General features: G+C 51.3%; 3 protein-coding genes across 8 annotated transcripts in view; all 3 read left to right on the forward strand.

Annotated features, from left to right (window-relative positions):
* Positions 1 to 809, forward strand: part of IVD (isovaleryl-CoA dehydrogenase) — an 18,460-nt gene extending 17,651 nt beyond the window's left edge. Inside the window, exon 12 of the mRNA XM_079913501.1 lies at positions 445 to 809. Coding sequence (XP_079769627.1) covers positions 445 to 506 — 62 coding nt within the window. The 3' untranslated portion in view covers positions 507 to 809. The remainder of the gene's footprint in view (positions 1 to 444) is intronic.
* Positions 810 to 13,313: 12,504 nt separating this feature from the next.
* On the forward strand, positions 13,314 to 36,764 carry BAHD1 (bromo adjacent homology domain containing 1). 6 transcript variants are annotated; one of them, XM_079913917.1, is made up of 7 exons: positions 13,314 to 13,662; positions 27,953 to 29,392; positions 31,159 to 31,541; positions 32,525 to 32,684; positions 33,088 to 33,164; positions 33,911 to 34,011; positions 34,496 to 36,764. In XM_079913917.1, the coding sequence occupies exons 2-7, from the start codon at positions 27,967 to 27,969 to the stop codon at positions 34,683 to 34,685; spliced, it is 2,337 nt and encodes a 778-aa protein (XP_079770043.1). In that variant the 5' UTR covers positions 13,314 to 13,662; positions 27,953 to 27,966; the 3' UTR covers positions 34,686 to 36,764. The 6 variants fall into 6 exon arrangements, with proteins under 6 accessions (XP_079770043.1, XP_079770041.1, XP_079770042.1 ...); XM_079913915.1 differs by lacking the exon at positions 13,314 to 13,662 and adding an exon at positions 13,686 to 13,847; XM_079913916.1 differs by lacking the exon at positions 13,314 to 13,662 and adding an exon at positions 15,026 to 15,083.
* Positions 36,765 to 39,195: 2,431 nt separating this feature from the next.
* Positions 39,196 to 41,287, forward strand: CHST14 (carbohydrate sulfotransferase 14). The gene has a single exon (XM_079913529.1). The coding sequence runs from the start codon at positions 39,386 to 39,388 to the stop codon at positions 40,514 to 40,516; it is 1,131 nt and encodes a 376-aa protein (XP_079769655.1). The 5' UTR covers positions 39,196 to 39,385; the 3' UTR covers positions 40,517 to 41,287.
* Positions 41,288 to 69,843: the final 28,556 nt, after the last annotated feature.

A 69,843-nucleotide genomic window follows, 5' to 3' on the forward strand; every position in this document is an offset into this window, starting at 1 on the left:
GCCGCAGGAGCGGAGGCAAGGAGCGTGAGCTCGCAGCTGCCAGAGGGAGATGAGCCCAGCACTGGGGGCCACCTGCCTGGCCCACCTTGAGAGTCCCCCCCGGCGCATCCGCCTGGGCTCCAAGAGGCAGCCTCTGCAAAGCTGAGTATTTTCAGGGCAACGCAGGGCCCACCCCAAATGCTTGTTCTATTTATGGGAACGGAGTAGCAGAGTCTCAGTCCATACCTGAGTACCTTACCTGATGCTGCCAGGTTGGGCAAGGTTGGGTAGACAGTAGGTCCCTTTACTTGCTGAAATAAAATTATTTACTTAAATTTATTATGAGATGAATTAAGATCTAAAATCGGAGGAGGAGGAATCTGAAGTGAGAAGAGGCTGGGGAGGTGAGACCCGATGTCCTTCATAACTGGCCTGCAGCCTACCCAGCCCTTTCTTTCTTTCCAGACTCCTGCTGTTGGCCCAGAGTGCAAGGGTGGGGTTGCGGCCATTGCAAAGTTGTTCATTAAGACTGGAGGGATGGGAATTTTGTATGACTTCAGTTACCTGGGAGAGCAGGGACCTGCTCTCCAATGTTGAGGCTACTTCCAAAGTCCAGAGCTGGCAACAGTTCAAGCTAAAGAAGCACCACCTAAAAAAAGTCTATTTTACTCTTTTCCACGAAGTTTGAATCCTGTTTTATCTCTGATTATAATTAAAACTTGTTTCTGCAAGATTAGCAAAATGATGACAATTGATGAAGTTCTGTAATGGGCACATGGATGTGTATTGCGTTATTCTCCTTTGTGTTCGAAAATTCTTATAATAAAAAGTTAAAAATTAAAAAATTTCAAAATAAAATAAAAAAAGAATCACCACCCAGATATGCAGACCCGGCCCCTCTCACTACCTCTCTCCCTGCCCCCGCCTCCTGGGTGCCTCTGGACAGAGTACACCTTGCGGTAGGTCCTGCAAGGCTGAGAAGAGGGCAGATGGGAAGCAGGTTGGCCTTTGGGATCTTCATCTGTCCCGGGTACCCCTCCTTTCCTGGGAGGCTGCCTGGCTCCAGAGTGAAGGAAGGTGAAGTCCACACTGGAAAGCGAGTGGGGCCCTGCCTTGTCTTCTCCTGTGCAGGATGCCCGGGTGCTTGGAACCCTGCCCCACACACCCCTAAGCCCCATTCACCGACCCCCGAGGAGCCTTTCGAAGTTTCATGCTGCAGTTTTTCTGCTCTCCCCACCTGATCACCCAAACTTCCAAGTGGCCTAGAGACTCATGTCCTGGACTCCTCAGCCTGGGAGAGGCCCCGGAGGTGCCTCAGAGTATGTGGAGCCTTCTGTCAATAGGCAACAGGACAATCTGTAAGTAAGGCTGTGAGCCTTCCCCAAAGAAGGCTCCCCGGTGTTAGCTCTGAGGTATCTCCCTCACTAGTGTACCCTTCCCTACTTCCCTATCCCATATTCTGCATTCCTTAAACTTCCACATTCCCCTCTGCCTTGAGGATGGGAACCCCACGTGGCCACTCCTGTGGGCTCAGGCTTCTTTCTTCCCCACAAGGTTCTCTGAGCTGTCCCTTCCCTCCACTCCCTGCCGCCCCAGCCTGCCCCACTCTCCAGGAAAAAGCCACCCAACTCATTTCCCTGCAGCCTCATAGAAACTTCATCACTCTGCACCTAGAGAGTATGCAAGGGTTTCCTGGGGTCCACCACCCAGTCACACCGCCAGTCAATGGATGGACCAGCTTATCCAGCCTCCTGCCCCTCAGCTAGAGTACCCCAGACACAGCCCACTTGAGTGACCCACCTCTCCACCCCGCCCCCAATCCCCACCTTGGTGAAGAATGACCGGCATTGAGGGGCGCCAGGATTCAAAGGCGAGGAACAGTTATGGGGCCAAAGGAGCTTACAGTTTAGTTGGGGAAATAGATGTGAAACACTGATAGACATTTAATCACGCCAGTCAGTTCTAATGTTATCCATTCTTTAAGACCCAGCATGAGCACCGCTCATCCAAACATTCTCTGTCTGGTTTGCTGCTGAATCCCCAGCATTAAGCCTGGCTTAACGGAGGTACCCACCATTAAATACTTGCATAATGAATGCCTTCCCTGGGGGGCTACAAGAGGGGACCACCTGTCCTCCTGTCACCCTTCACCAAGCTTATTTAAATGAAATCAGATTTAACTAAAACATCCAGGGCGGACTTGCAGGGGGAGGGGTATAAGAGGACAGGGGAAATCCCAAGGCTTCTCCTTGAACTAAATTCTCCGATCTTTTTAGTAGCAGCTAAAAGAGCAGGGTTCTGGGGCCACAGATTCTAGCTTCTTGGAGAAGCCATCTGGACTGTCAAAGCCAGCACCGTAACTTTTATGTCTTCAGATTTCAAAGTCTGCCCTGTCGAACCCACAACTGTTGTAATCTAGTCACTGAATTAAAGTCAGAAAATTTTATAGTAAAAATAGCAGCAGGGCCTGGTAGGCAGTGTGGCAGCAGGAGGTAGTTTTCTAAGCGGATATGGAAGGTCCAGTGCTGTGCCCACCTGGCAAAGCAGGCAGACTGCAGAGCCGCTGCAGCACAGGCAAAGGCTTGCTTTCTTTGCCAGTCATTCATTTATTCATTCATCATTCAGTAATTGCTACTGAGAACTACCGTGTGCAGGTGCCCTGCCAAGCTGTGGGGAAACGGCAGGACCCAGTGCAGGCATGGGTCTTCACCCCAGCCTCGGGTGTCAGGCCTTACCCTTGCTGGCCTGGCTTGGCTTGGGAGGGAGGGAGTATTGCCGGTTCAGGAGTGCAATTGTGGGGGTGGGGGGGCGGTGGCGCTGGGTAGGGATCAGGGAGCCTCCCAGCTAGGGCAGCCTCACTTGTCTGTCCCATATTCGGATTTTTATCCTGACAGCCAGCAGGAGCCATAGAAGGGTTTAAGCAGGAGAAGGTTGCAATGTGATCGGTTTTGGGAAGATCTCTCTGGCTGCTGCGTGGAGAACAGGCTGCAGAGTGGGGATGGGGGGATGGGGTGGGACAGGGCAGATGCAGGTGCTGGGGCTGCTGTTCTGGGGTTGGGAGGAGGTGTGAGGAGTGGAGGTAAATGACAGTCAGGCTGTGGTGATGGATTAGATATGGGTGGTGGCTGAGGAGGGAGAGCGAGGTGCCAGGGATGACTCGCAGTTTCCTGGCTTTGGAAAGTGGGTGAGGGCTGGTGCCTTTACCCCCAAATCGAAACACTGGGAGAGCGCTGGGTTTGCCTGTAGTTGGAAGTTGGTTGAAGTGTATGTGATGTCCCTGAAAGACCACATTATTTCACTGTCAACATGAGTGCAGAGGGTAAGCAAAGGGTACTTTTGATGAGGGTTTGCAAAAGGAATATTCTTTTTATAAAGAAATATGAAAATACACTCAAAACATTTTGCTTCCCTATCTAATAGTGAGATGAATGTTGCTCACAGCAACTTCATGTGTAAAATCCAAACTACTTGCTAACAGACTTTTGGAAAACACAGAAATGGAGGTTTGGGGAAGCTCATTTAGGAACAAGAGATGAAGGAAGAACTAAAAGTGACAAGGCTGAGGGCTTCCCTGGTGGCAGTGGTTGAGAATCTGCCTGCCAACGCAGGGGACACGGGTTCGAGCCCTGGTCCGGGAAGATCCCACATGCTGCAGAGCAACTAAGCCCGTGCGCCACAACTACTAAGCCTGCGCTCTAGAGCCCGTGAGCCACAACTACTGAAGCCCGCGTGCCTAGAGCCCGTGCTCCGCAACAAGAGAAGCTACCACAATGAGAAGCCCATGCACCGCAAGGAAGAGTAGCCCCCACTCCCCGCAACTAGAGAAAGCCCACGCGCAGCAACAAAGACCAAACTCAACCAATAAATAAATAAATTTATGTTAAAAAAAAGTGACAAGGCTGGGATCTGAATCCTGGCTCCTCTACTTATTAGCTGTGTGACTCTGGGTAAGCGATCGAACCCCTCTCTGCCTCAGTTTCTTCATCAGTAAAATGGGAATAATAGCTACCTGTTTCATAAGACTGGCTGAAGATTAGAAGAGAGTGTATAAAGGACTCTTGTATAAGTGTATAAACCCAGTTCTGAGCTCATGGAATCTCTCCGGGAATGTTATCTATCACCACAGAACACACTCTGACAGAGAGAAACAAATGAAAAACAAAATTGCTGACTTCCCCATATGCATTTCAGTAAAGAAGAAGCATTGCCCATATAACCAATCATGATTTTTGCAAATCCCCTTGTAAGATTTTTAAAAATTAGGATAATATTCCCAAATCAGGGGAAATGATTTGTCAGACCTCATGCCTGACTCCTGGTGTCACCTGACCAGCTATTTATTCTCTGACTCAGTCTTGCCTGGGTCATATACTCTTGGCTGGGGGTTCTTGAGTGTCAGAGGGGCTCTCCTCTGATGGGTGGAGGGGTGGCTGTCCAGGTCAGACGCAATGTAATCAGCATCACCTTTCAGGTCCACTGGTGCCTGAACAGTGCCAGGTGTCAGTGGCGCTGTGGTTGGTTAGCATGGCACTTGTGGCCCAGACTTTAGTTTGGGGGCCTCTCCAGGGGGTGTCTCTGCTGGGAAAAGCTGATCTTGGGCTCCTGTGCATTCATTGAGGTTGAAGGAAGACGGCCAAAGAGCCACCAGTGACTCTCTGCCTCTGCTCTTGGTTTCAGAAGACTGGGGAGGTCAGTGGCTATGGTTAGAAGCCTGTAGGAGATGGAGGCTTGGGGAATGTGATTAGCGATGCCACCGAAAATCTTTCCAAATGCAGACGAAGATGGCTGGGGTCATGGAGACTGCCCTGGTGTTGGGAGGGTGAAGTGGGAAAGCCATGGGGAGAGAGGCTGGCTCCTCCCCCAGACGTAGCAAAGAGAGGCATCCAGCCTGACTGAGGCCAGAGGGGGACACACTGCAGCTGGGTGGACAGAATACAGCCACGGGCACCACGTAGTAGGGGCTTCCAGTGTGAGACAGGGGTGCAAACAGGGCTTGCAGGACTGGATTCCAATACCAATACAGAAACAGGGCAGACTGCAGGCATGGCAGAATGGGGGCATGATGAAGTAGACTCATAACTGCTAATGCTCTGAGGGCATTTGCTGTGGGTCAGACACTGTTCTAAGTACTTTGCATGTTTTAAGAAGCTATAGAGCCAGGACTCCAACTCGGGGAGTCTGGCTAAAGCTTGTATTCTTTAACCACTACACTACATGACATGTGAAAAGAGCAAAGGTTTTAGACCTACAAAGGGTGAGACCTCTGTTAACCCTTTACGCTAAGTGCCATATTTATGTTTTTACATTTTATTTATTTATTTATTGGCTGCGTTGGGTCTTCGTTGCTGCACGCGGGCTTTCTCTAGTTGCGGTGAGTGGGGGCTACTCCTCATTGTGGTGCGTGGGCTTCTCATTGCAGCGGCTTCTCTTGTTGCGGAGCACCGGCTCTAGGCGCACGGGCTTCAGTAGTTGTGGCACGCGGTCTCAAGAGCGCGTGGCACACGGGCTTAGTTGTTCCTGGCATGTGGGATCGTCCCGGACCAGGGCTTCAACCCGTGTCCCCTGCATTGCGCCACCAGGGAAGCCCTAAGTGCCATATTTTAAAAAGCAAAGGTAGGAACCACTCCAAGCCTGTGTGATCTTGAGCAGTTACTTAGACTCTTCAGGTCTCAGTGTCCTTATTCATTTGTAAACTTAAGAATAATATTAACCTAAAAGGGCTGTTGAAGATTAAAGAAAGAAATGCATGTTGAGTGCCTGCCCAGGCCTTCTGTAAGACCCCTGGCTTTGGAAGACATGGCCCATTCCAGATCTGGGTTTCCTCATGGTCCCAGGAGTCTGCGGGTCTGGGTTCAAGGAATCACAGTGGGTACACTCCTGGATTTCCAGTCCATAGCCCCCTGGGTTCCTCAAAGGAGGGATCCCCTTAACATACTCCTATTTTGATATCTGAGTGGACAAGTGTCTTGATAGCAGTGACCCCAAGGAAGCTGAGGTCCCAAGCGACCCACACCCAGATCATCACAGACGTTTCGCGTTTCTTGGAACCATCCTCCCCACTCCATTAATTTATTTATTCAGTTGCCATTTACCATTTACTATTCAGCTCATCAAACATTATTAGGCACCTACTATTTGCCAAGCATTACACCATGTCACCCAGAAGAGCCCACACACTCTGGACCACATTTCATTTCCCTTTTCATCTGCAGCCTGGGCCCGTGAATCTTGGAGCATGCTCAGTAAACAATAATAAAGGTATTATGAGAAATAGGCTATGAGAATGTAATGAGGATCTCCAAGTAAGGCCCAGGGAGGCAGACACTCCAAAGGCCTGGACCATGACACCCATCTGTGTCTCTGAGGCCAGAGTGCAAGGATCACAAACCTGAAGACCTTCAGGGGTCAGACACACATAAATGGTGGAAGAGGGCAAGGTGGAACCACGGCACACTGGAGCATGCCTGCCATGTAAAGATGGCATTTGCTACTTGGCACCAGCCTAACTGTTGCACGTGGAAACATGGGCCAAAGGTAGCCAGATCTTCTGATTTTTCAAGAGAAACTGTAAATCTGGATTTTTCTTTTAAATTTCCAAACATTTCAGCATTGACTCCTAACTTTAATCTTTTTTGAAAGCCCTGTGAGAAAAAAAGCTTGTCAAACAGAACTTGTCTGCCTGCTGAATTCTGCTCAGAGGTTGCCAAATTGGGACCCCTGAGTGGATCTGTTCAAGGGGAGAGGTAGAGGGCTATCCTGGAGCTAGGTTCTGAGGGACCTATAATGCCATCCTTCCTTGGATCCAAGGATATGCGAGACACACAGGAAACCATAAAGAGGAAGTTGAAGCCACAGTCCTGTCTTCCAGGGTTTATAGACTCATCACAGAGACCCAGGCAAAGCAGGAGATGGTCAGGAAGGCATAGCAGGAGGCTGTGTGGGACCCCTGGGAGTCCATAACATCAGGGAGTGAGGTGGACCTAAGCTTTGGGAGACCTTCACCTGAGCTTCAGAAGACCTTCCCAGGAAGTCAGGCTTGAGTCTCTGAGGATGAGGATTCCGGAGACAGAGAGCCCAGGGAGCTCCAGGAACAAACAGGAATGGGTATGACCTGTGCTGGAGACCCCAAAGAAAAGCCCTGGAAAGTTTGCTTCCAGGTGTCTGGGAAAAGGCTAGAAAGTGCAGGGCGATCGTATGAGGCTTCACTGATACGTTCCCACCCTGTCCTACTCGACCTGGCAATACCAACAGTGGTCGTGGTCCAAAGGGGCAGACAGTGGGGCATGGCTGTCCAGGCTCATAGAAATCAGGGCTGTGGGCTGGGTCCAGGGGATCCAACCCTGACCTGAGAGTCAGGCAAGCTGGGGTATAAGTCTCACCTGTGTGACTTGGGACAGGCATTAACCGTTCTAAGCCTCAGTTTCCTAACCTGTGAAATGGCAACAGTGATCATGCCTGCCTCCTGGGATTGGGATGAAGACGAAACCAGCTCTATATGGTTTTTAATCATCAATGTTCACTGCCTGAGAATTCCAGTCCCAAGTGGAGCAGAGAAAGAGCACCTGGAGGGCAAAGCTGGTCCCCCTGCTTGCCGACTTCTTTCTTGCCACTGCTCCAGGAAATGGCAGGACGGCTTAGAAGGGGCGAGGGAGGAGATGGAGGAATTGGACCCTCCCCATCCCTTCCCCGGGGAGAGAGAAGGTAGAACCCGTACTTGGCGGTGGGAGCCGCGCTGAGAGGGGACTCTTCCCCAAGGATAGACCCTTTTTGCCCAACCCACCTGGAAGGAAGGGCGGAGACCGGAGGTAAACCGTCCCTCCGAGAAGCCAGCGTTGGGTGGAAACCAAGGGGCAACAGGCCCCCTGCATGAGCTATACCCCTCTGCTCCCCCAACTCGCCTCCCCAGATCTCTGTCACGCCCAGATCTGACCAGGACCTTCCTTCCCCTTAAGAGCCTTCCGTGAGCGATACCTTGGGATGAAGCCCCATGGCAGGGCTTACAAACCCGGGTGGCTCCAGTCCCGCTCCAGCCTCAACTCCCGACTCACCGCCTACTTCACAGCTCTGCGCCTTTACTCAAGCGAAGACCCCTGCCCGGGGCGTCCTTAACTTTGCCCCTACCGATGGCAGGTCTGCGTGGAGAATGCCTGCGCCTTCATAAAGACTTTGCTCACTGCTTAGCCCTTTCTCGAACGTTCTCGCACCTCACCCCAGCTCCACACCAGAGGCAGACCTTGGCACCCCTCCTTTGGCTTCCTCAGCAGCCACTGCGTGTTCCTGTCAAGAAGTTATGTTTGTCAAGCTGTTTTCTGTCTACTTGTCCTTCTACCCCGAACACATCCCAGCCCCCGACTGGAAGCTTCTTGAGAGCAAAAAAAAAAACAAAACAAAAAACTCACAACAAAAAAACCCCAGTCTGGTTCCTCGTGGTAACCCAAGGGCTGGCCCTTTGGCCGGGGGCATTCTGACCCCTCCAGAATCCTTCCGAGGATGGACAGCTGGGCGGGGGCAAGGGCGAGTGGGCGGCTGGATGGAAGAACTAGAGAGGCGGATGGGGCCGCTTTTGCAGAACCGGAGCGGGTGGGGGTGGGTGAGGTGAGTCCTCGACCTTCTGCAGCCGGCTCCCGCCGAACCCAGCCCACCCGGCCCCGCTCCCGCTCCCGCTCCCGGGGCCGGTGCCCACTGGGCCAGGTGATCTCGAACCTTCTCCCTCTCACACCCCAACAACAAACAACCCTCGCGCTCTCCCTCCGGAGAAAGGAGGTGGAGCCTGACCTCAGCCGGAGGCTGCAGCAGCTGCGGGAGGTGCGGGGGGAGGGCTCGTAGCTCCGGTCCTTGGGGGAGCCTCTCCTCCAGGGAGTGGCACGGGTGGGGGCCTTGGCGGGTTCCCAAGCGCCCGGGAAGCCCTCCGGCGGCAGCCTCGACCCTCCACGGGCGAAGGGAGGAGGGGCAGAAGGGGTGGCTTCATTGGAAGCCTGCTTCCGACTCTCCTTCTCGGTCTGGAGTGCCCTCGTAACCACCTCCCCCCTTCACACCCACCCTCCTCGAACCCTGCGGCCGCAAGGGCCGGGTAGGACTGAGGTGCCGCGTTAGCAGGAGGGCGAGGATGCAGCTCCGCCGGGCTCCCGGGAGCCGAGGTGTGCCCATCCCCCACCCTCTTCGCTGGGAGGGGGGTTGGAGGGCCCACGAGGGTGAGACGAACTCCGGGGACTCAACGACAAGGACAGGAAAGAGCCTGAAATGGGGTTTAGTCTGCAGTTGTTGGGGCCTCGGTGGAGGCAACTTGGGTAAGGGGCAGAGAGGGCACCCCAAGGGGAAGGCCTGAGGCCCTAAGAAGGGTGGGAGTTGGGAGTTGTGAGAAGGAAGGAGAACGCAGAAACAGCTTTTTCGGGGGTCGGGGGGAGGCAGGCAGCCTGCAAAGACTTCCCCTGGCCAGCAATCTGGAGGCTAGCACTGGACAGATGGGGGTTTTGGACACCGCGCCATGGACATGTGTTCCCCAAGGTCTGAGTACACGTAGCCCCCCTTGTTCCCTCTTATGCAGAGACTGGGCCCACACAGGCTCCTGCCTCAACTTGACCTCCCCCTCATCCTGTGGCAGTGGGTGCCATTAGAGGAAAGAGAGGTCCTGTTCCGTGCTGGGCGCTCAACAGCTGGCTCCTTGGCGGCAGGAGGGGGCTTTGCCCCTCCAGCTCAGAGTCACAGGGAGAGCACTTCTGCTTCCCCCATCCCTAGGGAAAGGGGCCCCAGCAGGTAAAGACCAAACAGACGGCTGCACTTGGATTTGCCTGGGGGCAAATAATTTCTGGAGATCCCTTTAAGCAGGGGGTTTCGATCCCTTTAAGAGGGAGTGGGTCAGATAAAAGGACTATAAAAGTCCAGCTTTCTTTATTCCCCAACACCCCCCTTCCTGCGACGGGGGAGGGGGGCAAGTGCTGCAGCCGCATTTAATTGGTGTCCTGGTATCCCTGCCCCAAGGCACCGTAACCTCCAGTTTGTCCAGTGGGGATGAGGGACCAGGTAGCTCAGTCAGTGATCTTGACACCTAGAGTTCACGCACTCTTCGGGGGGGGGGGGCAAGAGAACAGCTGCCCCACTCCCAGGAAAGACAGGACCAGGGCGTGGAATGGAGGAAGGGGAAAGTGGTTACCGCCACCACCGCAAGGACTGCGCTTCCCCGCTGTGGTGCCCTGCCCTGTGCCAGGTGGCTGGACCCGAGGGCAGGCGGTCTGCAGGGACTGCGGCGGGCAGTGGGGGAGGTGCCTGGCGGCTGGACTGGAGATGACGGAGCAGCCAGTCTGTCCCGGCTGTCAGTCTGGTCGTACGTGGTGGGGGAGGGGTGTGCAGCGTGTTTTCTCTCAGCCGCATCTCTCTCTCTCTCTCTGCTCTCCCGTTCTGAGGCAGTTAACCCTTCCTGATGGGTCTGGTGGCGACTGGGTAGAGAGAGTCCCCTGCCTGGAGGCAGAGAAGGGGTGGCTCTGGAGACCTGATGAATCCATTCCTCTCTCCAGATGAAGCAGCAGATCCTTTTCAGTGGGGGACCTCTGGGCTACTGGGTGTGCCAGGGTGAGGAAAGGTGAGGGCCCCAGGCGTTGGCACAGCTGCCTTGGTGGAGTGGGGTGGGGGCAGCATTCATTCAGGAAAGGTTTAGAGGAAGAGGTGGAGCCCTTCCACACCTGGAATCGGCTCTGGACTGGAAAGGAAGGAAGCCCAGGTGAAGAGGTCCCTGGAAGTGGGGTGAAGAAGAGAGACCAAAAGGTCCCTTGGGGAACAGGCAGGGTGTGCAGCCTCTGGTCTCTTTGTTGGCTCATTGACCGGCACTAACAAAATGGATGGGGAACAGAGGTAGATCAGTGCGCTGGAATAGGAGGAACATCAAGTGCCTTCAGCCAGCCTCTTCTCCAAACCATAGTGAGAGCTTCTTGGGGCAAAGGAGACAGCCACCCACATGGGGGATGCTCTGAGAGTAGAATTCCTCCAGCTGCTGGGCAGGCTGGAATGAGCTCTCATGACCACTCTGCCTCCTCGCCAATCAATGTTCCCTTTTTTTCCTCCCACCAGGGCCCCAAATAAAGACAACTCTTTCCCCACTCCCCCAGCCTAGGGCCATTGGATCTTCACTCCTGGATGTTGGGGAGAAGTCCAGTCCTCCAACCTCACCCTGCAACCACTTCCTAGGCCGAGCACGGGCTTCCTGCCCTTTGGGTCTCCTTTTCCTGTGACTAGGTACATTTCTTTTTTGACCCTCTTGGCCTCAATCCCTGCCCATTAGTGGGCATGAAGCCAAGGTCACCATAGGCTGGGCTGCTGACAGGGGCCCCTTCCCCTCTTCTGCCTTGGCTCTAGTCTGCCAGACGGCATGGCTCAGCACCAGCAGCCACCTCTGCTGTTACCCTCTACCACCAGTCTCTTGATGAGGGGTGGGGGACATCAGCTCACGGGACAGACAGGTGGAGGGGGTATTTTCTGAGGTGGGGGTAGGGCTGGCCTGATGGTGGTGGGGTACTGCTAGGAATCTTTGTCCTGGGAGGCTCAGGGAGGGGAGAAATCCTTTAGTGTTCTTTTATAGGTTTGGGGATTTTGCTTTCCCTAAGAGTGGGAGGTGGGAGAAGTAGGGGCAGTTGTCTTAGGAGACCCTGGCCCTTTGAGAAGTTGCTGTGCCACAGTCTTAGTGTTCAGCTTCCATTCACACCCTCCTGGGTGACCCTCTCCTTTAAACATGTCCCCCAACACAGCTAAGACTGTCTGGGCCCCACTGACAGCTCCAGAGGCAGATGGCAAAACGTCTTTTAGGGTTCTATTTCCCAGCCATAGGGGCTCACAGCCCTGATTTTCTTAAAGTACTGAGTCTCAAGGTCTAGGAAAGGCTAGGCATTATGTGTGGTGCAGGAGGAGTCCCTCAGCCACACTCCAAGGCTGGGTTTCTCCTCTTGCCTAGGCAGCCCCAGCACTGGGGGTGCTTCTCTCTGCCAGAGGTGTTCCTCCACTCAGCCCCTCCCTGGGCTGCTCCCAGGCTCTGGTGACTTGACACTACTCTTTTTGCCGCTCCTCCTTTTACTTCCCAAAGCTCCCCTCCCCCGCCTGAATTGGGAATGAGGCTTTGTTCTAGGCTGGACTCAGCATTTCTCAAGAACCTACTATGTGCGCATCCAGTGCATGTTGAAGTGAAGCCCTTTGCCGGCTCTGGCGATACAAGGTGCCGAAGACACAGCCCCTTCCCGCACCTCACAGGGACCTCCCACACCTCCGGGTGACCTCAGCCTGCTGTGCCCACCCACCCCGCTGACCCCGCGAGCGTGCTCGGGCTTGGAAAGGCACGTCTGTGGGTGTGAGACGGAGCCACAGCATTCGGTGACTAGGGGGAAGCCAGGTAAGTGTCCACACTTGGTCCCATCCTGGCTTGGGGACGCGAGAGAGGGAGTCCAGCCTGGGCTGTCAGGCTGCCCACCCCCTCCTCCCTCCCCCGGAGAGCTCTGATGTTCCCCGCGGTGGTGGAAGAGGGTGTGTGGGTGTCAAGGACTCACAGACCAGGCTCTGCTGTCGGCTGGAAATGGATGAGGGTTCCACACTCTGCTTCTGAGAAGGGTGAATTAGGAGCTGGAGTGGGGGGCGGTAGGTGAAGGGGAGAAAGAGGAAAAAGAGATGCGGGTGAGGGGTTACCGAGCCAGGACCGACCTTGCTTGAAAGGAAAGGAGACGTGGCAGGCAGGGAAGTCGGAAAGATGAGGCAAGGGCGGGAGGGGCTTCTCAGCAGTCGGGGCCCTTTCGTTGGAGTCTGGGGCCCTTTCTGCAGGAAAGGGGGGTTGTCCTCGCTTGATTTTCGGCTGGTCTTCCCGAAGCCTTGCCCTGGGGGCAGCAGCCGCTGGCGAGCGTGGGGGTGTTCCTTGGCTCGCAGTTCTCTGCACTGGGTGCTGGAGAGAAGGGGGACGAGGGATGTAGAGAGGTGACGGCCAGGGCGGGGGTGAGATTAGATTTCTCGGGGGGGGGGCGCGGGTAGCAGCTAGGGGATTGGGGCTCCAGGGTCGGGTCACCATGGGATACGGGCTCATGTTCTGGAGACGAGGAGAAAATCCAAGAAGCCGGCAAAGAAAACCGCCCCCTCCACCACCCTTGGCATCGTACCCCTCCCCCCAGGCCCCACCACTCCCCGCACCGCCTCCCGCGGCCGCCTCGTGCTGCCCCCTGCGTTGGGACGACCGACCCACGGTTCTGATTGGTTGGAGACCGGGAGGGGGAGCCGAGGGCCGGATTGGCTGGCGGGGCCAGCGCAGGGCGGGGCGGCTGATTGGCGGAGCTGGCCGAGGGGCGCGCTGCTGATTGGCTGGGGACGAGGAAGCAGGAAGGAGGGCGGCGGAGGCTCCGCTCTCGGGGAGTTTGTGGGGGAACCGCGAGCGGCGTAGCGGATCCCGGAGCCCGGCCCCCGCCGCCCGCCCGTCCGGCTGCCTGCCCCGCCCGTCCGGCCCCCGCCGTCCGCCCGCCCCGGCCAGGCGCGCCCGCCCCCCCGACGGCCCCGCCCGGCCGCGGCCCCCGCTCCGCCCGCCCGGCCCCGGCCCCCAGGAGGAGGCGCTGACGCAGCAGCGTGGAGCCCGGGAATTGAGCGCCCCCGGGGGGTTCCAGCCGCCGGATTCCAGCCCGGCCGGGGCCTGCGGGAGCCCAGAGCCGCGCCGTCCGCGCCGCCGTCCCGGTGAGCTAGGGGCCGCGGTCGAGGATGGGGGAAGGGGCGAGCGAGCGGGAGGGAGCGAGCGAGGGAGGCAGACGAGTGAAGGGGAGAGGACCGGTCGCCCGTCAGCGCGCCCCACCGAGCGCGCCGCGCCGCCGCCCCCGCCAGCCCGGGAAGGGACGGACGAACGGACGGACGACGCGAAGCAGGTGCGGCCGCCCGCTCGCTCGTGCCGCCTCTCTCCCCCGGGTCCGGCGCCACGGTCCCGCCATCGGGGAGTGCGGAGCGCCTCGAGGTGACAGCCCCTGGGGGCCGCCCGCTTCGCAGGCCGGGGGCGGGGTGGGTGGGGGCCGCAGTGTGGCAGCTTGGCCGGGCGGCGGCGGCGCGGGCGTCCCGGGCGGCGGAGGGCGGGAGGACGCCGGTCGTTTCTCCGCCGAGGCAGAGCCGGCTCGCCTCCGAGTGCGCGGGCGGCGAGGCCCCCGCCCCCCCGTGCCCCCTCCCCCCATCGAGGTCCCCGAGGCAAGGGGCCGCGGCTGGGGGCGGCGCCGCGGGATCGCCAGCACAGGGTGGGGGGCGCCCTCCCGCGCAGGGAGCTGACCGGTTATTGCTGGATGGGGGGCAGGGGATGGGGGCCACACCGGGGCGGGGGGTAGTGTAGACCAGACCCGATCGGACTGGAAGGAAGGGAGGCGCCGAAGAGGGAAGGGAACCGGTTCGAGAAGCGAGTGTGGGCCGCGGGAGGCCCGGCGGGGACCGTGCGGAGCAGCGGCCGAGTCCGAGGTGGGGCGGGGGATCGAAGTTGTCAGACCGCCTCTAAGTGACAGCGGGACCCAGTGCTCGCGGCCGGGCCTGGCCCTGCCTGCCTCGCCGCCTCTCCTCCAGGGCCGGGGGCCGGGTCAGGTCGGGCCCGAGGGGCCCGCTTGGCGGCGAAGCGCCGGACAAAGGCGGCGCCGGAGCGGGCGCAGGTGGTGGCGTCGGGGAGGGGAGCGGGTCCGAGCCACCCACCCCAAGGGGAGGGCGACCGGGCCGGACTCTGCCCTGGGGATTGCGGGGGCCGGGACGACCGCCGGGAGGAGCTGCGGCACTGGCTCACGGCTCCAGCCTCGGATCACCTCGCTGTTCTGGGAAGAGTGGGGTCGACCCAGTGGGGCAGAGGGACAGAGGTGGGGGTGTGCACATGGTGGGCCTGGCCGGTGGCGACCGGGTTGCTGGACTTACCAGGAGAGAGTCCGGTGAGCAGCTCTAGAGCCTGCCAGGACTGAGGGGTTTCAGCAAGAAGACTCTGTCCACAGGGAGAGGGTTAATCCCACCTGGGACATCTCCCAGTCGCCCATTGTCATTAGTCTTAAGAGGGCAGAAGACCAGTTGGACTGGGGACTAGGAAATACCTCCCAGAAGTGCTCCAGCAATCCATGGACAACTGCCTTCAGCACTAGTGAAAGAAGGTACTCACATAGAGAAATGAGAAGCTGAGTTTATAAACCCAGGCAGGAATTTAATTATTAAATAAAAAAGGTTTCCTTTCTATCACCTGAGAGACTTTCCTCCCACCTTTTCCACCCCCATGCCTTCTGCAAAAAGGAGAAAAGGACCCCAGAGAGACCACATGTCCTGGAGGAACACCACTGTCCTTGGCCAAGTAGAGGACATTTGGGAACCAGTGGCTTAAGCCATGAGTGCTTCTGACCCCACCAGTTACCAGCTCTAAGCTGGATGCTGTTTTTGCATATGTAAAAACCCACTCAGAGCTCCTGTGCCCTCTCCTGTGATCCCATACTTAATGGAAGAGTTGGGACCATAAAAACAGGGAGACTTAGGGTGTTTAGAATGTATATATTTGATAAAATCTGGGTCCCACCCCAGGAAGGTTTTGGTTATGAGCTGCTCCCAGCTGTGGTTGACTGTAATCCCTCCTTGGGAAAACCGCCTGTCACCCTTGCTTAGTCTGAGCATGGAGTTAATTCATAGCCACCCTCCATCCCCCTCCCCAAGAGGGTCTAGACCCCAGCCTGGGTGGAGTTGAGGCTTGTGGGAAAGGGAGGTATTACCTCATGCAGGAGACTAAAGTTTTTCTGAGAGAATTTAATTGTATGTCTAAGATCCAGAGGATGATGCAGCATCTCAAGGTCTTTATGTCTCCTGAGGGGCTCTCCAGTATGTATGTGATTTCTTTTGGTGGCAGTCAGAAGGGGGTGACCTGTCTGGCCACCAGAACCTAAAGGAGAATGGCCAAAACAATAATTCCCTCTTTGACAGGCTCTTACCTGGCAGGAGACTCATGTCAGTCAGATCAAGTGTTTAAGAGGGTTTGCTCTGGAGAGTTTAGCCAATGAAGAGTTTCTCTCTTTTTTATATCTCCCTCCCTTTCTTCCTTTCTGTTGCCCTGCTGTTCCCATGTCAGGCCTATGTTGTTATCATGACCTCCCTGTCCCTCCTGCTTCCTCTGGCCCTTCTGATCCAGTCTGTACACAGCTGGTAGATCATTCTTTGTAAAGCACTCCTTTCCCCATGTCACTCCCCTACCCACAAACTTGCAGTGACTCCCCTCTTCCTGCAGTCTCATCCTAGACAGTCTCCCTTAAGGCTCTCCCCTAGCCATGCTGCGCTGTGCATGTTTATCTCCCTGCATGTTTGCTCCTGCTGATTTCGCCAGTTGTCCCCAGTTAGGAGCCCCTTGCCTTCTTCTTCTCCTGCCTGAACCCTACTCTCATCCTTCATCTCAGACCACTCCAGGCCAGCGTTGCTTGCCTCTGAGATTGTGACCCTGGATTTTATAACATGGTGTCTTCTTGAGTGTTTTTGTCAGTTGGAAGTTTCTTAAGGACAAGGACAGTGTGAGTATTAAACCTTTGTGTGTGTGTGAGTATTCTAGGATTTCTGGTATAGTGCTGTGCACATCGTTTTTATTGAATGAATAAATGCAGTTGGCTGCTTAGTTGAGTGGGAGCGGAAGGGAAACGTTCCCTTCTGTTTCCCTAGAAATGCTAGTATAGGAGTTCTTGGTGGTTTCTGACCTTTTTAAGGCATATACATAGGGTGTATTTGGGGTGCTTTAGCGTGGGGAGCAAATGATTGCTTCTGATATTCCAGCTGGTGAAGTGTCTGTCCTGTGGATTGCTCACATGATACCATATAGACATGAATTGGAAAAGGACTGTAATCCTGTTTTCCTCCTACCTTACCAGGCCATTCTCGCTACCCGGCTTTGCTGCTCTTATGCAATTTTCCTTGTTGTCCGTGCTAAATGAATCCATATGTTTTATCCCTTCTCAATCCTGGGTGTAAATGGGGGAGAAAACACGGTTCTGAGAACAGAAAAGGAAGATTCCTGGGTCTGGCGTGTGGACAGGGCTTTGGGGACTGATGTTGGAGGAGTTGTTTATAGAGGCATCGCTGATATGGGAGGCACCATCAGTCCCACACTGGACCCATCAGAAAGGAGAGCTTATGATCCCAGCTCTCTTGGAACTTCCGTATTTGTTTACCACCAACCCTGGGCCATGGGAGAAATGGGAGAGAGGACTGGTGACTGGTTTGAGTCTAGACATTGAAAAAATAAATTCCGCATCCATCCCCTTTCCCCCAAACCTCCCTTTTGTGCCCCAGTTTGATGATTAATGGACCAGCATTTCCCTTCCAAGCAGGAATGCCACCCCTCACAGTTGCCATGGCAATGCAGACCGCTCCCCCGTCAATTAAAAAAAAAAAATCCGCACTACTTCTCTCCTCCTTGCTTCTACAGTAGTAGGAGACAGGTTACCTCATAATGCATCTCCTGGCCTCTCTTCTCAGCTGCTTGGGCTGTTTGTGCTGTGTGTCCTAGAACACGGCCCTTCCTCTCGTTCTGAGGATGGTCTGAGTTGCTCCACTCTAAGCAAATTGTGCCCCTCTTGGATCTAGCAGCTCCTGGAACACTTTTACAAAGAAGCAGAGAAAATTTCTGCTTTTTTAATTCACCCACAATGCAGATTAAAAACCAAAAAGAGCCTTTTTCTATCTTTTCCTTTGGGGTTAAAAAAAAAAATCCCCTCCACACTGTCTCTGGTACATAGAGGTGTAAGTTGGGGAGCGTTTTGACATCCATAAAGGAAGTTTCAGTAAACCTGGAAGGAATTAAGCCTCGCAGCATACAGAGTTCACATTGGAGTTCTGTGGAGATTTTCGATTTCTTTATTTTCATTCCTCCCCACCTCTGTCCCAGCATTCAGGAGGACTTGTGTGTTTTCATTTTATCTGTTCTTACTCCTCTTGGCCTTGCTCCGGCAACATCTGGCCTCAGCGCCCTGTCGCAAGGTGTCATTAAAGAGAAAAAAAAAAGCTTAAGGGGAAGATGTCTCTGGAGTTGAGAAGTTGCCTGTGTTGAACTAAGGCCGCCAGTTGAAGCTGCCGGGTTTATGGAGCATTATACGAACAGCCCCAACATTAAAGGGCCTCCTTTTTATGAATGGGTTGTGAAGAATGTAAATAAAGCAGCATCTTTCAATGGGGAAGCATTTTACATAAGCAATACTACCCCAGCCCCAGTATTTATGGGAATTTGCTAGCATAGTCTGGCAGAACTCACTTCCTTTGTGAACTTGCCATTGTGTTGGGGACTTTGGAGGGACAAGAAGAGTGTGCTTTGACACGGAGGGCAGCCCCAGTGCTCCTGCTCTGCAGGTCCCCGGCCTTGACATGATGGGCCACCTCATGGCTGGAAGTGCGTGCTAACCCTGAAAAGGTGGACAATACAGCATTTAGTCAAGAGCCTGTGATGATTAGAAGCATAGGCTCCTGGCACCTGGGTTCTGAGATTCTGCAGCGCCTCACCCTTCAGGCTGCTTCTGCCTCCCCGGAGAAGGGGACAGGGAGGTCCTGGATGATGAAATCCTGCCTGTTTTTAGGGGAGACACCTAACTGTAGTAAAATAGACTGGTTTGAATTTCAGCTCCTTTATGTTTCCCCTGCTCACCTCCTGGTACTGCCACTAATGAGCAGTAAACCGGCTAATAGGGAGAAGTAACAGCAGCAGTGGCCGTGAGGCTGAGGCTGCAGGCGCTCTGCTCAGGGCCAGACAAGTGCCCTTGGCTCCAATGAGCTGGCTTTGCAGAGTGGCTGAGTACTAGCCTGGCCCTGGGGTGCAGTGGAGGTATTGGTGTCCTGCCCTAGGTGACTTGGTCTAGCGGCTGGGGATCTAACTGTGGTGGGTTTGGTGAGCAGGCCTCAGGGCAAAGTCACATCCAGGACTTTGTGTGATGTCCCGGGAAGCATTTTCATCCAGATTCCATTTTTCCCAGTGGGAAACACCTGCAAAGATGGTTTGTTATTAACCTGTCTCAGCATCCCACCAGTAATAATAACAATAATAATAACATTGCCCTTGAGATCTTCTGCAGGCACCACGAATAAGAGAATGGGTTTGTCTCTCAGCCTCTCTGAGGTTTGAAATAGGAGCTTATTTCTGAGGCACCATAACCACGTTACCTGAATGAAAAAATGACAAGTGACTGGTCTTAGTTAACAGGATCAATGCCAGGCAGAAACTTGAGGTCTGCATCTTTTTTCTTATGTTTCTGTTCCAATAGGTTTGCGGGATGGGGGTGGGGGCTTTAACACACCTGGTGTGTTAAGACACCTGGTGTGTCTCTGCCTCTTGTGACCCCAGGGTCTCACCTGGAGTGGTACTTACCACCCCATACTTCCCTTCCATCTTCAGTGCCTGTTTGGGCCCCAGCCCTCCTTACATGCAGCTCTTTCAGTTTCCTACCTGCAGAGGAGAGGGGTAGCCCTCCTTCAACGGCAGCTGCCTGTCTAAATGTTTGGGGAAAATTCAGTTTGTTAATCACATTCTCATCCGGCCAGGTGGTTTAGAGGTGAATTATTATTATTACTGTTTTTTTGGCTGTGTCTTGTAGCTCGTGGGATCTTAGTTGCCCTACCAGGGATTGAACCCGGGCCTCAGCAGTGAAAGCGCCAAGTCCTAACCACTGGACTGCCAGGGAATTCCCTAGAGGTGAATTATTAGTTTTTAGAGCATCTTTGCAGATACCACAGCAAAGGTATTAGGGTGTTGCTTGATGCCAGGATATCCTGATGTGTATGCCAGAATGGAAGATGGAGTCACGATTCCACTATAGTCAGGGTCAGCAGGCCCTCCTCAGTAGTGAGGGGTGTCCCTGGAGGCGTTCACACAGTTGGGACAAAGTGTAGAAAAGAATTGTAAAATAGATGAAATGACTGTAAGAGATAATCGTCAGAGAAAATTGGAAGGACTTGGACTTATTTGGCCCAAAGAGGTAGCCATAGAGGTCAGGTAATACATCTTCAAATATTAAGATGGCTGTTTGGAGTGTGATGACCAAATTTCTGTCTTCATTGCAGTCCGTGATGGAGATTTCATCTGATTCGAGACGTGGTTAGATGCATGGGGTGGGGGGGCAGTCTGTAGACTCCTTTCCTGGATTGACTGTTAAAATCAAGAAAACATGTCTTTGCAGCCCTTACCCCTTTCGAGGATATAAAATGGGTTTGTTTCAGAAGTGCATCTAAGAGCATATTGGGAACTTTGAGAGACTTTTCTGTAGAAACAGTTTGTAAAATTATGTTTATGTTCCCTGGCCAGTATATAGATGGCTCTTAATCGTAGTACATTTTCAATTCTTTTGTCGTGAAAAATCAGGAAAAACTAATAATGTGTTAATGCCAATAATTAAAACAGCACAGAGAAGCAGAATTGCACATGCAAGTTGATCTCGAATGTTGGTCTGTGACTCAGCAGCCGTCCTGTGTTGCGGTTTGGGGCGTGGGCTTGGGGACTGACACCAGCCACCCCGCCTCTGCCCTCGATGGTGTGGGAGTGTGGGCAAGTTCTTCTGCCTCTCTGTTTTCTCCACGTTAGAGTGAGATGATATCAGCCACCGGGAGTGGGGGGTGGCAAGGATGAATGAGAGTGACGGTGACTGTAAGAAGTAAGTGGAACGAGAAGAATAGTCTCCTGAGATAGCTAGGCAGGTTGGGAGAGAGAAGAAAGAGGACAGTCGTGGAAGAAGGTTGTGCTGTGTAATATGAGAGAATTCCTAAAGTAGCCTGTTGAACTGTAGATTATATTGAAGAGGCAAGGTGGACTCCTGGGGATGAGGGATAGTTTGGAGGTCAGAGTTTCTCTGGGCTGTAAGTTGGGCCATCAGTCTAGGGTGGAAATGTTATATGGGATGGAGCAGGTGGGCACCCAGATCTTCATTTGTTCAGTAAGCTCTTACTAAGCCCTGTGGATAAGATTTATTGGTAAGGAAGGCAGAGCCTGCCTGTCCCTGCAGAGCTTGCATAATGAGGGTGTTACTAAACAGTTAATTGGTTAGGCGTGAGATATTCAGGTTGGCTGCCTGTGTTTCTGTTCGTGCTGTGGGAGTATTGGGAAGCCCTGGTCTTGGGTCTTGTTCCTCATGGCTGTTTCATTCAGGACATCAGCACTTTGCTGGGGAGGCTAAGGGCAGAGCTCCCATGTTGGCCTGGCTGGCCAGTTTCTTGTGTTCAGGACAAGAGATTGCACCTTCAGTCTTGGCACGCCATCTTAGAAATCCAAGTTACTGGTTCCTGGAGTGTCCTGGTGGTTGAACCAGCACATATCCTTTGCCACTCCTGGGCAGGTGCCCGGAGCAGGCTGGTGAGCTGTTGCGTTTTTTGAAGAACGGTGCATCAGTACACGAGGTTTCCTCCTGGTTGACCTGTTGCTGAGCCTTGAGGTTCCCTGTCCCTGTTCCTGCTTTATTTTTTCCACACTTTAACTGCCGGGAGCAAATGGGTCCTGCTCCAGGAGGAGATTTGCTTCTGGCCTGGTCTGTGCACTGTGGAGTCTGGGTGGGAGGGTCTGAGGGAGCCTTAGCCTGGCGCTCCCTGTCCCCCAGCCTGGAGTAATCCTGTATGGAGCCAATGGTGGTGAGTCGGGAAAGCTGCATTTGTCTCCCGCCCTTTCCAAATGTTTAGGAAGCACATTTCTCAAAGTGCTGCCCATTTCCCATTGGGCTTAGTACACCTGGCAAGAAGTAGATCGTAGACCCTCAGTAAGAGTCTGAAAGTCCTGGCTCAAATGTGCCCTCTGGGAAGCTGCCATGGAGCCAAGCTCTCTGTACCGAGCTCCGAGCCCTCAGTCACAGCCCTGTCACGCTGTCTTGCCCTCTGTCTTCCTACCAGCCCAAGCTCCAGTTCCTCAGTCTGCTTTGCATTTTTCTTCAGCACTTGGCGTGATACTTGACATGTATGGGGAAAGAATGAGCTTGTGTTGAGCGCCTGCTGTATACCAGGCACTCTGCTAGGCAGTTGACACACACTCCTATTTAACTTGATCCTCGTAACAACCCTGCTGTGTAGGTAAGGAAACCAAGGCTCAGAGAAGTTCAAGCCATTGACCAAACACACTTCGGATTAGCAGTGGCACGAAGTGGCTTCCAGCCCCGTGTGGGTCTTGCCTTGCTGAGCTGTGGCGAGGGGCCAGCAAACGTTGGCTGAATGAGCAAAGGTCACAAGAGGTGCCGTGTGCCTGGGAGCGAGCGACGGGTGCTCTGGCTTAGCTGGACCGACACCTGCACATAGAGGTCTGCCTGGTGCACACAGGAGCTGGGCACTGGGAAGAAGCTGGGGGAAGGTAGGTTGCCTTCAGTAGGGACATGTGCCTTAGAGGAAGCCTCTACAGACTAGTTTTGTATTGCATGTGATTACCTTCTAATTTGTCAGGGCTGAGTTTCTTAGAGCAGAGCACTGTGGTATGACTAAAATACAGTGTTCTCTGCCCACTGTCCTCACTCAGGGGTCTGTGTGTATATATTGACTTACAGGTCCCAGGGGTAAGTCTTGTCTCCCTCACTCTCAGCCCCCCTACCTGCAAGGAAGGGCCTTGCCCTGAGACTAGGGACTGGCTGTTTCCAGTGAGAAGGTGAAGGAGATTCCACCAACTCTACTGTTACTATATTCCTGTACTTAATTGCAATTCTAATGTAAAATGGAGAGGTCCATTTCATAGTCTGAGTCCCCTCCCTCCCCACAGAGATGTTAACAAGAGGTGTGATATCTGGCTTTGGGTCCAGAGCCAGCAGTACGTGGAGGTTCTGGATGCTCAGGTGTAGCTCTGGGCGCGTGTGTCTGGGCGCTCCCGCTGGGATGCTCAGCGTGGACAGGAGTAGCCAAAGGTGGGGCCTGGCTGTGGGGCTGGGCCGGTGGCTGCACCGGACCCTGTGTGGGGTGGGGGTGGGCCTTGCCCTGCACTGCTGCTCCTGCCTCTCTGGGCTCCTGGGAGCCCCCAGTGTGAAGTGTGAGGAGCAGGTGGTCGACAGGCCAGAGATAGGCTTGGTGCCTCCGGGGCAGGCGGGCCCAGCTCCTCAGATGGCCACGACCCGAGGGCAGTCTATAAAACAAGCCGCATCCAGACGGGTCAGGCCAGTTCCCTTTGGTCAGGCGCCGTGCTTCCTGCCCAGGTGTTTGTAGGGTCCCAGCCTGACTGCAGAGTAAATTGAGTACCCACAGCAAGTGAGGCTGAATGGGCACCAGGGAGGCCCTCTCTTCGGGGCAGTACCCTGGGGCTTGAGCTCTGAGCTGCTGGAGCCAAGGCTTCTGCTCTCTCTGGGAGCCTGCACTGAAGCTGCAGTCAGATGGCAACAGCAGGCAGAGCGAGTGCCCTCTGACCCCATCCCCTGGGCCTTTAGCATCTGAAGATCTCGCCTTTCTTGTTTCTTGGAGGCGTGGAGCTGTTATTCAGGGTCTGTGGGATACAGTTTCTGCCCCTGCCCTCTTCGCTGCATTGTAAACCGAGCCCCCCAGAGTTCACCCCAGACTGAGTCCCGAGTGGGATAAGGGTGGCACGGCTGCGTTTCCCGGGGTGGACACTCGGGTGTTTTCAATGGAACGGTAGCAGAGCAGGGGTCAGGTACAGGCTGCGTTTTCAGATTTCTCACCACTCCCGGTGGCTCTGGACTCCTCCTAATGTGGGGATTCGAGGGCTGAGGGCAGGCCACCCTCCACTGTCTGTGGGTCTGAAAGAGGGGGATCCCCAGGATGTTGGCCTGCCCGGTTCCTACTCTGCTAGGCTCCTGCTTGGTCCCTAGTGTCATTCTCACCACCACTCTTAAGTAAAGTTCTTTCTGATGTGTCTCTTTGAGATGAGGCATCTGAAGTTCAGCAAAGTTAGGTAAGTTGCTCATGGGCCAGAGCTGGATCCAGGTCTGGCTGACTTAAAGCTTTGGCTGTTGCCATTTTACCGGCTCTAGGGGGTTCAAGAGATACCAGCCGCATCTTTATCTGGCTTTATCACAAGAATTTCAGGAGCTTCACCTCTCTGTTTTTCCATGAAGTAACATCAACTAAATTTAAAAGAACAGGAGCTTGCCTTTGTGCTCTTCCTGCTTTTCTTCTCTGATAGCAGAGTCAAGAAACTCAGTGTTCGTGAAAAAGTATTATTCCGTTGAGGGGTGGCGGAGGGGGCTATTTTATTCCAAGAGAGATTGCAGAAGTGGGCAGTGCTTACTTAACTCGGTGCCTACTGTGTGGCTTTAGGGGTAATTGGAGGGAGGTGGCTTGGGTCAGGGCCCTTCCTGACCCTCACCCAGGGGACCACCTGGTCTGCTCTTACCTAAGACCGCCCCCCCCAACCCCAAGTACTCCCTCCCATTACAGATAAACCAAAAAGCCTGAAAAGCATAATTTCAAGTGCAGTGGGTAAGAGAGGTTTCAGGAAGAGCAGTGGGGCAGAGCCCTGGGTCCTGAACCCCTAATGATGGGGGTGTGGGTGTGGCCTAGAGCTGGGTAAGTTAGGGAGAGCCATGGCCAAGGCTGAGGGCCTCTTTCTGCCCCAGGGCAGCCTCTGCTTGGGGGAGTGATCTGGTTTCGACCTGCTCATCCAGGCCCCCACCCTTGCCCTCGTTTCTCCTCTGGTGCCCACAGCCCATCTCCTCCAGGCCTTTGACCTGCTCTTGCACACAGTACCTTGGGTGTCCTCCACCTGCCCTGGTGGGCCGTGGGGGCTACGTATAAGGTGCTGCTGCAGCTTGAGGGCAAAAGACAAGGCCTCCCTCCTTTTCTATTTCTGTGGAGATGACTTCTCCCAGCCCTGGTCAGGCTTGTGATTTTGGATTCAACTTTTGATTCATTGGGTCTTTGGCTTGGAGGACCACCAGCCGGCCACTGTGCTTCAGACTGGTTTTCTTCAGTGAGGGCTTGCTTGACATGGTCTAGGCGAGCTCTAAGACGCCCTGGGGAGTCCCTCCTAGGAACCTTCTCCCGAGGGTGCCTGAACTACCTGCCCCTGGGAGGACAGGGCTTCCCAGAGAAGAGGAGGGTAGTCTGAGAGAAGCAGGGCACTCTTGTCTGTTGGTAGTGGCAGAAAGTTCCTGGTTGAGCTGGTGTGTAAGTGGGAGGGACAGGACAGCAGGATGGTTGGCAGAGCTGGAATGGGAACCAAGCCTCCTGCTTTCCCGGGATCTTCTTCCCCCATTGAGCTGGGCCACCCCTGCAGGTTGGAGGGGCCCTGGCAGGCTGGGCGCCCCTCCACCCAGCCCCACCCCAGGGAAAAGCTGCTGCCGAAGTTCTCACACGTCCATCTGGCTTCAAAGCATGACTCACTGACTCTCTTCAGCCTGGAGTGCAGTGCGCTAGGCAGCAGAGTCCCCAGCCTCTCCTCAGGAGCGTGAGTGACATTGCTGCCTTAGGCACCACGTGAAAGCAAGGAGTTCTGCGGGTGATGGGATTTGGCAAATTCAAGGGAGGCTAGCAGGAGGCCCAATATGCTTGATTTGAAAATGTGACTTGCACCCTTTGATTTAGAAGCTTCCTGGGATCATCAGCCTCAGGGACAGTGGGTGTCCCTGAGGGACGAAGAGGGAGGTGAAGGAGTGAGATACTCTGCCAGAAACAAATTCCCAGGTTCTGGGGACAGACTCCCGAAAGTGGAAGGCTTTTCTCCGAATCTTTTTCATATTGCAAGGGAAAGACTGAGTGGGACCAAGTATCCCAGAATCCCTGGGCCATCCATCCATGTAGCAAGTCTACCAGCAAATTGAGGGTGGGGGAAAGCGAGGGCAGACCAAGGACGACCATGGTCTGCTAAGAGCTCTTCATTGGCCAGGCTTGGAAACACCTCCCTGTGTTCGCTTTCTCTTTCCCATCCACTCCTCCTTACTCTGCTTGGTGTCCATGTCCTTAAAGGCCATAAGCCCAGGTGACCTCAGCCTTGGCCACCGGCCATTCCCAGGCCCGACTCCTCTGGTAACTTGGGGCCTGTTGAGGGGCTTTGGCCCCTGCTCAACTGTGTGGTCTATTCACTGTCCTCCTTCTCCAGGCCCTTTGGGGGTGGGGGAGGGCTGGGCGCAGGCTTCCCTAGGAAATACAGATGTGCTTCTCCTTGTTCCTGCTCCTTCACCTCTGGCACAGGGGTGCCCTGCCCTTGAGGGAAGGGCCTGGGGTTATAAGCAGTTGGGATTCTTTTGAGGGCTAATAAGCGTGCTGAGCAATCAGGGATGGGTGGACACCCTGATTAGAAGAAAGAAAGCGTCTTAGGTAGCCTAGCAGATGCCTGAGGTTTTTCAGGAGCACTCCAGTCTGTGCTTCAGGAATGAATGGATTTGCCTCTGTGACTCTCTGTCCTGCCTGGGGCCTAGTCTCTGGGTATGCAGGTCTCCGCATGTGGCCAGAGCAATGCCTGGCACCCCGCCTCCCTTTTCCAGTTTTCCAAGTTCTTTCTCAGGGGTGAGGGACACCCCTGCTGCCCTCAGCCTGGTTTTTGGAGCACTCTTTCTCAACTAGTGGCATGTCTCTGGAGAGAGGGTAGAGGGTACCCAGTGACCCCAGCCACTGGCCCAAGGCCACAGGAGCTACTGGAAGGGCTCTGGATTCCCTGGGAGTCCTCAGGCTTGGGACTTTCAGGGTTAAATCCTGGCCCTGCAGGGACTGCTCCCAGCTCCTCTGGTGGAGCGAGAGTGAATAACAATAGCAGCGGAGAAATCAAGCTGAAAAGCTTGCTGGGCAGGAGGGGTCCCAGAGTGCTGGGGAGGGCAGAGCTCCGTCTGACACCTTACTCAGCAGCATCTTGCTTTGTTGGGGTGTAGGTAGGGAGTGAACAGCATAGTAGTCTCTGACCACCGATGCCGGCAGTGTCCGTCCCCCCGACCCTGCCCCTCAGCTCTCCATTGCCTGGGCTGTGCCAGCTTCCTGCACACAGCCTGCTGCCTTTTTCATTTACGGGGGTGCCCGGGGGGCCCAGGTATGTTGGAGGTGGGGAGGGTGTCTGCTAAGCAAAGTTAAGGGATGATGCCTGGTCGCAGGCATTTTCTGTCTGGAGCTCTGGGTTTCCTGTGACTCACCCCCATCCTGCCCCCTGCCTGGCATCTTGCCTACAAGGAGGGAGTCCTGAGGAATAAGGCAGGACTAACAGGGCTGCCTGGGTTTGTCGCCTGAGTTAGTTCTTCTATTTGGTACTTTCTTTTCCCAGCTCTTAGTGGCTGGTGGGCCTTTAAAGCTGTACCACAGGTCTAGAGTGTGGTCCCTGGGTTTCCTACCTGGGAATGCTGGCCCCAGCCTTACTGACATCCCTCCCCCAGGCACGGGCACTGGGCCGTTTGGAATCTGAACTAAGGTGGGGCTGGCTCCACGGGCTGGCTGAGACCTCCCCCCACAGGCTCCTCACAGCCAGGCCTTCACTCTTGAGGGGGCTTTCCAGCAATACCCAGGTTATGGCTGTCCTACTGTATGTGCCAGGCAGGTGTCCTCACAGGTGGACTTTGCCTCCTCCACGGCCCAGCAGGCAGGTTCCTCATCTCAGCTCCTCGCTGTCCATCTCCTTATCCTCCTGTGGCCAATCTCAGAAGCCTCGAGAAGGGGGAGGGGACTGATAATGTCTTTGAAGGAATTGGTGGGCTCCCACCACCCAAGCCCCTATCCTGGATCCATGTCCTCAGGACAGTCTCCTCCTGTCCTACGATGAGTATCTAGTGGGAGAAGAACAGGTGGAGACAACCGAGAGCTTTGCCCCCAGCTTCTTCTGTCTTCCAGCTCTGGGGTTTGCATTGCTCCATAGGGTCCCCAGGGGCTTGGTTCAGAGGAGAGTGGGGCAGCCAGTCCTTGCACAGCTGCTGGTAGCCTGACCCCGCTAGACCTTTGCACTCTGGAAAGGGGTGTCCCGGGAACATCCAAGCTGGAGATGGAGTGAGTGGCCAGAGTTACTGCAGGGGATGCGGGCCAGAGTTACTGCAGGGGATGCAGGCCAGAGTTACTGCAGGGGATGCGGGATGGGCTGCAGTGGGGGAGAAAGCAGGCCAGGGCAGGCTTCTCTCATTGCCTGCCTTATGTCCTGCAGCTTGGAGGTACTCCATGACACACACTCGGAGGAAGTCTCTTTCCATGCTGAGTTCGGGCCCCACGGGCCGCCAGGAGCCCCTGCAGATGGAAGGCAGCAGTATGGAGCAGGGGGCAGAGGGTGTGGAGCCAGGTCCTCCTGAGAGCCCAGGGCACCTCATGGGGCGCCGCAAGAACTACCCACTGCGGAAGCGCCCGTTAATTCCCGAGAAGCCCAAGGCCTGCAAAGTGCTGCTGACCCGCCTGGAGAATGTGGCTGGTCCACGGAGCGCAGATGAGGCTGATGAGCTGCCCCCCGACCTGCCCAAGCCCCCTAGCCCGGCCCCATCCAGTGAGGACACTGGCCTTCCCCAGCCCCGCAAGCGGCGCCTGGCCTCCCTCAACGCTGAGGCCCTCAATAACCTGCTGCTGGAGCGGGAAGAGACCAGCAGCCTGATGGGCACCCGCCGCAGCCGAGGGGGAGACCCCCACCGCAGCCGGGACCGTGACCGGGCCACTGGAGGCTGGGCCTCCTCCAAGAAGCGGCCCCGGCTGGGGGACCTCGGAGGAAGTCGGGACCTGTCCCCAGAGCCAGCACCGGATGAAGGGGCCCGCCGAGATGGCGATCCAACTCCCAAGAGACTGGCCAGCCTGAATGCAGCTGCCTTCCTAAAGCTGAGCCAGGAGCGGGAGCTACCCCTGCGGCCGCCTCGTGCCCATCCAGAAGCAGATGGGCACTCCACTGAGCCACCAGCACTGAGGGCCCCGAGGCCAAAGTGGGCCAAGGTCAATGGCAAGAACTATCCCAAGGCCCGGCAGGGGGCTGGCTCTGGGGAGGCTGCAGGCCCACCCGGCTGGCAAGGACACCCCGAGGAGCCATGGCCATCTGCCACCCCTCGTGGGCCGTCCAGCCAGCCACCTTACCAGCCCCTGAGCGAGGCTCTAGAGAGCCCCTTGGGGCTGCGCCCTCACCTGCCCCTACTGATGGGTGGGCAAGCAGCCTTGAAGCCGGAGCCCGGGCGCCCAGGCGAGGAGTCACCTGCCCCCAAGCAGGAACTGCACCAGCCCTCTTTCCCCGCACCCCAGCTCTCCCCGCTACCGATGCCTGGCAACCCCGCCGACTACAGTGGCCTGTGTGGTGGGCCTGAGCTCACCGCGCTACGCAGCTTCTACCTGTACTGCAGCCAGGCCGGGCTGCGGTGTGGGGGCTACCCCTCCTGCTCCGTGCTCCCCGAGGACAAGCTGTCCCCAGTGGCTGCAGCTAACGCGGGGCTCCTCTTGGCCCCGAGCTCAGTGCCCGCCACGGGCACCCACTTCCAGCACCCTCCATGGGGTTCTCGCTACTGCTCCAGTGAGGATACTGGAGTGAATGGCTACAGCATCTGTGAAATGTTGCCCCCGTCTCTTACCCACATCGGCACTACCTGTGGCGGCTGCCCCTACAAAATGCCTTTTGCAGCAGGTATGCCTTCCTGGAGGTGGGGTACACCAGGGAGTCTCTGAGAAGCAGTGTCCCAGGAGGGTGGGGCGCACTGGCGTCTGTCTACCGCGTGGGAGAGTCGGGGGTTTTGAGAAGGGAGGATTCCTCTAGTTTTGTGCCCCCAGCCTAGGAGATTCCCAGGAAAGAGGCCCGTGTTTAGCTCTTAGCAGCCCTGCTCCGTCCCCACTGTCTATGGAGGTTTCTCGGCATGGCAGTTAGGTAGCTTTGTGGTGGTGAAGTGGGCAGGATGTGTCTCTCCTCCCTCTCCACTGGGATGCCCATTCTTAGACTCTGAGTAGCAAGTTAGATGCTGAAATTAGCACTTTTGCCAAGTTCTTCCCATGTCCTTCTGCCTTCCTCGAGGAAAACTAGAATTCCTTACTTCCCGGGAACCCAGACCATCTGCATGCCAACCGAGTTCAGCATTCACGGGAGGGGTGGTGGGTACCAGGCCCCGTAGGTGGTACCAGCTGCAATAGGACAGCTTCGTCCTGGCCATACAGGCCTTGAAAGAGAAGTAATGCTCAGACTTAGAATCACCTTGCTAGGTACAGACCGGGTGGGCACACTCTGAGAACAGACAGGCTGCCATCAGGGCCTGGGCTTTGGTGTCTACCTTCTTGGCAAGATCCAGACACCTGAGAGTCTCGTGCTGTAGTTGTTGAGACATCCCTAAGTGATCTCTCTTTCCCCAGACTGGCAGGAGTGTCCTCACATGCCTCTCCAGGCTCCCTTCCTGGCTCCTGGGTGGAAGTGAGGTGACCAGAGCCACGCTAGCCAGCAGGTCTGCCCTGCTGCTGGTGAAGTGAGGGGCCAGGCCTTCTCAGGGCTCTCCCCTCCCCTGCACAGCCCTTCTTGAAGGGGTCCATAAAACAACTTTATAAACTGGTTGACTCTGGCCAGACTGGTTGTTTCAGGTTCTCACATGAGTTGGAGCTCTAAGAAATGAGAACAAGCTTCTTTCTAGGCTCTTCTTTTTCTTCCGTACCACTCTCTAAGTCTAGTCACTTAAACTGTGGGACCCAAGACCCCTAGCCCCTTGCCCTGGGACACCAGTAAGCACCATGTGCCAGGCGCTTGTTCTTAGTGCTTTATATATGGGAGGCCATGTGGCATGTTAATTGAGCACAGACTCTGGAGCCAGACTGAAATGTTCTCCCCACTTCTTCAGCCACGTGACTGTGGGACAAACCAGTAACCACCCTGTGTCTCAGTTTCCTTAATTGTAAAATGGGGGTAAATGGTACCTACCTCATAGGGTTGTTGTAAGGATGTGAAGAATTAATATGTTGATAGGAAAACACCTAGGACACACTATATGGTACTCACAACTACTACTTCTGTTGCAAGGCACGGAAAGGTAAAGTGACTTGCCTGAAGTCACACAGCTGGTAAGTGGCAGATCTGGGACTCATATCCTGGTCTCACTCCAGATCCCCTGCTCCTAAGTACGGTGGAAACCTTAGAGAAGGAAGATTAAGTCAGAGCTTAGAGATGCCATTCCCATTACTTCCCCTTCTCTCAGGCTAGAAGAGGAGATGGAGATGTCTGTGGGCCAGTCTCCAAGGTCAAGAAAAACCCTTGGCCAGTCACTGATCATCTCCCTTAACAGCCTCTGACGCCACCTGCCACCTCAGTGGCCTTTGGGTTCACGCTTAGAATTAAAAGAAGAAGGCTCTGAAAGCAGAGGGACTGGGGGTTCCCTGCTTATCCTTACCTGCCCTGACCTCCCTCTCTCCTTTTCCCAGAAGGCTGCAGGTCCCTGGGCCAGCTGGAATTTCCTCTCCCAGAAGCCGGCCACCCTGCCTCACCTGCCCACCCCCTCTTGGGATGCCCTGTGCCCAGCGTGCCACCTGCAGCAGAGCCTGTCCCCCATCTTCAGACACCCACCTCGGAGCCCCAGACGGTAGCTCGCGCGTGCCCTCAGAGCGCCAAGCCTCCTAGCGGCTCCAAGTCAGGTCTGCGCACGGGCTCTAGCTGTAGGCACACTGCGCGGAGCAAGGCTGCCCGCAGGCCCAGCCACCCCAAGCAGCCTCGCGTCCAGCGCCCACGCCCCCGCCGCCGCCGCCGCCGCCGCACTAACGGCTGGGTGCCCGTTGGGGCTGCCTGTGAGAAAGCCGTCTATGTCTTGGTGAGTGCCAGCTCTCAGCTGATGGGGAGAAGGGAGGGTGGCGGTTAGGGACATAGGACCTGCAGTGAGTTGGGTCCCAGGAACCCCTGGCTCTAGCCACTCTGAGAAGTGACAAGGGGTTCAAGCTCAGTTGTACCCCAGGAACTGATCACACTGGCCCGGCCTGCTCCCCCAACCCGTACTGATCCTGTGCCCTGTGCCTTGGGGAGTCACGGAATGCACAGTCAGTCACAGCTGGTGGCTGCCATCTCTGTCACCGACTCTTAGGGAAGCCTCCTGAAGTGTCTTCACCTCTCATCCCGGATTATAAAGTGGAGGACTTCCCTGGAGGCTTTTTGGATAAGTATGTATAGGGGAAATTGGGATAGGCAGAGAAAATTGGTGATACAGGAACATCTGGGATGATGAAAAGAATGTAGACTGAAATGTATCTAGCACGTCTTAGGTGCCAGAACCGAACTAAGCACTTTACATGCATTATCCGCTTTCATCATCACCGCCGCCCCGTGAGGTACGCACACACCCCGTGGTCCTAGAACTACCCTCATTTCACAGACGAGGAAACAGGCTTAGCAGTAGATTAAGTCATTTGCCTGTGATAAGGCTTTGCTGCTTATACCATGGTGGTTTAAGAGTCAAACCCAGACTGCCCATTAGGAATCTTGAGGACCTGCCCGGTGCTGGGGGCTTGGAGCACGAGAGCCGGCTGTCGTGGGTGTGGTGGTCGGAGTGCAGGCCCAGAAGTTTCGAGCCACTTTCTTACCCCTGTTCCCATTTCTCTTCCTTTCTCCAACGGTGAGGATTCCCTTTCCTGCCCCTGAAAGCCAGGCTCAGGGAGGAGGGGCCAGAGTGCAAACCACTTTGGCAGTCTCCCATCCTCAGCGGTTTGACTGCCCTGAGGAGAGCACAGAGAGGATGTCACTCCCTCCGCATGCTGAATGCGGCCCCACAAGCCTTGTTTGTGTCATTGGTTTGTTGCTCAGGATGAACCGGAACCAGCCATCCGAAAGAGCTACCAGGCGGTGCAGCGGCATGGAGAGACGATCCGAGTCCGGGACACTGTCCTGCTCAAGTCAGGCCCTCGAAAGACGTCCACACCTTATGTGGCCAAGATCTCTGCCCTCTGGGAGAACCCGGAATCAGGTACCCCTTGTCTAGAGTTGGACCTGGCACTAGTGTCCTGCGTCCTTGGCAGAGTCTGCCTTCCACTAAGCCAGTGTCTGTCTGGTGCTCAGGGCTGCAGACGGCCTTGTGCTTGGGTTGGATCAGCTCATTAACCTTTCCAGCCATCAGGGCCTGAGCGCCTGTCACCCTGCCTCACCTGTCAGTGCCTTTTCCTCCTCCTTCCTCCATGCCTAACAGCATTCTAGGCCACTGAATTGCCAGACTTGGCCCAAGGCAGGGGATAGGGGTGGCCAGAGCCTGCAGAATTGGCCTAGGCTTTGAAGTTGGATGAGCCTCCAGGGCAGGTGGCCAGCCCGCCTGCCTATCTAAGTAACTCTGGAGCTGCCAGCTCAAGCCCTGATTGCTTCTCTTTCCCCCCTAGGAGAGCTGATGATGAGCCTCTTGTGGTATTACAGACCAGAGCACTTACAGGGAGGCCGCAGTCCCAGCATGCACGAGGTGAGCTGCCTGGCGGGGGAGAGGCTGGGGCACTGAGAACGTGGTATGGGGGGGTGGGGCAGCCTGGGCATTCAAGTCCCTGAACTCATTACCTTGGACACCAGAGAACCTGGGGAAAGGCCTGAGTTTTAGCCTCTTTTCCCAACACTGCCCCAATTCATGTTTTGAAGGGAATAGTAACCTTTGTCTTGAAAGGTGGGGCAGAAAGGGAGCCCCCAAGAGCAGGGTGCCAGAATGGGAGCAAGTAGTTGTGTCTTCCTGGCGACAGGAAAGGGGAGGTGGAACTGCACACCTTTACTGTCTGCAGCAAGAGAGGGAGGGGAGAAAAGTCTCTACTGACACCCCTTGCTATCTACCAAGCCGTGTGTGGGTTGCTCCACCCCCGGTCTGGGCTCCCTTTTACTTTTTTTCCCCTCTCTGGGACTTTTCATCTAAATGGGAGAATGCACACCAATTCCCCTCTCCTCCCCTGGGCTGGGGTGGGGGTCGGGAGGCTGATGTCAGTCAGAGGCTGGAGCGGGTACTTGGCTGCTCCTGAGTAGGACAGGACCTGGGAGGAATGCCTTGGGCTGCTTGATGAGGAGCAGTTAGGCTGAAATTCCAGGGAAGCTCCCTAGCTTCCTGGGCACTAGCTGGAGTTGTCTATCTCAGGTCAGGAGTCCCAGCAGAGTGGTTAATGTCTGCCTTGCTCCTGGAGCTAGGTGCTTCCCACCCTGGTAGCCAACCTCCTCCTCCCTCCCCTTGAGCCTTTGCAGAATGAAGTCTTTGCATCGAGACATCAGGACCAGAATAGTGTGGCCTGCATTGAAGAGAAGTGCTACGTGCTGACCTTTGCTGAGTACTGCAGGTGGGTGGTGCCCCGTACCTCTGGCTAGCCTCTCCCCTCAGACTTCCCAGGGCTATTTGGGTGCTGCCTGTGATCCCCAAGGGGATCTGACTCACTGGGCCTGACCTCCTAGAACTTTCTTCCCACAGTCTGCTTCCATCATGTAATTTTTATGGAAAAAAAAAAAAAAGAAAAATTGTTCCCCCTCTGAGGCAGAGTGATTGGGGCAGAGTTGCAGAGTCGGGGATAGTTAGAGTACTGCTCTCAGAAAAAGTCAAGGAGAATTGACAGGTGATTGGGAGGGAGGCCCTGGTAGGTGTGGTTCCCCAGTGACAGAGAAGATGGTTGGCAGAGAGGGCATAGGCCCCCAGGACAGGGATGGAGGCAGCACCTGCCCTTGTGGAGGTGGGAGGGGGTGTCCCAGCCCTCTGGGCAGGGTAGGGAAGGAATTGGTCTTCCTGCTAAGATAGCTGTGGTAAAGACAGCGAATGGTGTGTCACTGCAGATTCTGTGCCATGGCCAAGCGTCGAGGCGAGGGTCTCCCCAGCCGAAAGACAGCACTGGTGCCCCCCTCTGCGGACTACTCCACCCCGCCACACCGCACAGTGCCCGAGGACACGGACCCTGAGCTGGTGTTTCTTTGCCGCCATGTCTATGACTTCCGCCATGGCCGCATCCTCAAGAACCCACAGTAGCCCCCTCACGCCCACACTGGGGCTGCCCACGGGCAAGTGGGGCTCAGGGCAGGGGGCACTGCTTGAAGCACAGCACTTGGTTAAGGGGCCACAGGAGCCTGAGGTGGCTGGCCTGTGGTTCTCTTGTGGGGGGAGGGCAGGGGCCCCTATGGATTTGGGCCCCATGGGAGGGAAGGGGAGGCCAGGGTATATGAAAAGCATCAGAGCCCTCAGCTTGGCCCAGGGCACCTCTCTGTGGTCCCCTGGGCAGAGGCTCCTGAAGAAGCAGTCTTCCCTGAGGCTGGGCGAAGCCTCAGGGGCATGGCCCCTGGGGGGATTGGGGGAAGGTCCTTCAGGAACCAGGCCCTTCTTTGTCCTCCCCTGGGCCCTTCAGGGGGGAGTGGGAGCCAGCTTTACCTCACCCACTGTGACCCGCTGCTTCCCCATTAGCCTGGGACCAGGCTCTCCCAGATTCTAGCACAGCTCCGAGCTCATTCCTTTGAGGCCTAGGGAGCCAAAGTCTGGCTCCCAGAGCATTGACTTTCTCTTCCTGGACTTGGGGCCTTTCTCTGGCATTCCTCCTTTGCCCCTGCAGTAGCCCCTGGTGCTGGGACAAGTTACCAGCCCTCACAGTCATGGGTGTGGCCCCCTTGTGGGAGTCAGCTTCCTGTCCACCTCCTGGTGAAGGCCACCCAGCAGGTCTGGCCTCCCAGAAATTAACTGATCAACATGGGGTTTGTCATGTCTGGGAGAGCAGAAGGGAGCTGGGAGGGGGTGGGGGCAGGGGGCAAGGAAAATTGCTACCTGATTTATTGAAGACTTTTCCTCTTGCCTTACACTTAGAGGTTTAGGAAACCTCTTGCAGAACTTCACACATGACTTTTCAAGCCACACCCACCTGCAATCAAACCAAAGGAGTGCTGTGGCTCCCCTGCCCTGCCACCTCTTACCCTAGTCTTTTGTAGATTGCACTAATTTACATCCCAGCGAGAATCAACACTGTATCAGTCCACAGACCTGCTGAGCTGCAGCCTCTCACTCTAGGAGCTAAGGACCTGCATTTTCAGTTTGTTCCTGTTGCCCAGGGGCCCTGTTCTCACCTCATGCTGCTCCCCAGAGTAGATTAGGAGATTCAGCCCCCTGCTATCCTTGCCAGAACTAGGCCCTGGCCCTGGCCCTGGGGCACTCCGTGTGGTGGCTGGAGCAGTCTGGTTCTTTCCTATTTGTACCAAAGAGGAGCCTGGTAGGGAGAGGGAGTGTGGCTTGGGCCCGGCGCTGGGCACATGCTCGTGAGTGATTCCACAGGCCACAACCCTGGGGACAGGAGTCAAGGAGGGCAGCACTGGGTCCCCCTCCCCTAGGGAGGGGCAGACAGACCCTGCAGGCTGAGGAGGTGGCACTGGGTGAGGACAGTTGGGCGGGAGGTGGAAGTGAATCCTGAGGGCACTCCCAGCGATCCCCCAACCCTGTGCTGTCCCTGAGCAGATGGCTGCTCCTGATTGGTCATTGGGCTTGGGTGAGGCCTGGACCATTCAGAGGTGAATTTACACTTGGGAAGCCCAACCCCAAACCTGAAGGGAAGGAACTTGGGTCCCCTTGTATTGAATAAGCTGTTCGGAGGAAGGCATCATCAGTCCAGGAGGGCGGGGCAGTAAGAGAGGTTGGCAGAGTGGCCGTGGGGTGGGGCTGTGGTGGCTCTGGAGACCCAGCCTTGGAGCCTGCTCTTTCCCAGGGCGCTGGGCCCTTGCTGCCAAGGAGCCCAGCCTCACCCAGCAGGAGATCAGGCCCCTCGTCTCCCAGGAGGCAGGGTCCACTGCCCACAACTTAAATGCTTTTGAAATCTCTTAGATGTGGAAATATTTTTTCGAACCTGAAAATGCAGCTGGTAGAATTTCAATGGAAGCATAATTCATGTAAAATATATTTTAGTTGATATTTTGTAAAATGCACTTTTTGTGTGTGTCGACCCTGGTTTCTCAGATCTGTATTTCAGTGTTTACAAGGGAGGGAGGACCTTTCCTCACCTCCCTTTTGACAGAGATTAGAAGTACTTCTTTAAGAAAAAAAATAATAAATTTGAGAAATTGTATTGATTTAGAAAAGGACCATTTCCTGTGTGTCGTGTCATCTTTTTGTGTGTGGGTGCAGAGGGGCTCACCACTCTTAACCACTGCAGTGCAAGGGCTCACTGAGGTCAGTAAGCAAAGAGCACAGGAACGTGCGGGGAAACAGCGGGAGGAGAGGAGACAGAGGGAATGGGAACTTGAGGTGACTTCTTAGCATCGTGGTGGGCTGAGTGAAATCCTTGGGAACTGGTCTCCAAGTGGTTGCGCAGTGAAGATACCGCCTCATCACCTTGGATCATGCCCCTGGAGAACTGGCCAGCAGAAACTGTTCGAGGGCCTTGGTATCTTGCAACTGGCACTCCTTGCTGAGGAATTGAAGGCTGAATCATGAGGCCAAGGGCTCAGACGGCCTGGACGCTTGGTTCAGTCAACCTAGCCCTAGCCCCAAAGCCTCAGTGTTGACTGTGTTCAAGGTGGGGTGGACCTAAGGCTCTCGGGGTTCCTAGGAGGCAGATATGCTGCCCAACCCGCTCCTGCATTTTGTAAGGACATCTGGGCAGCTGCACTTCCATAGAGCTTGTTAGTGGCACAGGCAGCATCGTGGACATACTGCAGCACTGCCATCAGTGTGCTGTCCACAAGGGTCCCATGAGATGGGCAGTATCCCATCATTTTACAGACGAGAAACTGGTGTGGAGACAAGTACTTTGTCTAAGGACTCCCCCAGAGTAAGTGGCCATTCCTGTATTCAGACTGCCTCACTGTGACTGCTAACACAGAAAACTGCTCAGAGAAATGAGCACATGTGGTGCAGTTACCAAAAACTTTCTCAAAGTTGTTTTTTCCTCTCCTAGTATAGAAGACGTATTTACCGTTTAAAAGAAAAAAGATAAAAGATTTCAGTGGAAATAATCCCATGACCAGAAATCTACCTTCAGTGCTATTGGAAGCAAGGAGCAGTTAGGTGAGGGCTAAACCCTGATGGAGACTTCTAAATCAGTGAATGGTCTGAGATGCACCCCAGCATTCAGACAGAGTAGGGAGCCTGTCCTGAGGAGCTGGAAGGCCACCAGGTTTCCCATTCTTTCCCCTTGCGCATGTGCTATGCTCACACTGCTAGGATTGGGCGGGCCATGCGTGAGTCTTTTAGCTTCATCTCATCCTTCAGGAGCCCTCATCCTCTGAATTCCTCTCATCAGTGGTAACTCCATTCTTGCTAAACTCAAAGCCTGTGGCATCTCCTGTTCCATCACCTCCTCAGTACAGTGTGTTCTGGGGTCAGCTGCTTTCTCCCTCCGTGTTTGTGCTCCATTCATCTCTGAAGGATCATGATTAGGAATTTAGGATTTAGAATCAGACCAACTCACACAAAGTCTCAGCTTCCCTGAGCCTGTTTCCTCAGCTGTGCAGCGGGGATGCGCATAGTACCTACCACCCCGGGTGACTGTGACCACTAAAGAAGGTAATGAATACAACAGATGACACCTGCCTCAATAATGTGGACACTGTTGCATAGCCTCACGGGCTCCCCGCATGTAACAGGGTGAAGTCTGGACACTTAGCTAGGTGCCCAGTTCAGATCAGTAAAGGCTGGCTACTGACTTCCGAGGCATTCCCCATGTCTGTCTCTAGTCCACGTGGCCAGCCCGGTGCCCGTGAGCACGTCTGACTCCAGGCAAGGAGGCTGCTGCTCTGTGCCCCCAGCTCCTCACCCTTCAAAATGTGTGCTGACCACACTAGTGGTCACGTGGCAGCAACTTGTCACTGGCCCCTCACCAGAGTGTCCCACCTCTTCAGGCCTTGAAGAGGGAAGACAGAGGAGAGAAGATTCCATTTCCAGACATTCCAGCATTCCCCAGTGGATAAACACTGTAACCACTAGGTACTGTCTTAAATCTAAGGGTCACCATAGAGCTGAGCCATTGTCAGTGCCTGGCCGTCTAGTTCCTCTTTATTGGAGTGGCCAGGACACGGCGGGTAGGGGGAGCACACTGGGGACTCTGCTTACAGCAATTAAGACCTCCAGAAATTTGGGACTCAAATTTGGGAGTCGGTGGAGGGCACTGCGGAAGCCCCTTGCCTCCAGACCCGCTGTTGGAGTAAGGGCTCGGCCGGGCCAGAGTGTGCGGCAGGGCGTTGCGTGCAGGTCCTCTCCTTCCAGCTCCCTGAGGGCACGCGCTGCGCGGGAGAGGGAACCGCGGCCTGGGTCTTTCCTGCCTTCGGGGCCTCGGCAGCTTTTGAACCCGAAGCGAGGAGGACCGGGACGGCCCTGGCTCAGGCGCCCTCTCCAGGGTGGGGGTCCGCACGCGCCCTCCCAGCCCCCTCGCTGCAGGGGTACCCGCCCCTCTCCACGCCCCCGGCCTGGGCCCGCCCCCGCGCCTGTGTCACGGCGGGGCCGGGGGCGGAGAGCGGCCGGGCGGGACATCCGGCCCAGGTCCCTCGCCGCGCCCGCCGGCTGCCCGCCGCCCGCTCCGGTGCCGCAGCCCGGGAGTCGGCTACCCCCGCGCGCGCCGGGGCCTCCCGCCAGCGCTCCGCTCCCCTACCCCATCCCGGCTCCGCGGGCCCAAGCCCTCGGGCCCGCCCCCAGCCCGAGCCCGCCTCCCGGGCAGCCCTCGGATCGGCCGGGCCCGCGCAGGCCCCCGCCCCGGGAGCACGATGTTCCCCCGCCCGCTGACCCCGCTGGCGGCCCCAAATGGCGCCGAGCCCCTGGGCCGGGCGCTGAGGCGGGCCCCACTGGGCAGGGCCCGGGCCGGGCTGGGCGGGCCGCCCCTGCTGCTGCCGTCCATGCTGATGTTCGCGGTTATCGTGGCCTCCAGCGGGCTGCTGCTCATGATCGAGCGTGGCATCCTGGCCGAGATGAAGCCCCTTCCCCTGCACCCTCCCAACCGCGAGGACGCGGTCTGGCGTGGGACGGTCCCCAGGCCTGGGAGGCTGTCCCTGGATGCGGGGGACTCGGACTTACAGGTGAGGCAGGACGTCCGTAACCGGACCTTGCGAGCAGTGTGCGGACAACCAGGCATGCCCCGGGACCCCTGGGACTTGCCGGTGGGGCAGCGGCGCACCCTGCTGCGCCACATCCTCGTGAATGACCGCTACCGCTTCCTCTACTGCTACGTACCCAAGGTGGCCTGCTCGAACTGGAAGCGGGTGCTGAAGGTGCTGGCGGGCGTCCTGGACAACGTGGACGTCCGCCTGAAGATGGACCACCGCAGCGACCTGGTGTTCCTGGCAGACCTAAGGCCTGATGAGATTCGCTACCGCCTGCAGCACTACTTCAAGTTCCTGTTTGTGCGGGACCCCTTGGAACGCCTTCTCTCTGCTTACCGCAACAAGTTTGGCGAGATCCGAGAGTACCAGCAGCGCTATGGGGCTGAGATAGTGAGGCGGTACAGGGCTGGAGCGGGGCCCAGCCCTGCGGGGGACGATGTCACCTTCCCCGAGTTCCTGAGATACCTGGTGGATGAGGACCCTGAGCGCATGAACGAGCATTGGATGCCCGTGTACCACCTGTGCCAGCCTTGTGCCGTGCACTACGACTTTGTGGGCTCCTATGAGAGACTGGAGGCAGATGCCAACCAGGTGCTGGAGTGGGTGCGGGCACCGCCCCATGTCCGATTCCCAGCTCGCCAGGCCTGGTACCGGCCGGCCAGCCCCGAAAGCCTGCACTACCACCTGTGCAGTGCCCCACGGGCCCTGCTGCAGGACGTGCTGCCTAAGTATATCCTGGACTTTTCCCTCTTTGCCTACCCACTGCCTAACGTCACCAGGGAGGCCTGTCATAAGTGACCATGGGTGTGGGCCAGCAGTTGTTGGGGACTGGTTTTGACAATGCCACCTTCTGTGTTGCCATAGAGAGAAACCCTGGCTCTGGGGCCTGGGGCTTCTCCAGATGCCTAGGTGGGAAGAATTGCCCTTGGAAGTTCCTTATCCAGGGTGGGTGCACACAGTGCTTCAGAGGCCAGGGTTAGACAGATGGCCTGGTGCTCTCCATAGGGGGATTTCTTGGGAGCCAGTGTGATCCTTCTTGCCCTGGCAGGGCTAGATACCAGTTTGCTAGTGTAGCAACACACCTCTTCTCAAGACTGGCTGCACGGCCCTGCCTGCAGGGGTTGTGCAGTCCACTTGAGCCACCTTAACTTAACCTGTAGCCAAACCCAGAGGAGGCACCAATCAGGAGATGACCACAGCCGGGGGCCCTGTGGCTCTGATCACCCGTTCATCCACTCCATGTGCCTCAGGACTGGAGTCAGCAGTCGTGCCTTTTTAAAATGACTTTTGTATCTTTCCGCTTCAGACTTAGAATTTCCTACACTTGCCGGGTTCTTTCCCTTTTTTCCAAGGAAAGGAAAACTGAAAGGGGCCTTCCAGGACCTGGCCCTGCAGCATCCAAAGACCCCTGTGCCCAGCCTCTTCTTGGGACTCTGGGCACTCTTTCCCATCCCCCAGGATTGTGACTGTGGCCTATGTATCTGGCTGCCACTTTTCTGATGCATTTATTTAAAATTTGTACTTTTTTGATGGAACCTTTGAGAAGGCTTTGTTTTCCTAATAGCTGAATTTTTAATAAAGCCATTTTGTATACAAAGTCAACATCTCTGATTCTCCCTTTGAGCTCCTGTGTGTCCACCAAGACCCCCTGATGTCTCTTTCCCCAGGTCAGGAGAGGGAGCTTGAAGGTAGAGAAGGTAAGACAAGCTGTAACTTGCTAGGGCTATTGCAGTGGGCCATCGTCATACCATGGAGCCCTTGGGAGCTTCCCATAAGCCATACCGGATCACTGACTCAGCTTCTGGGATGCCACCAAAGGGCAAGCCCCATTAGGAATGGCTCCAGGTCTAGAGCACATCTACACGATTATTCCCTGAAGCTAGGTAAGAGATATTCCTCCTCTTAGGCAGGAATACTTCTTGACTGAGGAGGCTCTCAGATGAAAAGGGGGATCATCGTGCGAACAAGGGGAGGTTATTCCTGGCATTGAGAATTATAAGGAAGGCAAGAAGGTTGAGTGAGGGGCGGTCTTTTGCTGACTTAGATTCAGAGGAAGTTGTGGGCAATGTGGGAGGAATACAGTCAGGGTAGTAGAGGGCAGGCCTCAGTGTGACCGTTCCCCACTGCTCTCCAGAGATCCCAGACCCACCAGGAGATGGAGAATAGGAGGCTGTGCCAGCCATGCCCATGGGAGAGATTCAAGGTCAGAGCTGGCTTTTCTCTGTTAGTCCTATTTCATACATCCCCAGTGGGAACTGCTGTACTTCAGGGACCTGGGGCTGTGGTGAGAAGTGGTGCCAGAGGGGGTGAGGGACGGAGGCGGGAAGAGCCTCCTTGCCAATGTCACTTACACCTAGCCTTGCTATTGGCCTGACTTTGGAGGAGTAAAGCAACCATATTCCCCAAATTTGGGGGAGGGGGCTCCTATAGTCACTCATGTTTCTCTGCCATGACTCACCAGGAGGCCTTAACTGATCCCCTGTACAGGACCTGATCCTCAGGTCCTGGGATTTCACCTCAGATAGCACCTACCATGCGCTGCTGTATCTATCCAGTTACTTGTCACTCTCTCCCACCAAGAATGTGAATTGTGGGAAGTTGAGACCGTGTCTGTCCTGTTCACGTGACATTCCCAGAACCTAGCCCAGGGGGCTGGCAGGAGGTCGATGACCCAGCAGAACCAAAGTGCACATCTCGCTGTATTAGAGACGGCACTGTGCTTGGAGTCTTCTGGACCGATCAAGTCCCACCTCTACTCCTCACCAGCTGCCTATCTCTCGGAGCCTCCGTGTGCTCCTCTGTATTGTGGGAATAATAATGCCTATCTTACGTAGATCGCTGTGAGAATGAAGACAAAATGAGTTAAAGGGCCCATCCCAGCAGCTGGCTCCATAGGTGTTCTCTGAAATGCTAGTTGAACACCTGATCCCTCAGAGACCAGTGGGGACAAGGGAGAAGCCAGGACACTGCATCCACCCAGCACTGGAGAGCGGAGCTTCCTCTGGGCAGGGCTTCTCTGACCCATGACCCACTTCCTCTGCTAACCAGTCAGATCTTCTCTGAGCTTCTGGCCCCTCAGGAGCCTCCCACCCCCACCCCGCCCCCAGCTTCTTCCTCCTTTGCTGGGAACTGCCACTCCGGACCCATAGCGGCTACTCAGTCCCCCTTCCCAAAGCCCTGCAGCCTGGAGCCCAGCTGCTGTGTCTGCTTCATCTCCTTTCAACCTCACAACAGCCCGGTTCTACAGGTGTCATCCTGTTTTACAGACGTGGAAACTGGCACAGAGAGAGTTAAGTATCCTGCCCGAAGTCCCACCCAGGTCTGTGTGCCTCCCAATTATGGGAGCAGGTGCAACCCAGGTCCGTGTGCCTCCCAAATTATGGGGATGGGGGGTGTGTGGAGAGTGACACAGAGAGAGAGAGAGAGAGAGAGAGAGAGAGAGAGAGAGAGAGAGAGAAAGAAGAGAGAGAGAGAGAGGGAGATATGGAAGGTGAGGGGAGAGAGAAGAGGGGATGGAAAGGCTAAGGAAGATGAAGGGTGAGAAGGGTGAATGGGGGTGGATTTAGGGGTGTTTGCACACATTCTCCCTCTGCAGTTCTTTCATTCCTTCATTTGCAGAGAACCCAATTCAGCTCAGCTGACATTTACCAGTCCCTGCCCTGGAGGAGTGGGAGACGGATGAAGTGCTTGATGTGGTTAGCTTCTTGGCTACTCTCGGCCAGGCGGAAAAGGGTGCCAGGCCACAGAGCACCCTGACAGCCAGAACCAGACACCTGTGGTGTGGGGAGGAAGGTCTGAGGTAAGAGGGAGAGGGCCTCCTGAGGTGAACTGCAACCTACCGTCGTTCTTCTCCCTCGAATCAGCCCCTGAGGGACTTAATTTGTCATCTACCTTTCCTTTCAGGAGAATGGACTTCTTAAAAGAAGCTACCACGGAGGTGGCAGAGAGTTGTGCGGGTCCAGCTAACCCTAGTGGGGCTTGCCTTACACTGGGCACCCGGGCCAGAGCTGGGGGTGTGTGACAGCCTCTGGGTCACCAGGAGCGGGGCAAGGGCATTCTCGGGACTAGATGCCTGGGCTCTTTCTTCTTGGGATTCTCCCTTTCACTGGGTCTGCCCTCATCCCCAGGAGCCAAGCCCTACGCCACTGCCTGGTGACTCTGAAGAAGTCCCCAGACAACTGAGTCCTCCTGGGCAAGGGGGATGAGGCTAGCAGCTTAACTTCTCTCAGCTGAGGGTGATGAACAAGGAGAGGGGAGGAGCCCAGAGGGGCCCGGCCCTCCAGGTCTGGGTCCTGACTCCACCTCCAGGCTCCACTTCTGGGTCATCTTTGGAGGCGTCTGAAGCTACCGCCCAGAGACCACCTCCCCTTAGATTCTAAGGTCCTTTCCCCTCCCCTTCCCCCTCCTACCTCTGTCCCACACCCACCGCACGGACCCTCTGCAGGAAGCAACAAGGTCCAAATGGAGTCGCTGACCTGCCCTCTGGGCAAATACAGAGCCCTCACCTTTCCCAGAGGCTGAAAGGGGACCAAGCCTGCGGGCCCCCTCCCAGGATGGATCCAGTGCTTTTATTTATCGAACCAGTCCCTGCCTGGCTTCAAACAAGAGGAGAGAAATTCTTTCTCTTCCTAAAGGGAAATAAGAATTAACGATAGGTACTCTGAATTGAGAGCACCTGTGCCAGCCGTGCTGTGAAGTGCTTTACATGCATCATCCTCTTCCTTCTTACAACAGCCCAGCAAGGTAAGTAAAAGTATTCCCATTTTATAGATGAAGAAAGTAATCCTAAATGACTTGTCCAAAGAGGTGGTGGCATTGAGATGAAAATCCAGCTCCGGCGAATGCATCACGAATTATCCAGCTCATTGCATTTGCTGATAAGCATCTTGTTCATTTTCTCTAATTTTGGTGTCCTTCTCCAACCCTCTTTCCCAACACTCCACAGACCTCTCCAGCTATTATAAAATTCCCCAGATTTGCCCACCCTGAGAATCTACTTTCCAGTAGATCCAGACCATGAATATAGTATTTCTGTTTCTTTTTTTAAAATTTTATTTATTTAATTTATTTATGTTTGGCTGTGTTGGGTCTTCATTGCTGTGCGTGGGCTTTCTCTAGTTGCGGCGAGTGGGGACCAGTCTTCGTTATAGTGCGCAGGCTTCTTATTGCGGTGGCTTCTATTATTGTGGAGCACGGGCTCTAGGTGCGTGGGCTTCAGTAGTTGTGGCACGCAGGCTCAGTAGTTGTGGCTCACGGGCTTAGTTGCTCCGTGGCATGTGGGATCTTCCTGGACCAGGGATTGAACCCGTGTCCCCTGCATTGGCAGGCGGATTCTCGACCACTGTGCCACCAGGGAAGCCCTAGACCATGAATATAGTAGATGTTCAGTCGGGTCTTCCAAGAAGCAGATGCCAAGGCAGAATTAGACGTGCAAGAGATTTACAGAAGAGGGGCTTCCCTGGTGGCGCAGTGGTTAAGACTGCAACGAAGACCCAACGCAGCCAAAAATAAAATAAAATAGATTTATAGGAGAAAACAGCTGTGAAGGATAAAGGGGGAAGGGAGCAGGAATAGGCAGGAAGTGTCTCCTGACACTTGTGAAAGGAGAGCGGGAAGGAAGAATTGGGTGGGAAGAGTCTCAGATTACAGTGCAGCTCTAAAAATCTCAGCAAGGCTAGCGGCAAAGGTTGCCTATTGGAGGAGTCCTCCACTGGGCAGAAATGGGGGACATGAACATTGAAGCAGACTGAAAGGTGCAACGGCTGGGGACTATCCGCCAATAACACTTCTCACAGCAGGTTCTCTTGAAAGGAGATGTGAGCAGGGCACCTCCCCGGCTGCCTCACAGACCCAATTTGGCTACTCCAGCTTACGGGCACTGGTCCCATAGGTTCTGTTGACATAACGACCTTTTCAACAAACAGAAAACAGCTGTTGGCCTAGCAAGAGCCTCTAGATGTCTGGGGGATCTTGAACTAAACTCTTCCCCATGGTCATTCCTTGGCTTTATAGCAGGACTGCTGACCCTGCTCTTTTTTTGGGCTTTGGAAAACATGTACCATCATCGTGCCCAAATGCCCATACTGTCATTTTCAGGATGTTTTCTTTGCAGTTTACCCAACTCACTGCAGGTTTTGATTATCTTTGGTTTGTGTCACTGTCATTAATTGGGTGGATATTGGTGATCATCTTAGCTTAGCTCCCATCTCTCATAGGCTCACATCCTTTCAGCTGAGAGCAGATTCACCCCAAAATTGAGTCTGGCTGCTAGAGCCCCAGACTTCCCAGGGGATACAGTCTAGGCTTCCTCCCAACATTATCATCCAGCTGGACTTAAATGCCAGAGGCAGCCTGAGAGGGAAGCAAAATTCCCCTAAAGGGAGCTTCTAGGGATCTTCACGCCCAGGAGCACCAGGTGTTCTGCAGAATCCCCCTACTGAGCTCTTCATACTGCCTGGTCCTGGACCCCTCTGCACAGGAGTCCGCACAGAAACAAAGAGAATCACAGCATTAGTCCTGATCGTGCCATTGTGAGGAGATAAGGAGAACCAAGGTCACGCCAGGTCTTCTTCTGCCCCTCAACCCTCCAGCAGGAAAGCTTTGCCAGCCTCAGCCTTTGGGTGGGGCTTGGGGGACAGAAAAACATGAGGGGCTTGAGGAGCTCAGGAAGGAGGAACCTGTTGTATTACTCCTACCACTGGCCCTGCAGTGCCCCCAGACCTGCTGGGCCACTACTTCAGTGACTGTTTGCAGCTAGAGGGAGCCAGGTTTCAATCTCACAGCAGCCCAGGGGGCAGGAAGTCATCAACTATCCACTGGATCATTTCTCCATCTGCAGCCCTGGCGAGTTGAGCTGCCCCTAAAACCGCCACCAGAGCCCCAGCAGAGTCCCAAGAGTCCAGGCACTGTGACCAGAGGGGCCATCAGAACAGAGGAGTCCATGGGAGCTGGGGTCCAGGCTGGCCCCTGAGTGCTGCTGAGGGCCACAGGCTCCCTGGAGGAAGGCCCAAGAACAGTGGGTTTGGCTAGGCAGGGGTGGGGGGAATGGGGCAAGGCTTTCCGGTTGAGGAGCTAAGCCAAACCGGGCGCCAGCTGATCCCTGGAAGTCCAGGCATACCTCCTTCACACACACACCCCTCCCTGCCTCCCAGTGAGAGGAGCTATAATGAGCCTCTTCTACAGAAACTGCTGGATTCAGTGGCAGGCTCATCCCCTGGAAGGTGGGGGTGGTGGTGCCTGGGTGCAAGTGTCCAGCAATAAAAAGAGACCTGGTCTGACAGATGAAACAGAAGACTGGCCTAACTAAAGCAGGAAAGCCAGGAGGGAAAAGCCAGCACCTGTGCAACTTTAGGGGCGGAGTCTTCAATTTTTATCCACTGAGACTGCCCTCAGCCCAAGTACATACAGATAACAAAATGAATAGATGGAGAACTGGGGGAACGATGGGCACAGAGGAGGAAGAGAACAAAGAAGGGGACTCAGAGTCACAGCTCAGATGCCTGGCCCTCCCTGAGGCTTTTCTCAGCCACTGGCCAGTTAGCCCCTTCCTCCTCTGAAATCCCATGGTCCCTAATACATACTTCTAGGAGAGCTTTCAACCCATGGTGATACTTGTCTACCCCTGCCCTATAGGCCGGGAGTTTCCCAAAGACAAGGGCCAGACTTTGTTTCTCTTTGTATTTGTAGCACATAGTAGGTGCTCAATAAAGGTTGAATAAGTGGAAAGTCAGATGATTAGATGGATGAATACATGGATGTATGAATGGATGGATGGATGGATAGATGTGTGAGTAAGTGTGTGTGTGTACATACATGAATGGGAGGATGAATGGCTAAAAGGATAAGTAGTTGGATGGATGGATGGGTGGATGGATGGATGAGGAAGTACATGGATGGATAGATGGGCAGCAAGGGGAATAGAGGAAGAAGAACTTCTGTAGGAAGAGAAATCAAGAATCACAGTGAACATCTATCTGGTGGTTAGCATATTGCTTCATAAAAGGAGAAGCCTGGAAGGGAGGAGAGATGTTCCACTAAGGAAACAATAGCACAGGTTTGGGAGATGGAGGAAGCAGCTGAGGCAGGGCTGGGTCCTGGGCTTGCTGAGATATAGGAGGGAAGGGGTGCCATGCAGGCTGGCAGGAACATAGGTGAGGGACAGATGTCATGAAGAGTAAAACGGAGAGAGGAGCCTGGGAGTCAAAGTGTGACCATGTGAATTCCCCAAAGGGAGGAACTTTCAACAGTCAAATGGCTTCCCTAAAGCAGAGGTGAAAGGGGGCCATGTTCATTTGTTCCTAACCCATTCAGGCTTCCGGAGGAGGTGGGTCACAGCCTCCAATGGTTATTTGGGAGGGAGTCCCTTAAGGACACAGAGTGACCCGATTCCTACATTCCAGACTGTGCCACGTGCCTCTGATGATCTGGAGCAAGTCCCCTCTCTCTCAGTTTCCTCACTTGTTACCTTCTCTACTTTGTGGAGTTATGGGGACTTGCAGACCACACGAGGAACGGAGTTCGACATGGCATAAAACTCTGCACAAACAGAAGGCTGGGGAGCGGCAGTGGGATGAGAGCTCAGTAGTCCTAGATTCAGATGCTTGCTCTCTTGCTCAGACACTTACTAGCTGGGCCAAGCGAACAAGCCTCTGAGCCTTTTCCCCCACAATTGAAATGAGCAAAATAACATCTGTCCTGAAGAGTTGTGAGGTTTCAAAATAAGTCACAGAACATGCCTGGCGTTCAATTAATGGAAGCTAATATTACATACACGGGATTAATCAGGGCTGCTGTGTGCGACTGGATGGCCAGTGCCTGGACATGGGCTGGGTCTCCCAGAGGAAGGAGCACCTCTTTCTCATTCTCACAAAGGTACCGTCTGCTCTCCAAGTTCCTCACCTGGGAGGCTGCAGCCATCAAGCCTGGGATTAAAAGTGTCCTTTCCAGCTCTAATCTCTTACCTTCCACAGAGAAGTCTCAAGGCCAGGCTGTGAACACGGCCGATGGCCTGGGCTGGGCCAGCCAGGATGTCCTCCTCCCAGAGGTGAGAGGAGGAGCTCTCGCTCTGTGTCAGGGACACCGTCATCACCCCTTGAGGGGCAGGCAGAGCAGGAAGGCCCCAGCACACGGAGTCCTGCCACCATCCCGGGCCAGAGCCTGTCATTCCATTTTCTATAGTCATTCTTTTGGTTTATGAAATCATCCCTTTGTAGATGCAAAGGTCAAACAATCATAGTTGATTAACTATTTACTTGTGCCAGGCCCTCTGTGAAGAGATGTCTGTATACCTCTTCTCCTATCTTTTATTTTGAAAATGTTCAAACCTACATGAAAGTTGTAAAAAATAGTACAGTTAGCACCCATAGACCTAGATTCATCATTTCACATTTTGCCACATTTGCTTTATCTCTCTGTGTATATAAGTTTTGCTGAATCATTTCAGGATAGACTACAGACGTCGTAATACTTCACTCTCAAAATATTTCAGCATGTATCTCCTAAGGAAAAGGGCATTCTGCTCTGTAACCCAGTACCACAATCAAACCTAAGCCGTTTTACATTAATACAACAGTATTAAATCCATATTCAAACTTTCCCAATTGTCTGGATAATGTCTTTTGACTTTTTCTTTTTTGAACCAAATCAAGGATCATGCCCTGTGTTTAGCTGTCATGACTTCTTAGTCTGCTTTCATCTAAAACAGTCTCCCACCTTTCTTCCCCCTCTTTGGTCTTTCATGCCATTGACATTTTGAAGCATTCGAATCAGTCATTTGCAGAATGTCCCTCAATTTGGATTTTCGGATGGTCTCCTCCTGGTTAGATTCAGGTTTGCCTGCATGCTTGACGCTCCTAGTGACTCTCTGATGGATTTTACTGCTCCATTTTACAGAAACGGAGGCTGAGGCTCAGAGAGGGCTGTCACGACACAGCTACTGAGAGGCTGAGCCGGGGTTGATGCAGAGAGCTTGGTTCTCAGTCTGTGCTCGTTCTCCACATTGCAGGGAGCAGCTGGGAAGTCTTATCCCTTGGGTTCTTATGATGGATTTGTTTACCAGTCCCTTTTAGCGCCTTGACCATGAATGGAGAGCAGATTTTGACAGGAAGTCAGAATAGTACGGGAAGAAGAGGGACACCCCAGGGGAGGGGCACCTTCAACATACTGTGGTGAACGCTAGCCTTCATAGCCTGGCTGGAACACCCAAAAGCCCCTTTAAGCTGTTTTAGAAATTTGACTCTTTCTGCCCCCTTCTAGACCTCCAGGGGAAGTGATGGGGCACATCATACACACACATACCACATGCCACCGACTACCAAGGGTGTAACAGTCTTCCGGGTACCATCATCAGTGAATTCTTTCCTATTGCCTAGCAATCCTAGGGCATTTCAGCCCTTCCCAGCCAGAGGGTGTGTAGAGAGGGCAAACACGTGACTGGTTGGGTGTCTCTTGCTCAGGAGGTCTCCTGGCCCTACTTCCTCTTGACCAGTTGCCTAACGACTAAGGTGGTCCTTGTGCTCTGTGTGGTTACTCCCTTCCTCATAGGAGATTAGCAGAATCTCTTTAGGGCCTTTCCTGCTGTCTTGGAAGCCACACAAGTGCACTATAGAATGTGGGGCTCCTCCCAGGGAGGAGTTCGTGAGAGCTAAGGGGAGGATACACATCTCACCCTGCAGTGAATCTTTAAAGAGAAGAGGGTGAAAGGAGAAGATCCAGGTAAGAACATCATCATGCCAGGACAGTCCAGCTTCTCATGGTATGGTGCCACAGAGGTTCAGAGGTCTGCTGGGTTTGGGTCCTGGCCAGTTGCTCTGTGAAGGGAGAGAGATGGATAATCCATGTACCCGGGCAGCTCCTTAATCATCTAAGCCTGCAGTGAATCTTGAATATGTGTGCATAATTGTAACCATTTTATTTGGGTAAGATTTAGAGCAAGGGTCCTTGACTGGGGTCCTTGGGACCCCTTAGAGGTCTGTGGACAGAATTCAAGAACTTGAGGGAAAGTTACATCTTTATTTTCTCTAACTTCTTCTGAGATATATAGAATATTATAAATTCATAGTTTTATGAAATATTAGTAAAATTGGTGACTTTGTCATTTATAGAAATCACAGATATATATATATATATATATTTATTTATTTATTTATTTATTTATTTATTTATTTATTTTTGCGGTACGCGGGCCTCTCACTGTTGTGGCCTCTCCCGTTGCGGAGCACAGGCTCCGGACGCGCAGGGTCAGTGGCCATGGCTCACAGGCCCAGCCGCTCCGCGGCATGTGGGATCTTCCCGGACGGGGGCACGAACCCGTGTCCCCTGCATCAGCAGGCGGACTCTCAACCACTGTGCCACCAGGGAAGCCCACAGATATTTTTAATACAACTTTTTTTTTTTAACTTTCCAAGAGGTCTCACTTTATTTTAGTTTTTAACATCTTTATTGGAGTATAATTGCTTTACAATGGTGCGTTAGTTTCTGCTTTATAACAAAGTGAATCAGCTATACATATACATATATCCCCATATCTCCTCCCTCTTGTGTCTCCCTCCCACCCTCCCTATCCCACCCCTCTAGGTGGTCACAAAACACAGAGCTGATCTCCCTGTGCTATGCGGTTGCTTCCCACTAGCTATCTATTTTACATTTGGTAATGTATACAGCACTTTTTTTTTTTTTTTTTTTTTTTTTTTTTTTTTTTTGCTGTACGTGGGCCTCTCACTGTTGTGACCTCTCCCGTTGCGGAGCACAGGCTCCGGACGCGCAGGCCCAGCGGCCATGGCTCACGGGCCCAGCTGCTCCGTGGCATGTGGGATCTTCCCGGACCAGGGCACAAACCTGTGTCCCCTGCATCGGCAGGCGGACTCTCAACCACTGCGCCACCAGGGAAGCCCTATAGCACTTTTTAATACCACTTTACAGTTATTGAAGATATCACAAACTATCAATTACATTTATCACTACCTAGAAATTATGAGTTACCAGATCTGCCACTAGATCCTGTGAATAATATATTCATAAAGAAGCATATATCAATACCACATTTTCATTTTTTAATATGTTGATAACCAAATGTCAATATAATTGGTTTCCTTTGCAATCCTATCATTTTTTATGCAAAATATTATTCTGAGGCTTCACCAGACCACCAAAGGGAGCGGTGGTACAAAAAAGTTAAGAGCCTCGGGCTTCCCTGGTGGCGCAGTGGTTGAGAGTCCACCTGCCGATGCAGGGGACACAGGTTCGTGCCCTGGTCCGGGAAGATCCCACATGCCGCGGAGCGGCTGGGCCCGTGAGCCATGGCCGCTGAGCCTGCGCGTCCGGAGCCTGTGCTCCACAACGGGAGAGGCCACAACAGTGAGAGGCCCACGTAACGCAAAAAAAAAAAAAAGTTAAGAGCCTCATGTTTAGGCTTTGGGAGTTTTTGTCAAAATATTTAAGACACAAGGATGTATTCTGGGACATCTTCTAATTTTGAATGTTCAGCTTTGATGCTAACCTACACGAATTATCATATAACATTCCTGATGGTTTGAATGACTACCTTATAATCCAGTACTGCCATGTCATCTCAGCTTCCAAGTTTGCGTTTACAGCAGAGGTGACGCAAGCAGCTCCACCAGAACTGTTCCCTGATGATAGTACAAACAAAAAAGAAAAAAAATGGTGTGGAAGTTGGTAGAAGGAAATAAGGTGAACTCAAAGAACCTGCGTCCTGCGGTCGGCACCATAGTCAGGTGGGCAGAATTCAGTGTAGCAACACAATATCATTTATCACATAAAATTAATGACTTTAATTTGAATGGTTTTTAGTTGTGATTTTGTTTGAACTTGTAATTTTGTTTTGTTTTTTACATCAGTATAATAAGTATTAGCATAAGTCTCCTCAGCTTCAGGTTTTGTACTTCCTTGAGTAACAAGTGGACACCAGAGAGCTGGGCAATTTTTCTTCTCCTTTAAGGGGGGTATGTTCCTCAAGGGTGGGAAATGCTGGGCTCCGGCACTTACTGGTAACTCTTCATGTTTCCCTCTCTAGCTTACCCCTTTTTCTTTTGAAGAGTAACTGAGTTAGGGTCTCAAGCATTAGAGTGACTCTATTTCAAAGGCTTCCCGGATACAGGATTAAATAGCAAATTACCTAGTAATTTCTAGAAATGTCAAGTGTATGATTCCTTGATTTGTTCAAAGTCACTTTCCCATATTGCGAGGACTGAAGTGTGTGGGTGGTGTTATTCCGGTGAGCGCTTTGGACAGTTTGACTTTCCCAAGATATGGCTTCCTCGTGATGTAAGCACTAATCATGGGTGGCAGTTGGGGGTGCCCTCCTGTCATGGAGTCAAGGGGGTAGGCCGGGCTGAGCATCTGGTATACATGAAATATTCCTCCTTTCCCAATCTACTTTGGAAGGCATTTAAGTCATGTTTTCTATAGTGCCATAGTTTAAAAATTATATATAATATATATGTATATATATACTACAGAAAAAAGTGTGTGTGTGTGTGTGTGTGTGTGTGTGTGTGTGTGTATATATATATATATATATATATATGTGTGTGTGTGTGTGTGTGTATATATATATATATACTTTTTTTTTTCCCTGTAGTAAGACCTAAAAATTTGAAAACCTACAGTGTCAAAGGGTTCAACTTTAAGGTCTGTCTCAAAGGAGTCAAAAATGGCGATTAACTTTGACCCTCTTGAGGATTAAATATCAAGCAATTTACCAGTGTTGGCATTTTAAAATGGTGTGTAGCCCTTGTTGGACTCTTGAGTCCCATTCATTCTAGCAGTGTCATTCCCAGAACTAAAGGCTCCCTCTCTAAGAGTCCCAGCTGCTCACATTGCCTTTCCACTGCTGCGGGGGCTTTTCCAGTTGTCCTGGTGACCCTCCTCTGCTTCCAGGCCGCACACCAGTCTGTAGAGTGGCTCTTGGCCCCAGCTCTGCCCCTCCTCAGGGCAGCTTCCTCCCCACCCCAGCAGTGTGTACCTTGGGCTGTCGTGTCCGTACTTGCAAATACAGCTCCCCATACTGCCCTGCCTGACTCCCTGAGGTCAGGATGGTTTCTCTTCCATCATTCTGGCTCTTGAAGTACCCAGAAAACTCAGTTTTACATTCCTTTTCTAGAAGAAGCTTGGAAAATAAGTCTCCCGGGGCCTGGCTGGAGGATACTGCTTGAGGAATATTACTCAGAGCAGCATCTGAGGAGGTTCCTAGACAAAGCGTTTTTTTTTTGTTTGTGTGTGGGTAAAAAACAACATAAACTTACCCTCTTATTTTTTAGGTGTACAATACAATCTTGTCAAATAAATGCACATTGTTGTAAAATAGATCTCTACAGCTTTTTCATCTTGCATGACTGAAACTATGCTGATTAAACTACTCCCTGTTTCCCTTCCCCCCAGCCCCTGGTAAGCACCATTCTACTTTCTGTTTCTATGAATTTGACTACTTTAGATAACTCATATAAGTGGAATCATGCAGCATTTGTGTTTTTGTGGTTGGCTTATTTACATAACATAATATCCTCAAGGTAGGTCTGTGTTGTAGCGTATGCCAGGATTTCCTTCTTTTGTAAGGTGGAATAATATTCCATTGTATGTATATACCATATTTTGTTTATCCATTCATCTGTTGGTGGACATTTAGGTTGCTTCCACATTTGGATTATTGTGAATAATACTGAAATGGATGTGGGTGTGCAAATAGCTCTTCAAGATTCTGGGGAGGGTTGTTGATTTTTTAAAAAATATTTACTTTTTTATTTATTTGGCTGCGTCAGGTCTTAGTTGTGGCATGCAGGATCTTTAGTTGCGGTGTGTGAACTCTTAATTGTGGCATGTGGGATCTAGTTCCCTGACCAGGGGTGGAACCCAGGCCCCCTGCATTGGGAGCATGGAGTCTTAGCCGCTGGACCACCAGAGAAGTCCCAAGATTCTGTTTTAAATTATTTTGGATATATACCTAGAAGTGGGATTGCTGAGTCATGTGGTAGTTCTATTTTTATTCTTTTGTGGAACCTCCATACTGTTTCCTAGAGCAGCTGCACCATTTTACAATCCCAACAACAGTGTGCAAGCATTCCAGTACTTCCACGTCCCTGCCAACACTTGTTATTTTCTGTTTGTTTGTGTGAGTTTCCTTTTTCATATTGGCCATCCTAATGGATGTGAGATGATATCTCATAGTGGTTTTGACTTGCTTTCTCTGATGATTAGTGATGTTGAGCATCTTTTCATGTGCTTGTTGACCATTTGTATATCATCTTTGAAGAAACATCTATTCAAGTCCTTTCCTCATTTTAAAGGGTCATTTGTTTTTTTGTTTGTTTGTTTGTTGAGTTGTATGAGTTCTTTATATATTCTGGATGTTAACCCTTTATCAGATATATGCTTGGCAAATATTTTCTCACATTCTGTAAGTTGCCTTTTTACTCTACTGATTGTTTCCTTTGCTGCACAGAAGTTTTTAAGTTTGCTGTAGTCCCATTTGTCTATTTTTGCTTTTGTTTTTGTTGCATAATGGGACAACAAAGTTTTGTACAATAATTGCTAATGCAATCATTGCTAATGAGACTGCTATAGACTGAATGTTTGTACTCCCCTCAAAATTCATGTGTTGAAGCACTAATCCCCAATGTAATAGTATTAGGAAGTGGGGCCTTTGGGAGGTAATTAGGTTTAGGTGAGGTCATGAGGGTGGAGCCCCCCATGATGGGATGGAGACCAGAGTTTTCTCTCTCTCCCTCTCTGCCATGTGAGCACACAGTGAGATGGTGGCCATCTGCAAACCAGGAAAAGGGCCGTCAGCAGATACCAAATCTGCCAGCACTTGGACTTCCCAGGCTCCAGAACTGTGAGGAATGAAAGTTTGTTGTTTAAGCCTGTGGTCTATTGTTTTCTGTTACAGTAGCCTGAACTAAGACAGAGACTCTTACCGGTTAAAACACAAGTCAAATAACAGGATCTTGTGCTTTATTTTTCATAGGCTTCCTGGAAACCACCACCTAAGTTGCAAACTTGAAGGTAATGTTGACTTGGAGCAGCAAAGCAAATTTGCTCATCTCGTGCTAGCTCCCGTCTCTGCCCGTCTCTTTGACTAGAGTAGCTATGACTTTGTTCCCATTCCCCACTAACTCCTGAACCTCTACTTTTCTCAGGAGTCTAGAGGTATTTGACCATTCAGACTGTGCTCTCATCAGCATCACTGGTCAGGAAAGCTTCCATTCATGCCCCTGTCACCAGTGGGCACCTGTGCTGGCATTTCCCCAGGGGAATACAAGTTGCATTCAGGTGGTAACAGGCCTCCTGAAAAGTTTTGGTGGTCAAATATGTTGGGGAAATCCAGTGTTACACAGGATTTAAAAGATTACTACAGGGCTTTTTTTCCTGATATGTTAATGTGTCCCTTGTAGATCTGAGTGGAAGGTGGAGACAGGGGAATACGCACTGCTCTTCCAAACTTATTTGACTATAGAATCCCTTTTTTCATAGGTCTGGGGTTCCTCTGAGTCCATTTTGGGAAAGACAAGTCTCTAGGAAGTTCAGACCAGCTCTTAAATCAGCTTTGCAATTTTGACTCTCTCCTGCAGATAAACACATGTACTAAATGTTTCCATCTACTTCTAATTTCCAGAAGTAGTAGAAATTAGTAGATATAATTCAGGTAGAAAGATGCCTCCATGAGTATTTATTTCTCTTTGAACTGTACATATATTTTATGTATGCTCTTTTATATATATATTTTGTCAAAAATTATTTTTCTCTTGCTTTAATTCTAAGTATCATAGCTTTTACAATCCACATACCACTATTTGGTATTTTGTGTGAACTCTAGAAATGGAGAAATGAGCTTCCTGAAGTTTTAAATTGTAGTAAGCAAATTTAAAAATTGGTCATGGGAATTCCCTGGCAGTCCAGTGGTTAGGACTCGGCACGTTCACTGCCAAGGGACTAGGTTCAATCCCTGGTTGGGGAACTAAGATCCCACAAGCCACACAGCATGGCCAAAAAAAAAATGGTCATGACAGGTTTATTCTTTTCTCAGTTATCTACTATTTTAAACCTGTTTTTTTCCAAGGATACTTAAAGAGACTGTGAGGCTTGGAACACATGTAAATATCACTCAGCTGAACTGTGTGCCACAGAGTAAAAAACTTCGCGTTCTATCCTTATAAGCCTGTGTTCTTTCCAGGAGATCTAGCATAGTGGTAAGAGCACAGGGTTGGAAATCAAGGAGATCTGTATTCAAATCCCCACTTCATTACTTGTCTGTATGACATTGGGTAAACTGCTTTAGTTCTCGAAGCCTGAGTTTCTGGATCTGTAGACTATGGTTTGTTTTGGAGATTTACATGGTATAATACATGTAATGCTCTGTAAATGGCAACCTTTCATATAATACCAGCACCATTACTAGGTCTGGCCTTGTGAACTAGCAGGCAGAATGAATGACTTATTGATTTTAGGGGCAGCAAAAAGTCTTCCTGCCCTCTACTTTTGTGATGGGTAATTTTGTGTGTCATCTTGCCTGGGCCACACTGTGCCCAGCTATTTGGTCAAACATTATTCTGGGTGTTTGGGGATGAGACTAACAGTTAAATTGGTAGACTGATTAAAGCAGATTACATTCCCTAATGTGGGTGTGCCACATCCAATCAGTTGAAGGTCTGAATGAAAAAATGGCCAACCCTCCTGAGAGTAAGGGGGAGCTCCTCCTGCCTGACTACCTTAAGCTGGGACATTGGTCTTTTCCTGCCTTTGGACTCAAACGGAAACATCAGCTTTTCTTGAGACTTGAGCCTGCTGGCTTTGAACTGGAACTTACACCATCATCTCCCCTAGGTCTTCAGCTTGCCAACTGCAGATCTTAGGACTTCTCAGCTTTCATAATTGCCTGAGCCAATTCCTTATAATAAATACACACACACACACACACACACACACACACACACACACATTCTATTGGTTGTATTTCTTTGGAGAACCATACTAATACAATTTTGATGGATATTCTTAAATTTTCACAATTAAGACAATAAAAATGACTAGAAAAACATCAACCTAAGGACTGGTGTGAGCATTAAATAAAGGGCTACTCATAGAACTAAGACTGAGTGAGGGTTAAAACAGAAAATATAGGACACAAAGGCCATATGCTCATACAGTGTAGCTACAGACAACTGTAAAAATGGGAGAATGGGGAGAACATATGTGAAAACTGAGTTTTAACTGTTCTTAGTAATTACATTGATAGTGGTGGTATTAATGTTACTCTGAGACTATTGTGTGTGTGAAGTGAGATAAAGTAGATTATTATATATTTTTTAAATTAATTAATTAATTTATTTATTTTTTGCTGTGCTGGTCTTCATTGGTGCACACGGGCTTTCTCTAGTTGCAGCAAGCTGGGGCTACTCTTCGTTGTGGTGCGTGGGCTTCTCACTGCAATGGCTTTTCTTGTTGTGGAGCATGGGCTCTAGGCAAGCGGGCTTCAGTAGTTGTGGCATGTGGGCTCAGTAGTTGTGGCTGGCGGGTTCAGTAGTTGTGGTTCGCGGGCTCTAGAGCACAGGCTCAGTAGTTGTGGCGCATGGGCTTAGTTGCTCCACGGCATGTGGGATCTTCCTGGACTAGGGCTCGAACCCATGTCCCCTGCATTGGCAGGCAGATTCTTAACCACTGTGCCACCAGGGAAGTCCTAAAGTAGATTATTAATTATGTGATATTCTAATTTTATCCTGCCCTGTGTCTTTGTGAACCAGGCTTCTTGGAGTGGAAGAAAAGAGATACAGATGTGATACAGAAAAGGTTAAGTGAAAACCCCATCCTGTATTCTTTTCACGAGCATGGTTACCTTCCCTTGTGCCCACAGCCTTTATGCACTCACACCCCTCATGACATGGACTCCAGGTGATTGAGATTCCCTCTTGCCTAGGAACAGCCCTTCCTTTTCCTTCCCTAGTCTCCACCCCCAGTAGCCATGTTTGTAACACAGGAAAATGCCCATCTCCTGGAAGTGTTTGGACACCTTTTACCAACCACGTGGATGATGAAGTGGAGAAAGTAGATCTGATGAAAGAAAAACAAGAAGCTTCCCATAGAGAAGGGCTGCCCTGATCCCTGATAACTTTCTTGTCCCTGGTTTCACCACTTTCCTGAGGTCTGTCTGCATTTCTGTCCTCGGGCTCTGTGTATCCTTATACTAAATTTCCCTTTTCTGCCTAAGCTTACTTGAGAACTTGTTCTCATCTGTCAATTTGGAAAGGGTCTAGCTAATTCTTACTAAAGTATACATGACTAATAAAACCCCCTAAGATTAAAGAAACAAAAAACAGGGGAGTTCCCTGGTGGCCTAGTGGTTAGGATTCTGGGCTTTCACTGCTTGACCCAGGTTCAATCGCTGGTCAGGGAACTGAGATCCTGCAAGCTGTGTGGCCAAAAAACAAAAACAAAAGCAAACAAAAAAAAAAAACCCTTTAGTCCTGAATTTGAAGTATCAGTAGGAACTCATGAGATAGTTTATATCTGTCTATTGATTGATCTGTCAATTGATCTATCCATCCTAGCTCTGTCAACTGAAGAGGCCTAGAAACAGTGACCAACCTAGGAGCAATGAGCATCTATAGTACCCAGACTGTAGTCTTGAAATACCATTTTCTACTAAAAGAAACTACAGTTTCTTGGAGAGATGTTTGATTCCAGGTCTGGGGTAAGAGGTATACAAGATCAGCCTGGACATCTTGTTTTATTGGATAGCAAGGAAGTGATCAAAGTCTACTTCAGTCATGTCAAAAGACCCAGGAGCCAACTTAAACAGCCTCCCACCAGCCAAAGATGGGACAATTTTAACTTCAAAAAGGATAATAATTGTAACTGATTAAAACTTAAATGCGTTCAAACTTGAGTTCATATTGCTGTGAACTTAGGGACTCCCCTGGCAGTCCAATGGTTGAGGCTTCGCCTTCCAATGCAGGGGGATCCCTGGTCGGGGAGCTAGGATCCCACATGCCTCGCAGCCAAACAGAAGCAGTGTTGTAACAAATTCAATAAAGACTTTAAAAATGGTCCACATCAAAAAAAACCTTTAAAAAAATAAATTAAAAAAAAGTCATCTTCAGAAAATGATAGTTGTTCTTTTCAAAACTGGTAAATAAAAAGAAAGAATAAAGCATTTATTTTGCCTTTCTATTGACTTTTACCACTGGGTAACCAAGTATTAGCGGAAGGGAAGCATTTTTAAAATAAAGTACCCCAATTAATAAATAAAAAATAAGTGATAGAATGTCACCATTTCGCTATCCCCAATGAATTAATGGATCTAGGCACTCAGCATCAACAGCCACGAACATCACAAAACCTGAGATAACCAGCGGCCAATTTGCAGGAAATACAGGAGACAGAGGAACATCTTGAACTGTGGCTTAAGGAGCTGGAAGGATATAGGAAGCAAAACCCTAAACCACCAACAAAACTGGCTGACATTTATTAGGTGCTACTACATGCCAGGCATTGGCCTGACTTTCCATGTATGATTTCACTTCATCTTCATAACACCCCCAGGAAGCAGGTACAGTTATCATGCCTAATTTGCAGATAAGGAAAGTGAGGCACAGAGAGGTTTAGTCACTTGCTCGAGGTCACATGGCTAGCAAATATGTGAGCTGGAATTTATACTCTGGCCGTCTGGCTCCAGGACCTACTCCCTTAAACACTAAGTTATATTGCCTCTCAGAAAAAAGTGTTTTTTGAAAGAAATAAAAGTTATAAGTTAATAATGGTAAGTCTGTGTATACACTGACACAAACACTTACGATCCTAAATGTTATTTAAGAAGATATATGCAAATGCTAAAACCATAATATTAAACTAGGGATAGAAGAGTTCAGTGGGGTCCTTCCCCTAAATCTGGTTTGATCCCCACCAACTATCACTTTGATTCTCTCAGAAAGTGAAGGTAGTGGACAGGATTGATCCTTCTGAGCATACCCGAAAATGGTGTCCTGCAACAAATTTTAAGGTCCTGTGTTGACATGGCAGTTGTCAGGAGTGATGAAAAGACATTGGAGGCGTCCTTGTGAAAGAAGTGCCCGAGGCTTGCAGAGAAGGCAGCCAAAGTGTGGTATCTTTTTGACGTGCCCACTATCCGACAAGCCACCACCCTGCTCCCAAGAGTACAAAGAACCCACTCCCATCTCTCACAGTTTCTCTCTGTCTCCGCCTCCCTCCCAGTCAGACCCAGCCCTGAACCAAAGCCAAAATGGGGATCCTGTCTGCCTGCCCCCGGAGGACACCTCGGCCCTTGCCCTACTGCCTGGGTCTTTCTCCCACGCTCCTTCCTTCAGGCTTGACCAGATTTCTGGAAGCACCATTTACACCTGAGGGTGAATTAAAATCTCTGAACTATCTCTTGCAGAGCCATAAGCATTTACATTCTATCTCTAGCTCCTGTTAGAGGGATTCCTGACTTACAGGTGGGGGAGTTTTGTGGTTGCAGTCCGTCATCGTTCACACCCTCCCCCACCGAGGGTCCTTGCCAGGCATTCTAAAATCACCCCAGGCAGGAGGTCACCTTCTCTCCCTGGTAATAAGGAGACCCCAGGTTCCTCTGGTGCTGCCCACGTTGGTGTCCTGCCTCAGCCCACCTGCTTCATTCCCTTCCTCCCGCAGACATGGAGACGTAAGTATTTATTAAAGTGAATTTGGGCGCAAAAGAGAGATTTTGGCAGCTTTGGCATCTTTCTTAAACCCAACGAGGAGCTCAGGCATGAGGAGAGACAAGCACCAGATGTCTGAACATAGATAACTGTCACCATCAGATAACTGCTTCTGAAAACCCTTCCCTTTAATTTATGCACAGTCTATGAATAAGTACATTTCAAATGTGCCCGAAGCCATTTTTAAGTGAGTACCAACGCTCTCAGTGTATGGCGTCTCTGCCGTCAGTATGATGTGCCGTCAAGATACTTACCTTAATGAACACTGATTTGAAAGTTTCAAACATTCTCCCTTCTTCTGACATGTATTTCAACTTTTCAGGATCCAATCCTTTCCAGGTAAAAAGGATAAAATAGAAAGAGGAGTATCCTCCTCTAAAATGGGCGCTTTGGGTGTCAGAAATTAGAGTTAAGAGATTTGAGGCGTATGCACACAGATTTTTAAAAAGTGCTGATTCCTATTCAGAACCAAGCGAGTGTTGTCAGTGTCTTCAAATAGGTCAAAATGTCTGAAGTACTGCGATCAAAAATGACTGAAATAATCCTCTGCCTTTGACTTTGGGCATCAAAGCTGTGGGTGTTAGTAAATGTTTCAGTCTCCAAAAATCTGGTCCCACACTCTCGCCTTCGCAGTTCGCATTTGTCAGAGTTGAATGAATGCCACATGCCTGTGTTGCCATGGCAGACCCTCCCCCTTGGCTTTAAGGTGGCCTCAGTGCCGTTTGAAGTGTCACAGGCAATGGTGTTGAGACCTGGGTGCTGATGCATGCTGTGAGTCAGGAATTCTGATGCACACATCCGTCACCGTGATGAGTCTCTTTTCCTGTCACTTCCTGTTCCTAGTAGATCAATGGGCTAAAAATGTCCCTATATCAGTAATTGTTTACAAAACCATCTGCACGTACAGATCATGCTGTTTAGGTTTACAGGTGCGTACCCAAAGTGAAGAACATTTGTCTTGTTGCTGTCATGATATATGTAGCAATCCCACCAGAGTCGATGCTCCACAGATTCATTAAGAGGGGCGCCAATTCTGTTAGTATGTGATTTCCCATGGACAAATGATGACTCTCTTTCCACTGAAATATGGTACCTCCTTCAGTGAATCCTAATGCACAGATTTCAACGTCACAACTGCACACTCTAACAGAATAATCAAGCTTCTAGAAAGAGTTGTTTACACCTGTTGTCTCCATTTCCGGACTTCCTATTTATTCCTAAACTCCAGCCCCCATAACTCCATAGAAACATCTTTCCCCAAGATCACCAATGACCTCTGACTCACTAGATCCAGTGGGCATCTTCAGGCTCCATTCTTGACCTCCCAGGAGTATTCAACCCTGTGGACCACACTCTTTCCTGAAACACACTCCTCCCTTAGATTTCTGGACAACTCCCTCTACTGGTGTCCCTCCTCACTCTCTGACCCTACTGCTCTGGCTGCTTTGTGGACTCATCTTCATTCAGTCATTGCATGTTGAGGCTCTTCAAGACCTTTCCTGGGCCCGTTTCTCTCTTGCTTTCTCCCGCAGCCATGCATTCATGCCCAGTGTTTCAAATACCATGTATGTCAATGAGCTCACACACAGATCTCTAGCCCAGGTCTCGCCCTCTAAGTTACAGAGTTACATGTCCAGCTGGTAATTAACATCACTACTTGGATGTCTCAAGGCTACTTCCAACTCAACATGTCCAAAACTCATGGTTTTTCCCTAAGAAAAAGGAGAAGGAGGAAGAAAAGAGAAGCGAAGGGAAAAGAAGAGAAGAGAAAGAGAGAAGGGGGGGAGAAGAGGAACACACCTCCCAAGTCTGGACATTTTTTGAGCTTTATCATTATGTTCTCACAACCTGACAACCTGGAGGTCAGTCATAGGCATTAAAAATGCAATGATCTCTCGTGACAAGCTCCCAATACATTGACATCACTGGGTGAGATCCCAGCACCTCTGATCCACCCTCTTCAGCTCAGCTGAAGCTGCCCCCGCTGTGCTTGCCTCTCCCACCCTACTACATTCTGTAGCTGCCATTTCCTTATTGCTCCAGCCACCCGGTGACAAAAAGAAGCCAGGGCCACCACCCTGGCCCTCATGACATTCAACTGCTGCTGCCATCAAGGCAGGGGTGGGAGGATGTTTCCTCCACTGTCACCACGCTTAGCTTTCTCACGTCTGGGCAAACCCTGAACCGAGTGGGACAGCTAGTGCCCCGGGATGGTGTGTTCAAGTGGCCTAACCCTCTCATACCTGCCCACCCGGTTTGTTTCTCTCAGAAGTTTGGGGCAGCATTTTTCTCTTTCTTATTTAGGAGAGTTGATTTTGTGTTTTGTTTTGTTTTGTTTGGCCACGCTGTGTGGCTTGCAGGACTTTAGTTTCTGAACCAGGGATCGAACCCCGGCCCCCTGCAGTGGAAATGTGGAGTCCTAACCACTGAACCACCAGGGAATTCCATAGGAGAGATGATTTTGGAACCTCCGGAGTCCAACCTTGAACCCCCAAATCCCTCTGCCATTTCCGCAGGATACACAGTGGGCCTTTGTATAAAAGAGGTTCTTGGGCTTCCCTGGTGGTGCAGTGGTTGGGAGTCTGCCTGCCAATGCAGGGGATGCGGGTTCGTGCCCCGGTCCGGGAGGATCCCACGTGCCGCGGAGCGGCTGGGCCCGTGAGCCATGGCCGCTGAGCCTGCGCATCCGGAGCCTGTGCTCCGCAACGGGAGAGGCCACAGCAGTGAGAGGCCCGCGTACTGCAAAACAAAAACAAAAACAACTATATATATATATAAAAGAGGTTCTTGATAGCCAGCTCCATTATCCTAGACCTGAGATGACCCCAGCATAATCCTTGCTACACTTTCCCCTCTGCCAATATACCTCCCCTATCCCCTCAGGCTCTCACACAGTCTAAGCCTCCTCAGCTCAGTCCTTACTTTCTCAGGGCAGCCTCCTCTGACCTGCAGACCAGATCAGATCTCTCTGCGGTTTGCTCCCTCTCCTCCAGCTCTTACTACAGTTTGTAATTCTATATTTGATTTCTATCTACATCCCCCTCTAGAAGATAAGTTCATTGAAGGCGGTAATTCTGTCTTTTTTGCCCACCATCGCGTCCCCAGCACCCTGCACGACACCTGGTCCGTGGTAGGGGCTCAATAAATATCTGTTGAATGAGTGAATGAACTAAGATTCACTTCATTATGTGTCAATCTTTTGAGAGCCTGTCTTCGGTGAAACCATTGCTCTACGACGGCAAAGAAAGCACTTTGGGGGGCAGTCACTAACCAGCGTGCATTGCATGTGTGAGCGCCACCATATTACTATTTGTGGGTTCAATACTCCAACCCCATATTTTATTAAAGTATTTCGTTCAGGGTGGTAAAAAACACTCTGTTACTGGCTTGCGGGAAGTTCAACCTGGCTCTGGGGGAAGGGGTCATGTTACGACACTACAGATAAGTGGGGATACTGGTGCCAGGCAGGGAGGAGGCTGTGAGAACGCCCCAGCTCCTGCCTAGAGACATTCTATCTCCTCCCTTCAGCTGTGCAGATTGCAAAGGGCATGAAGAGGGGTGGAACAGTCCCAGAACCAAGTGACAGGTATTCCTACAATGCCCGCCGTTGTGAGGGGTTGCTTTGGAGGGGTCTCAGAATGAGACTCCGTGGCTGCCTTTCAACATTTCCGGATTTACTTTGTGGTTTGTCAAGTCATCACACCCTGTGCTGTTGGAAGATGACAACAATATGTTTGACCAAAAAAACGACAACAAAGCAGCTGTGATGTATTGGGATGAGTCTGGTCTTGGAGTCAGAACCAACATTCGGTTCCCTGGTTCCTGGTAAAAGGCACACATGGAGAATGAACCCTGGGTGAATGGAGATGAGGCTCCCGGGAAGCAGTGTGGGAAGGTGGGAGGAGCAATGGGCTTGTTGTCAAGGTGATAACCATTAACATCCAGGGAGCACTTGCTATGGTGGGTGCTGTGCTGAGGACCTTGCAGGCATTATCTCATTTAATCCCACAATAGCCTATGAGGGTTCTTATTATCACCAGGTTTCGATTAATGAAATCACATGTTGAAAGAAATGTGCCTGAGGTAACACAGCTAAGAAAATGTCAGAGCCAGGATTTGAAGCCGGAGTTCTGTTTGACTTCACACTGGCCCACTTAACCCTGAGATACGCTGCGCATCAGAAAGTGAATCTTCCCTTATGGCTGGGTGTCTTGGGGTAATTACTTCACTCCTGTAAAAGTTTTATTATCTGTAAAATGTGAATAATAATACCTATGGTGGAGGCTTTCTGTGAAGATTAAACAAGACAATGAACTCTTCAGAACTGTGCTAATACAGGAGCGACTAGCCACACGGGGCTACTAACTCTTGGAATGTGGCTGGTCTGAACTGAGATGTGCTGCTAGTGTAACATATACACTGGATTTTGAATACTTTGTCTGAAAAAAAGAATGCAAAATAGCTCATTAATAATTTTGTATGTGGAATATATGTGGAAATGACCAGTTAAATAAGAGCTAACACTAAAATTAATTTCACCTGTTTCTATTACTTTTTCAATGTGGCTGCTAAAAAAATTAAAATTACGTATGTGACTCACATTATATTTCTACTGGACAGAACTGCTCTAGAGCAGCGGTCCCCAACATTTTTGGCACCAGGGGCTGGTTTTGTGGAAGACAATTTTTCCACGGATTGGGAGGCGGGCATGGGGGGAATGGTTCAGGCGGTAACGCGAGCAATGGGGAGCGGCAGATGAAGCTTCGCTCCTGCTGTGGGGCCTGGTTCCTAACAGGCCTCGGACTGGTACCAGTCCCCAAGGGCTGGGGATCCCTGCTCTGGGGTACTATAAAGATGAGTGATTATTGTTATGGTAATTTCACACAGAACTCTATTCCATTTCCCCTAGACACCTAGACAGAGTCTGACTTAGAATGAGTTCTCCTCTTTCTACAAACGTGAGTTCTAATGAATTTTAAAAACTGTAGGTTTGAATCTTTTGAACCCAGTCTTTCTGATGTGTGTTTTATTGTTGTTTTTCAAGTAAACAAGGTCTTCCAAGTGGAGGGAAGTCTCTATGTCTGAGCCATATACACTTAAAGTATATAGATGACAATTTAAAACATTCTGCCCCAGATTTTTTATTCAGGTAACTGGAGAGTAAGCTGCATCTCACAAGAGCTGCTTTTTCCTTACACATGATAGAAATGATCCCTTTTTTCTTCCATTACTTATCAAATGTTCCCTATCCCAATTCATAATAATGTCTGAATCATTACAACTGTTTCAAACCACTGTCTATGAAAGTATATCATTTTAATGCATGCCTAAATTTCATCTTGTTCCTTTTGATCAATCTAGATAACTTTTTGATCTTGATTCTTTCATTGAACATCATGCTATCCCTTTCAGCTTTGCGTCTGTCTGCAAATTTCTTTTTAGACCCTGTATTGTTCATTGAGGTCACTAAATGAGAACATGGCTAAAGACAGAACAGTCAACTAAATTATAACCTCCATAAGGACAGAGGGACCAAACTTACATAGCCGAAATAGAGGAGTGATCTACATTCCATACTGGAGTTATATTACAAAAAAAACGCAACTTATAATGAAAGGATTTTTGTTTTATTTAGGGTAACACTAGCTGCTGTAACACATAAATCCCAACATCTCAGAGGTTTAACACAACAGAAGTTTATTTCTTCCTCATAAAACAGTCTGGTGTTAACGTTCCTGCTCAGTGGGTACCTGTCTTTCCTCTGGTGATTCCTTCCCTCACGTGGCTCTGCCATCTCCCAGGGCCTTGTCACTCCCTGCAGCCAATCAGCAAAGAAAGAACTTGGAGAAGGCACCCACATTTCTTAAACCTGGCCTGAAAATGGTATAAAATGACTTCTGTTCATATTCTACCAATGCAAATTTAGCACGTGGTCCCTCCCATAAGGGGAGCTGGAAATACAGATCCAGGATGGGAAGCCCCTTTCTAGAAATATATTACACTATGAAAGAGGAGCATGAAGTCTGGTCTATAGCTCTCTATCTCTGCTATCTTCTAAATGGTAATTATTTCCATAAGGCTGCAAAAATGCATGCAAAATAATCTAGATGTATTTTCAGACTTCACAAATCTTTACCCATTATCACTGCCCACAAAACACATTAAATAACACTTAAAATGCATGGCATAAAATAATAGAAATAATAAAAGACTGTGTAATCATTTATGTTTTATAGGGATACTACACTATTGCATGAAAGGCAATGGTCATAAAACTGTACCCCTAGGATGGAAAGAGTTGGCCATAGAGAGTGGCAAGATGACCAACCTTCACCTCTCTTCACTCCATTGTGGGGGGCAGATACAGAGAGAGGGCAAGATAAATCAATGTGAGGGAGGCAGCAGTCTGGTCTCCTTCTTGTGGCCCTTCAAGTTGATAAAGAAGAAGTGAAATGTCAACTGTTTTCTTTTTTTAATTTTAGTAACAAAAATCACATGGTTACTCATGTTTGTTCTCTTTTGGCCAAAGTTTCTGGATGACTTGCCAGCTAAATACCTTAGAAAGATGCCTTAATACCTAAATGATCATATACATATGTGAAAAATAATGTGAAACTTTGAAGGGTAAACATGAACAATGCGTCTCAATCTCTTTATATTCCCCACAGGGCCTGGCAGTGCCTTGCCACGGCAGGCCCCTGCTAAGTAGATATTGATTTTTGATGGATTAAGGTGGATCCAGAGTTTGCTATGACTGTGCCTTACCTGAGTATTCTGTTCTAAAATATTTATTTTAATACTTTTGTATATATTATAGGCAGCAATCCCCTTCATGGACACTCTTTCTTTGATGTGAAAATGTACCCTATTTTTTAACTAAAAAAATTTTTTTAATTTTTAGTTTTATTTTTTGGGCCAGGCTGTGTGGCTTGTGAGATCTTAGTTCCCCAACCAGGGACTGAATCTGGGCCCTCAGCAGTGAAAGCGCACAGTCCTAACCACTGGACCACCAGGGAATTCCCTTTTTACTTATTTTTAAAATTTAATTTATTATTATTTTTTTGAAAATGTACCCTAAATTAAGGTCTTCTCATTGTCTCTAGTTTTGAATCTGCTCTCTAGCTCTGAATGTGACAATTAGTTAAGGTACTAAATTTCTGTTCTATATATGACTAGACTATAATAAATAAAAATGTCTAAAAATATCTGAATACAGACATTTTCTATTTTAAATAGTAGTCACTTTTGATCATATCATTCTTATTTATCTAATGTACTAATGTGGGGCAGGGGAGGGGATCAATTTTACGTAATAAATGCCTTGTTGTAAATAGTCTTATAAAAATATAATATGTTGAGCTGTTTTAATAAGCTCCTGTCTTAAAGTGGGAAAATATTTTTATCTATAACTAAATTCCAGCAGCCACACACACCAAAAAGATTGGTATATTTAACCACATTGAAAAGAAAATATCCCCACATGACAAAAATACTATAAGCAAAGTCATAAAACAATGTAAAATTTGGGGAAATTTTTGCAACTTGCATTGTTGCAAAATGCAACAAAGAACTCTTATATAAAGAACTCTTAGAAATAAAACAAAAACAAAACCCCACTAATAACCCAATAGAAACATGAGCAAAGAATATAAAAGACCACACAGAGAAAAGAAATACAGTGGGCCTTAAATGTATGAAAAGATGTACAATCTCATTCATCAAATAAGTGTAAATTAAAACTACACTGAAAACATATTTCACTAAGACTTTTAAACTTATGATAACACACGCTGTAGGTGAGGGTGTGGAGAAAATTAGGAGGATAATGTGGGACAACCTCTGCAGAGAGCAACTTGACAATATCTCTCAAAACTGAAAATGCATTTAACTTTCCACCCAGCAATTCTACTTCTAGGAATTTACCTTAGAGATATAACTTATGTGCATAGTGACATGTATACTAGGTTATTCATTGCATTATTGTTTGTAATAGCAAAAATGTTGGAAACAACTTAAATGTTCATAGATAAGAGGACTGGATAATTAATTTATGGCTCATTCATACAGTGAAACACTCTCATATTATGAAAAAACATTTTTTGAATGAGGAAGCTCTCTGTGAGCTGATACAGAAAGATCCTCAACCTATATATTAAGGGGGAAAAGCAAGATGCAGACCAGTGTGAACTGTATGCTACACTGTGTAAAAGAGAGATTATTCCTATGTGCTCATTGGCACATAAAGAAACTCAGGCTAATAACAATGGAGGAGAACAGATGGGAACCGGTGGCTAAGAGATGCCCTAGAAGGGAGACTTTTGTGAAAATGTTTCAAATTTCTCCTGATGTTTTAGCCTTGTTAATGTATTGTCTATGCAATAAGTTAAATTTTTAGAAGTAACAAGATCTCAGTGAACT

Source organism: Stenella coeruleoalba (assembly GCF_951394435.1).
Source record: "Stenella coeruleoalba genome assembly, chromosome: 2".
Taxonomy (NCBI): domain Eukaryota; kingdom Metazoa; phylum Chordata; class Mammalia; order Artiodactyla; family Delphinidae; genus Stenella; species Stenella coeruleoalba.

Coding starts and splice junctions, on each gene's coding strand:
- BAHD1 (XM_079913918.1), top strand. CDS start 27,853: ATGCAGGCCAGAGTTACTGCAGGGGATGCGGGATGGGCTGCAGTGGGG. Junction 31,542..32,524: donor AGAAAGCCGTCTATGTCTTG/GTGAGTGCCAGC, acceptor TTTGTTGCTCAG/GATGAACCGGAACCAGCCAT. Junction 34,012..34,495: donor ACCTTTGCTGAGTACTGCAG/GTGGGTGGTGCC, acceptor GTGTCACTGCAG/ATTCTGTGCCATGGCCAAGC.
- CHST14 (XM_079913529.1), top strand. CDS start 39,386: ATGTTCCCCCGCCCGCTGACCCCGCTGGCGGCCCCAAATGGCGCCGAG.